The 72,089-nt window shown below is 36.1% G+C and overlaps 4 protein-coding genes and 2 pseudogenes across 4 annotated transcripts; 1 reads left to right on the forward strand and 5 right to left on the reverse strand.

Annotated features, from left to right (window-relative positions):
- Positions 1-6,850: 6,850 nt before the first annotated feature.
- On the reverse strand, positions 6,851-7,770 carry LOC125392880 (olfactory receptor 5AC2-like; annotated as a pseudogene).
- Positions 7,771-19,841: 12,071 nt separating this feature from the next.
- LOC148122935 (olfactory receptor 5AC1-like) lies at positions 19,842-26,496 on the reverse strand. The gene is made up of 4 exons (XM_087897770.1): positions 26,475-26,496; positions 24,047-24,511; positions 22,157-22,571; positions 19,842-19,887 (listed from the first exon to the last, which is right to left on the reverse strand). The coding sequence occupies exons 1-4, from the start codon at positions 26,494-26,496 to the stop codon at positions 19,842-19,844; spliced, it is 948 nt and encodes a 315-aa protein (XP_087753896.1).
- A 6,803-nt stretch (positions 26,497-33,299) lies between these two features.
- On the reverse strand, positions 33,300-34,220 carry LOC148122936 (olfactory receptor 5AC1-like). Its single transcript, XM_087897124.1, has one exon. It carries the CDS (start codon positions 34,215-34,217, stop codon positions 33,300-33,302), a length of 918 nt encoding a protein of 305 aa, XP_087753250.1. The 5' UTR covers positions 34,218-34,220.
- Positions 34,221-50,487: 16,267 nt separating this feature from the next.
- Positions 50,488-51,408, reverse strand: LOC148122937 (olfactory receptor 5AC1-like). The gene has a single exon (XM_087897126.1). The coding sequence runs from the start codon at positions 51,403-51,405 to the stop codon at positions 50,488-50,490; it is 918 nt and encodes a 305-aa protein (XP_087753252.1). The 5' UTR covers positions 51,406-51,408.
- A 12,930-nt stretch (positions 51,409-64,338) lies between these two features.
- Positions 64,339-65,256, forward strand: LOC125392993 (olfactory receptor 5AC1-like). The gene has a single exon (XM_085677901.2). It carries the CDS (start codon positions 64,339-64,341, stop codon positions 65,254-65,256), a length of 918 nt encoding a protein of 305 aa, XP_085534027.2.
- Positions 65,257-70,492: 5,236 nt separating this feature from the next.
- LOC125392729 (olfactory receptor 5K3-like) lies at positions 70,493-71,895 on the reverse strand (annotated as a pseudogene).
- Positions 71,896-72,089: the final 194 nt, after the last annotated feature.

The following is a 72,089-nucleotide window of genomic DNA, read 5'->3' on the forward strand; positions in this document are numbered from 1 at the left end:
AAGAAGCTTATAGAATACCAAATAGACTGGTTCAAAAAAGTCACCTCATATATAATAATTAAAACACTAAACATACAGAGTAAAGAAAGAATATTAAGAACTGTAAAGAAAAAAGGTCAAGTTACATATAAAGGCAGACCTATAAGAATTACATCTAAATTTTCATTGGAGACAAAGAAAGCCAGAAGGCCATGGTCAAGCATTATGTAGGTATTAAGAGACCACAGATGCCAGCCCAGATTACTATACCCAGCAAAACTTTCAATCACCATAGAAGGAAAAAAAAAGACAAGATATTCCAGGACAAAACCAGGCTTAACCAAAAACCTAGGCACAAACCCAGCTCTACACAAAATACTATAAAAAAGCTCCAACTAAAGGAAGTTGGCTACATCAACAAAATCACAGCAATTGATGGTCTCATAGCAGAAAATCACAAAGAAGGGAAAATGCACAAATTAACATTACCAACAATGAAAAATAAATTAACAGGAGAAAGCAATCACCAGCCATTTATATCCATTAATATAAATGGACTCATTACACCTATAAAAAGGCTCAGGCTAACAGATTGGATATGAAAACAGAATCCATCCTTCTTCTGCATACAAGAAACACACTTCAACCTCAAAGACAGACATCATCTCAGAGTAAAAGGTTGGGAAAAAATATTCCAATCAAATGGACCTAAGAAACAAGCTGGTGTAGTCATCTTAATATCTAACAAAATGACTTTAAAATAAATCAGGAAAAAGAAGAATATTTCATATTAGTCACAGGAAAAATCCATCAAAAGAAAATCTGAATACTAAACATCTATGCCCCAAATACAATGGCGCAGTCATATGCAAAAAAAAAAACACACTTTTAAAGCTTAAATCATACAATAAACCCCACACACTAATAGTGAAAGATTTCAACACTCCCCTCTCACCACTGGACAGGTCAGCAGACAAAAAAATAACAGATAATAAGGGAGCTAGCAGATGTTATGACTGAAATGGACTTAACAGACATCTATAGAATATCCATCCAAACAGAAAAGAATACCTTATTTTCAGCACCTCAAGGAACGTTCTCAAAAATTAACCACATACTCATTAACAAAACAAACCTCAACAAATCCAAACAAATTGGAATAACCCCGTATATCTTAAAAGATCATCATGGTTTAAAACGAGAAGTCAACAGCAAAACTAATTTCAGAAAGCCCACAAACATATGGAAATTAAACAGTGTTCACCAGAATCATAAATGGGTCAAGGAAGAAATAAAGGAAGAAATTAAAGACTTACAAAAATTTAATGAAAATGACCATACAACATACCCAAATTTATGGGACACAATGAAAGCAGTGTTAAGAGGAAAGTTCATAGCACTAAATGCCTATATAAAGAAGCTAGAAAAGTCCCACACTAGTGAATTAACAGAACATTTGAAAACTTTAGAACAAAAAGAAGAAAACTCACCCAAGAGAACTAGATAGCAGGAAATAATCAAATTGAGAGCTGAAATCAACAAAATAGAAACAGAACAACACAGATAATCAATGATACAAAGAATTGGTTCTTCAAGAAAATTAAGAAAATGAACAAAACTTTATTGAAACTAACCAAAAGGCAGAAAGAGAATATCCAAATTAACAAAATCAGATATGAAAAGGGGGACATAACAACAAACATGGAGGAAATATAGAGAATCATCAAGTCATATTTTGAAAACTGTACTCCACAAAATTGAGAAGCTTAATGAAAATTAACAACTTTCTGGATAAATATCACTTACCAAAATTAAATCAAGATCATATAAGCAAATAAAACAGACCTATAACTCATGAAGAAACAGAAACAGTCATCAAAAGTCTCCCAACCAAAATGCCCAGGACCAGATGGTTTCAGTTCAGAATTCTACAAGATTTTCAAAGATCTAATACCAATACTCTCCAATTTATTCCATACAATAGAAACAGAAGGAACATTGTCATATTTTTTTATGAGGGTACAGTTACCCTGATATCCAAACCTCATAAAGGTATTACTAAGAAAGAGAATTACAGACCAATCTCAGTCATGAACCTTGATGAAAAGTACTAAAGAAAATACTGGCAAATCGAATCCAAGAATACATCAGAACCATCATTCACCATGATCAAATTGGCTTCATCCCACAGATGGATCAACATACAAAAATCTGTCAACGTAAATCACCATATAAACAAATTGAAAAATAAAACCAACATGATCATCTCATTAGATGCTGAAAAAGCTTTCAACAAAATACAACATCCCTTCTTGATAAAGGTTTTGGAGAGAACAGGGATACAAGGAACATACATAAACATAATAATGGCAAATTACAGCAAGCCAACAGCCAACATGAAACTTAATGGAGAGAAATTCCCAGCACTCCCACTGAAATAAGGAACAAGACAAGGTTATCTACTTTCTCCATATCTATTCAATATAGTTCTTGAGATCCCAGCTGGAGCAATAAGACACCAAAAGGAGATCATGGGGATGCAATTCGGAAAAGAAGAAGACAAACTCTCCTTATTTGCTAATGACATGATAGTTTACATAAGTCACCCCAAAAATTCTATCAAGGAACTTCTACAACTCGTAAATACTTTCAGCAGGATGCAAGGATTAACTCAAATAAATCAATAGTCTTCCTGTACACAGATGATTAAAGAGCTGAGAAAGAAATCAGAGAAACCTCACCCTTCATAATAGCCACAAACAGCATAAGATATCTTGGAGTAACTCTAACCAAACAAAAGAAAGACTTATATGGCAAGAAATTAAAATCTTTGAAGAAAGAAATTGAAGAATACACAAGAAAGTAGAGAGATCGCCCATGTTCTTAGGTAGGCAGAATTAACATAGTAAAAATGGCAATCTTACCAAAAGCAATCTACAGATCCAATGCAATGCCCATCAATACCCTAGCAAAATTTATCACAGATTTTGAAAGAAAAGTACTCAACTTCATATGGAAAAGCAAAAAAAACAAGGATATCCAAAGAAATCCTGTACAATAAAAGAACTTCTAGAAGCATCTCTAACCCTGACTTCAAACTCTACTGCAGAGCTACAGTACAGAAAACAGCTTTCTATTGGCATAAAAACAGACAGGAAGATCAATGGAACTGAATTGAAGACCTGGATATTGACACACACCTTCAAACACTTGATTTTTGACAAAGAAGCAAAAAATTTCAAATGGAAAAAAGAAAACATATTTAACAAATGGTGCTGACATAACTGGATATCAACATGTAGAAGAATAAAAATAGACCCATATTTATCACTATGTACAAAACTCAAGTTCAAATGGGTCAAAGACCTCAAACATAAAGCCAGCCACACTGAACTTTATAGAAGAGAAAGTGGGAAGTAGACTTGAATGTCTTGGCGCCTTGGCATAGGAGACCACTTCCTAAATATAACTTCAGCAGCACTGACACTGAGAGAAACAATTAATAAATGGGACCTCCTGAAACTGAAAAGGTTCTGTAAAGCATAAAACACAGTCAACATGACAAAACAACAGCCTATAGATTGGGAAAAGATCTTCACTAACCCCACATCAGACAGAGGTCTGATCTCCAAAATATACAAAAAAAAAAAAAAACCGTCAAGAAATTGATCGTTGAAAGTGTAAATAATCCAATAAAAAAATGGAGTACAGACCTAAACAGATAACTCTCAACAGAGGAATCTAAAATAGTTGAAAGACACTTAAGGAAATGTTCAACATCCTTAATCATCATCAGAGAAATGCAAATCAAAACAGCTCTAAGATTTCATCTTACACCTATAAGAATGATCAAGAGCAAAAGCACTGATGACAGCTTATGCTGGAGAAGTTATGGGGTAAAGGGAACATGCCTGCTTTGCTGGTAGGAATGCAAACTGGTAGAGCCCCTTTGGATGTCAGTGTGGCAATTTCTCTGAAAATTAGGAAACAACATTCCTCAAGACCGAGTAGTCCCTCTTTGGGTATATATCCAAAAAATGCTCAGTTGTGCCACGGGGACATGTGCTCACATATGTTCATAGCAAAATTGTGTATCATAGTCAGAACCTGGAAACAACCTAAATGCCCTTCCATCAAAGAATGAATAAGGAAATTGTGGTACATTTTCAAAATGGATTAATACACAGGAGAAAAAAATAATGACATATTGAATTTTGCAGCCAAATGGATGGAACTAGAAAACATCATTTTGAGTGAAGTAAACCAGATTCAGAAAGACAATTATCACATGTGCTCACTCATAAGTTGGTTTTAAACATAAAGCAAAGAAAATCAGCCCACAAATCACAATCCCAGAGAACCTAGACAACAATGAGTACACTAAGAAAGACATACATGGATCTAATCTACATGGACAGTAGAAAAAGACAAGATCTCCTGAGTAAATTGGGAACATGAGGACCTTGGGAAAGGGTTGAAGGGGAGAGGATAGGCAGGGAGGGGAGCAGCAAAAAATGTAGAGCTCAACAAAAATCAACAAAAAAAGAAACTGGAAAATAAAGAGCATTTGATCCAGGAAAATTTATTGGTTATAGAATCAGTAATTACTGAATGTATAAAATAACTTTTACAATTCAGATGAGCAAGTCCAACTTAAATAGTCTCACCTCACCACTTAAGTAAACCTAAAGAAATTATTAATGTTGCAGAGGAGATATGATTTAAAGTATAACTGAGGAGAACATGCTAATTAAGTCTGTCCTGTGGGGTAAATTAATAACTGTCTTCCTAGCAGCACAACAAAACTACTATAACAGTCTCCTCATTAACATGAACACGTAGAGAACATTTCACTTATTTACTTACCTTTTGTACAACGCATTAAGGGATGCTGCATTCAATTTCAATGGTTTGATGCAATCAATAATGGCACCACACCAATAGACTTGGAGTGGTCATATTCTATTACACTCAAAATCTGTGAAATGCCTGAGGTCATCTGTTTCTGGGGAACGTTTCTCCAGTTTAACTTGAGTTTACAGTGAGCTGTGGGTTTATGTGCATGTGGTGAAGGACATTGGTTTTTAGTTCACAGATACAGGCTAGTCACTGGATAACAAGGAACAAAGCACATATCCTTATCCAGTAGAGGGTCTCTGGTGGTTTTGTTACCTGTTGGAAAAGAGTATTAGAATAACAGGTTCATCAGTTCTTTACAATATGGATCACATTTAGGTTTGCAAGAACTATATAACATGGAGTTTTCAGTAATAAGGATATTGGTTGAACACTATTAATTGTCAATTAATTAATGAAGAGTCAATTAATAACTTACCAGTGCTCAGAATAAAGAAAAGAGATATCGATCCCTATTTCAGTGCTGAGGGGTTCCATCCAGAGAATGCCTAGGAGTTCCATCCAGAGGGTGCTGAGGAGTTCCATCCAGAGGGCTATCCCTGTGTCTGTGCTGAGGAGTTCCACCCAGAGGGTGTTGAGGAGTACCATCTAGAGGGACAGGAACATTTTCTGCTCCTGCACTGAAGAGATCCACCCAGAGAGGCAGTCACAGCAAAAAGACAGACACTTTGTAAGAATTTAACACTATCTTATTATGTTCTATGACAAAAATATGTTTATTGTGATTTTCTTTAGAAAGTAATTTTATTAAATTATAAAAGTTTCCATTTCCGCCCCTCCTCCCAAAACCCTCCCACTCCCCCCACTCCCTCTTCTCCTCCCTCTCCATCCCTAAGAGCAGTCAGGGTTTCCTGCCCTGTGGGAAGTTCAAGTTCCTCCCCCCTCCCTCCAGGTCCAGGAAGGTGAGTGTCCAGACAGACTGGATCCACAAAATCCAGTATATGCAGAGGAAACAAGTCCCAGTGTCATTGTCAATGGCTTTTCAGAAATACTCCAGGCCAGCCACATTCAGAGAATCCGGCCACATTCAGAGAATCTGGTTGGATCGTGTCCTCGTTCAGTCCCAGTCCAACTGGCCTTGGTAAACTCTCATTAGATCCGTTCCCTTGTATCAGTGGGTGATCGCATCCCTTGCAGTCCTTATTTCCTTTTTCATTTTCTTCATCCTTCTGCTCCTCATTTGGACCTTGAGGGGCTCAGTCCCATGCTCCAATGTGGGTCTCCGTCTGTATCGCCATCCATCGTCGGATGAAGGTTCCCTCTGGTCTTGCCTTCTTTGCTCACGTTCTCTTTCCTTCTGCTTCTCGTTTGGACCTAGGGAGTTAAGTTCAGTGTTCCGATGTGGGTCTCTGTCTCTATCTCCGTCCATCGCCAGATGAAGGTTCTATATTTTTAATAATTTAACTTTAAGAAATTTTATGAAGGTAAAATAAATATTTTTGTCTATCAGCTAACTTGTAAATAACAAGAAATGCTACATTTAAGTGCTTGGGTGTTATTCTTCCTTGTCATATGAAAAATGCATACTATTTACTTTTGTACTTGTAATACAACCACACATTATTTAAAAGAACTTTGCTCAAGTAACGATTATGAGGGGAACAATATATTAAACCAATCATTAATGCACCTGAAATGCTTTTCGAAAAAAAATAAACTCAAAGAGATGTAATAAAAGTATTAAACAAAAATATATTAATGTAGTAAATAATTTAATAAAAGAACTTTCACAGCAAGCTTGAATTTCAAAAAAAAGAGAGGGATTAGATATTAAAGTCCTCATTAACCATTTTATAATAATGTGACTAAGAAAGACATTCACAGTTTCACATTTTATTTCTTTAAGGAGAAATGCATAGATTTTCTATTTTGTGCAAAACACAGGATCAAATTTTATGATGCATTGCTAAAGAGAGGATAGGTGATAAAAATTGAAACAATAAGCAAATGATTATCATTTTATAACTCTTTTCAGAGCTCCTAAAACTTCCTTGTTTCTTAAACTGTAAATAAAAGGGTTTAGCAGAGGAATCACAACTGTGTAGAAAAGTGAATACATTATATCCTGGGTTTTACCTGGTCCAGACCCAGGACTCACATACATGAAGAGGAGAGTGCCATAGAACAAAGAGACAGAGATCAGGTGTGCACTGCAGGTGAAGAAGGCTTTCTTTCTGCCCTTTTTAGACTTCATGTTCAGGACAGCAAATAGGACATGGGTGTAAGAGACTGCAATGGTCACAGAGGTGCTAATTTGTATGGTAGAAGCAATAATAAAAGTCACCAATGCATTAAATGATGGATCAGTGCAAGAGAGTGTATAGAGTGGCAAGATTTCACAGTAGAAATGATCAATAATATTAAACCTACAGAATGTTAATCTGGATAATAGTTCTATAAGAATTGCAGGATTTAGAAAGCCAATTATATATGACATACTGATTAACACAGTTCAGAGTCTTTTGGACATCACAACTGTATAGTGCAGAGGGTTGCATATGGCTACATAGCAGTCATAGGCCATTGCAACCAATAGGAATATTTCTGTGGTTGCACTGAAACAAAAATGTAATATTGGGCAGAGCACTCACCGAGAGATATCATGTCATTCCTATTTAAAAACTTCATAAGCATTTTTGGAGTCACAGAGGATGAAATGCAGGAATCAGTAAAGGCTAAGTTTCCAAGGAAAAGGTACATGGGAGTGTGAAGATTGGGGTCCTTCCAGATGAGAAAGATTAAGCCAAGGTTGCCCACCATGGTGATGATGTAGATAAAGAAGAACACCAAGAACAGGGGAACTTGCAGCTCTGGACGATCTGTTATTCCTCTGAGAACAAACTCAGTCAGCAGGGTCCTGTTTCCTTCCATCATACCTGCTCAGGCTGCTCACTGCAAAGAGATGAGACAAAGAAAACATGACCAAGATTTAATAAGAATACGCCCATATTATAGTCCACTTTAGTACATAACAAACACTCCATGGTAAATAAGAACAAAGAGCACTGTTTCTGCTTTTTTAGCTTTCCTGAAATAGGAAGCATTTTCTAAATTTATATATATATATATATAAAAGCATATATTATCCAAAAAGTAATTATCTGAAAAGTAACTGAGAAGGTCACAGACATCAATTTACCTGGCATTAAAAATATTGACTTAGGTAACTATAAATCAATTAATTTTAGACTTTGTTTAATTTAAATACACTTATAATGTATGGCTTTATTAAAAAATTTACATTGAGAAAAATGCAAAATGCAATTAATACTAAAATATTTTAGAAACAAGCTCAAGTTGAAAAGTCACACTGTAAGAAGTATTACTTTATTCTCATTCATAATGGGATTTGAACATGCTGACACTCTCCAGGTTGCTCTCCATCCTCTGATGTTCCCTTTGCCTTCTCAGATGGCATCATCCTACTTTCTTTTCACATAAATCTTCAAAACTTCTTATATGAAAGTAAAGTGGTATTAATTATTTTTTTACTTGATGCAGATATATTTGTATTATATTCTATGCAGTTATATCCGAAGACATGAACATGACAGGTAATAAGATTTTAACTGAAAATATTCTGCTTCTTCTATCCTTTTCATATATACTGATTTTTATATATTAAAAACAACCACAAATACTCACTACCCTTTTTTTCATTTGTTTTTTTAACAAAATACATGTGAATAAAGATTTAATTTTTATAGGATTAAAGACATCAGAATTAAAATACTATGATTTTTATTTGTGACAATGAACCTGTAACTCTATTATTCTATAAGGTTGCAAGTACTTTATTTTAAGTTAAAACACATACATCTATACACATCTTTTATATATTAATAATAGCTAAGAAATACAGTTTTTGTCTGTATTGCCTATATAAAAATTGCTCAATGAGTTATGAATGTTTTTAATATTTCATTTCTAAATGGACTTAAAGCAATTTTAACAATGTCACTGTGTTTCCTGAGTCTTTAATTTCCTAAAGAGAGATTTTTAAAACCAAAGGTACCATTTAACACTACAGAACATATCACTGTTGAGTGAATGGCCAATTTCTCCAATATCTGAATTCAGGCTAAGTAAGAAATATTACAGTTATATAAACAATCAAGTAGGGAAAACATGAAATTACCTAATTTATAATGACCACAGAAATAACATGCGAGGCAGAAAAATTCACAAAACCACAAGTACCCATGAGTGTAATCAATCAGGACAATGCTATCAGGTCCTAGAATACTGCAGGAGGAGCATTCGAGATGGGACCACGTTGCTATATCTTTGTAAAGATAATATGTACAATTCTGGGCATAAGATGGTTTGTGTGTTTGCATCATTGTATTGTTTATCTGAAATTGGAGCATATCATTAGAAATATCAGGCTCCAGAATATAAACCGTCAATGAATAAAATGAAATACTGAGACAAGTCCAGCCCAGTGGCTTTCCTACCAATATAATCTTTAATTTTTTGAATCTTAGTAGTCAAATAGAGTTAGCTAACAGCCACATACCAGAATATGCATTTTGAATAGACTATTTTCTCCAATCATCTATGTTATTTTTCAAAAAAGTAAAAAAAGATCTTTTTTTCAAAAAAATAGGCAAGCAATAATCTGTAGGCAATAAAAATATGTAGAACTAAAATATTGTACAGAAATTTGCACAGGGGACATTTTGTTTGTTGTCCCAACTAAACACAAAAATTATTCTGTAGAATTTCTTTACCTCCATATTTACTGAAAATATGAAGGAGAACATTTGCATGGAATTATACTGAATGCTGAAACACAACAATATGGAAGCATATATGTTTATGAAATGTATTGAACATTCCACTGGAAATATCAAATAATATAAGATTACCTGTGTTTTATGTTTTCCAAGAATTTAACATTAAAGAGATACTGTTGCAGTGGAGGATCCTTCCTTCCTTCCTGTTCCTAGGATTCCCAAGGAATCCAATGAGCAGGTAAGGAAAAAGACAGAGAGGCCATAAGAAGCCACATTGTCCTGTAAGTACAAGAAACAGAATTCATATTGATTATGGCAATTTACAAAGTAGAAAGTAGAAATTCTTACTTATTAAGAATGAAATCAGAATAGTTAACCGCACAGAATCTTACAAAGTCACATGATTAAGCACAAATTTTTGGTGGCTAAAACCATAGCAGTATGTTAGCAGCGTTTTATAAAAAGTTAACAATGTTACAAAATATTTCATTTAGCTTTTCAGACCTGTTGTATGTCACATTTGTTAGAAAATTTTCTTAAAAAATATTTCCACATGATAATTTTTATGCAAATATTCACACATTATGGTAAATGTTTTTCAATTAAGGAGCTGGACCATTAAAGATGAAAATAAAATTATGTTTCTCACCAAATTCTTATGGAAATAGCTACAGGCATAGATGCTATGAAGCATTTTTCTCCATGAAGATACCCAGGCTCCAGCAACAAGAGTGTCAGTAACAATTGTTCTTCTCAGGTTAATTTTCTCTAACAAAAGAAAACTCTAAATGATATTTATTTCTTATCATCTTCAATACTCTTTTTAAATTTAATAGTAAAACTCCCTGAATGCTATGGACTTCCTATAGAATAAAATCAATCTGCTGGGCATTGTCTATTACTCAGATAATTATGACTAGCAAACGTATTATAGTTGGTCTTACATAGGCTTGCTAGCTTTCTGAAATTCAAATGTTAAAGGTCAGTTGTAAATTAATTTATTACCTCCACTGTCATTCATTAGATATTCCAGATGCAATTGACTTACCATCTTTATAAATTTTTAATCAATAATAATATTATGCTTAAGTAAAGTTTTTATATGTATATACATTATATATTAATATAGATACTACTAACCATTATGGCAATTTTCAAGTGTTCTCCTAGAATTTACATGATAAAACATTTACTATTTCAGAATCCAATAACTGTGGAATAGAATGTTTCACACCCTTTCAGCACTAAGAATAAATTTTGTTTAAACATGACATTTTCACCTTTAATCCCAATGCCTGGGAGGCAGAGGCATATTGACCTCTGTGACTTCAAGGGACAGAGGTAGAGATTGACCTCTGTGACTTCAAGGTGTGGTAGTACACGCCTTTAATCCCAATACCTGGGAGGCAGAGACAGACAGATCTCTGTGAGTTCAAGGTATGGTAGCAAACACCTTTAATCCCAGCACTGGGGAGGTAGAGACAGGCAGACCTCTGTGAGTTCAAGGACAGCCTGGTCTACAGAGTTATTCCAGGACAAAGATATACAGAGAACCTGTCTCAAAAAGTAAAAGTAAAAATAAAAGAAATAGAGGTTAAAATAAAGATGGAAAATAAACAGAGAATTTTGATACTGTATGCTATTATGCTCTCTTTGAATTGTTTAAATGCTGAGAAAGGAGCAACAGCTGCTAAAAGACTTTTGTTTATAAATGCTGCTGAACTAATCCAAGATAGATATTTTAAAAATACCTTGATTTCAGAATTTGGGTCTAAGAATATGATGCTTTGGAAAGGAGGTTCTTCTTTTGTTTTCACAGAGGATGAGACCCTGTGGATTGCTTCTATCCCAATATGGTATGATAGACCACACCCTCCTGAAAGGTTTCTGTAAACACCCTCAAAAAATTTCTTCACTCAACTGCTGACTGAGATGAACTTGGCAGACAGGTTATACCATGAAAGACCTGATTAACTGTGCCCCTATACAGCAGAAAGAAGTTTGGAGAGAAATAACTACGTCCATATTCCCAAATATTGTTTATAAATGTTCGTTTACATTTAAAGGGGGATATGATATAGATATGAATAATTTGCTTTGTTATGGATTTTAAGATCAATTTTGTTATATGTATATATGTTTCTGATCATGATTGAGGTATTGTGATTGTGTAGTTTATTTAAAAATGCAATGTATAATTAAAAATATAGGTTGTTAATGGATAATACTAGCTTGTAGTAATGTTAGTCTGATTTTCTAGAAATACATAGATATATTTCAGATAGACATTCATATCTTTCAAAGACTACAGAACATGTCATTTAATGTTTTAATAACTTAGGACTTTTCATGACAATGAGACACGTCTGCTCTTGGCAGCACCAATCTACTTCAAGAGGAAGATGGGCATCGAAGAGGCTCCTTATGGAGTTGGTTAGCCATTTGGGCAAGCAACTGCTCTTGCCTGGACTGTTATATAAACTGGACACAGAGAACCCACAGAGAGAGGACTGCTGAACTTGCCTAAGGGTGAGATGATCTTTCGGGGTTCCTAATTCATAAAAGAGTCTGTGAGACATTCTGTAGGACACAGAAGATAGTGACTGAACTGCCTTTAAAATTTCCTGCTTCATGGAAATGTCTGCTGGATATTATGGGCCTGAAGGCCGAAAATGAATGCCCCAACGATACAGAGGAACTTTGGGTGACTGTCCAGGCAGCGAGATGTCTCTGTCATTTCTAGAGTTTTGGAAGTTGCTTACTTCTTGTTTACTTAGGTAATATATCCTTCTGGAGTCTTTGATGGAGTTAAAGAATAGATAGTCATAGTTATAGTTTTCCATTATTATGATAAAGATATAGTTATAAATATTGTGACTGTAATTCTTGCTTGATAACTGTTTTGTTATGTGTAATTTTACTATGTTAAAATGAAAGCCTTTCTTTTTTGTTTAAACAGAAAAAGGGGAAATGATGGAGGAGGGTTATCTGTCTATTGTGTTATTTTCATTGGTCAATAAAGAGACTGCCTTGGCCCCTTGATAGGACAGAAAATTAGGTAGGCGGAGTAAACAGAACAAAATGCTGGGAAGAGGGCTATGAGCCAGATGCCATGGAGCCAGCCACCAGGTCAGACATGCTGAATCTTTCCCGGTAAGCCACACCTCGTGGTGTGATACAGATGAATAGAAATGGGTTAATATCAAGATATGAGAGTTAGTCAGTAACTAACTCTTTAGAGATAATGGGCCAGGCAGTGCTTAAATGAATACAATTTGTGTGTTGTTATTTCTGGGACTAAGCTAGCCATGCAGGAGCCGGGTGGGATGAAAAGCAGGCCTGCCCGTAGCTCCTCACTACAATTATGCTTAAGTAAAGTTTTTATATGTATATACATTATATATTAATATAGATACTACTAACCATTATGGCAATTTTCAAGTGTTCTCCTAGAATTTACATGATAAAACATTTACTATTTCAAAATCCAATAACTGTGGAATAGAATGTTTCACACCCTTTCAGCACTAAGAATAAATTTTGTTTAAACATGACATTTTCAGTATGAATGCGTTAGTCACATATTTAATGTGGCTTACTGAAATCAAATATCAGAAAAATGCTTAAAGTAATGAAAATACATAAAACATAAAGAGAACAAATTGCATCAAACACATTGATGAATGGTGAATACTGATAGCATATTTATGCATTCATCTTCCTTATTATACCCATACTTATGTTTCAATTTGAATATATGGTATATGTCAAAATCAAAATAATGTGAATATATGTTGTCGGGCTTTCTGTCATGTCCAGTTTCCATAGTTGCTAAGTCCCAAAGAAATCACACAGAAGTCTACATTAGTTATAAACTGATTTTCTCATTAGCTCAGGTTTCTTATTAAGTCTTATAACTTATATTAGTCCATTATTCTTGTCTATGTTAGCCACATGGCTTAGTACCTTTTTCAGCAAGGCAGTCACATCTTGTTCCTTCTATTGCTGACCAGGACTTCAGAAAGAGCTTTATTCTTCCCAGAATTCTCCTGTTGTTATTGACCCACCTCTAGTTCTTGTCTGGTTGTCCTGCCTATACTTCCTGCCTGGCTACTGGCCATGCAGTGTTTATTTAAAATATAATTGACAGAATACAGACAATTGTCCCACACCACTTCCCCTCTTTAAAAAAAAACACTCTGAATCTAATATCCCATGTTTAGCTTTTATATTTACATTAACTGCAGCAACTTGTAACCAACATTCTAAACAAAGAAAAATATCCATAGTCCATTTTTGGGAAATGTGGGTGTAGTTTTCTAGGCTACTTCCTGCTGGTTGGGGGTGCTGATAATCTTATGGCAATTATTCTTTAAATAATTTTTAAAAATATTTAAAATTATGATCAAGTCCTGACTGGAGTATCCTGTGAGGCTTGATCATCTCAGACAGCAACTTGAATTTGTTCTGGATGTAGAACTCAGATATCTGGGCCATCTGTTCCTACCAGAGATCTCTCAGGTGGTCTTCCTTGATCAAATCTAATTTTTCTTAACACAGAATAAATCCAATAATAATAGCCTCCAATTTCCTGTGGAAACAAAAGCAAAACCTCTTCTCCGAAGTAACATACCTTTTTTTTCAAAGTTTATTAAATTATAAAAGTTTCCATTTCAGCCCCTCCTCCCAACACCCTCCCACTCCCCCCACTCCCTCTACTCTTCCCTCTACATCCCGAAGAGTAGTCAGGGTTTCCTGTCCTGTGGGAAGTTCAAGTTCCTCCCCGCTTTCTCCAGGTCCAGGAAGGTGAGTATCCAAACAGACTGGATCCACAAAATCCAGTATATGCAGAGGAAACAAGTCCCAGTGTCACTGTCAATGGCTTTTCAGAAATACTCCGGGCCAGCCACATTCAGAGAATCCGGCCACATTCAGAGAATCTGGTTGGATCACGTGCTCGTTCATTCCCAGTCCAACTGGCCTTGGTGAACTCTCATTAGATCAGTCCCCTTGTATCAGTGGGTGATCGGACTCCTCACGGTCCTGATTTCCTTTTTCATGTTCTTCCTCCTTCTGCTCCTCATTTGGACCTTGGGGGGCTCAGTCCCGTGCTCCAATGTGGGTCTCCGTCTGTATCGTCATCCATCGTAGGATGAAGGTTCCCTCTGGTCTTGCCATCTTTGCTCACATTCTCTTTCCTTCTGCTTCTCATTTGGACCTAGGGAGTTACGTCCAGTGTTCCAATGTGGGTCTCTGTCTCTATCTCCATCCATCGCCAGATGAAGGTTCTATGGTGATAAGCAAAATATTCATCAGTATGGTTATGGGCCAAGGCCGGTTCAGGCACCCTCTCCTCTGTCCAGAGAACAATCTGGGGATCTCTCCGGAGACTGGAAATAGACAAGAGTCCCAAGTAACCTTGGGTTCATGGTGGGTGGGAGGGTTGTTGGAAGGGGAGAGGGTTAGAGAGAAGGGAGTAGGGGAGGAATGGGGAAAGCTCGGGGGACTAGGATGGGGGGGAGGGATGAAGGGTGGATATGGGATCAGGGAAGAATATTTCTCGACTGAGGGAGTCATTTTAGGGTTTACAAGAGACTTGATTATAAATGGGATCCCAGGTCCAAGGAGTAACATACCTTTTGACTTCAATTTTGAAGTCAAGCTTTTTTCAAAATACCTATCTTGGATTAATTCAGCAGATATTTATAAATAAATATCTTTTTGGAAGCTGTTGCTCCTTCCTCAGCATTCAGACAATTCAAAGAAAACATGATAACATACAGTATCCAGACTCTCTTTGTATTTTTTCATCTTTATGTGGCTTTATTTTTGCTTCTATTTCTTTTATTTTTCATTTTTGGCCTTTTGAGACAGGTTCTCTGTGTATCTTACGCTGTCCTGGAACTTCCTCTCTAGACCAGGCTGTCCTTGAACTCACAGAGATCTGCCTCCCTCTGTCTTTGAAGCGTTAGGATTAAAAGTGTGTGCCACCACACTTTGAATTCACAGAGATCTGTCTGCCTCTATCTCCCAAGTGTTGAAATTAAAGGTTTATGCCACCATACCCAACTACTCTCTTTTTTTTATTTTAAGGAATTTAAACTTTTTCTTTCCTCTCTCAAGTGTGCATATATGTTTAACACACTGTAAGTCATTTAGAGGTTTTTTCTTCAATGAATCTCTCTTTACTGCATATCTCTTTTTATATGGTCTTGATTTAATTTTGGTAAGAGATATTTCTACAGAAAGTTGCCCATTTCCTCTAAGATTTTCCAGTTTTGTGGAGTACAGATGTTTGAAATATATCCTGATGATTCTCTGAATTTCCTCCATGTCTGTTGTTATGTTCCCCTTTTCTTTTATGATTTTGTTAATTTGAATATTATCTCTCTGTCTTTTGGTTAGTTTGGATAAAGGTTTGTCTATTTTGTTAATTTTTATTGAAGGAGCAACTCTTTCTCTCATGGATTCTTTGTATTATGCTGTTTGTTTCTATTTTGTTGATTTCAGATTTCAAATTTGATTATTTTTTGTCATCATTTCTCTTGGATGAGATTGCTTCTTTTTGTTGCAAAGTTTTCAAATGTTCTGTTAATTCACTAGTGTGAGTTTTTTCCTGCTTTTTTATGTAGGCATTTAGTGCTATGAACTTTCCTCTTCACACTGATTTCATTGTGTCCCATAAATTTGTGTATCTTGTATGGTCATTTTCATTGAATTTTAAGAAGTCTTTAATTTATTCCTTTATTTCTTTCTTGACCCATTGATGATCTGGGAGAGCATTGTTTAATTTCCATATGTTTGGTGGCTTTCTTGAACTAGTATTGCTGCTGAATTCTAGTTTTATATGAGTTAATCCATTTTTTTGTATCTGCTGAGATTTGTTTTGTTACCTAGTATGTGGTAAATTTTTGATAAGGTCCTGTCAGGTGCTGAGAAGAAGCCATATGCTTTGTGTTTGGATAAAATATTCTATTGATGTCTGGTAAGTCCATTTGAGTCATAACCTCTATTAGTTCCCTTATTGCTTTGTTCATTTTTTGTCTGACTGACCTTTCTAGTGGTGAATTTAGAGTGTTGAAGTCTCCCACTATTTTTATGTTGGGTTTAATGTGTGATTTAAGCTTTAGAAGTGTTTCTTTTACATATGACGGTGACCTTGTATTTCAGACATAGATGTTCAGTTTTGAGATTTCCTTTTGATGGATTTTTTCCTGTGACTAATATGAAATGTCCTTCTTTGTCTCTTTTGATTGATTGTAGTTTGAAATCTACTTTTCTAGAAATTAGTAAGAATATACCAGCTTGTTTCTTAGGTCTATTTGATTGGAAACTTTTTTCTCAACCTTTTACTCTGAGGTGATGTCTGTCTTTGAGGTTGAAGAGTGTTTCTTGCATTTGAGACATTCTTTTTCAAGAGTCTCTTTTTTTCCATGAAAGTACCTAAGATACATTCCTGTTGTATAACACAGGACCCTAAACCATAAAATTCAGAGAGAAAAAACAGTTTTGGGTTCGTAGTCCCATAATGATACAGTACTTCATGGCAGGCACGTCAATGCAACAAGAATTTGAAGCAACTGGCACATTGCTCCTGGAATAAGGAGACAGAGCAACAACAGAGAGTAGGACCAGGCTAGAAAGCCTCTAAAGCCTCTTGCAAGTGAACAACTTTTACCAGCAAAATCTACACATCCTATAAGTTCTATGACCTTTTCAAATAACAAAAAACTGGACCGAGATTCAAACCAAGGACCCCAGGGTGACTGTTTTCCATTCAAACAAAAAAATTCCAGCCACAATTCCATTTGCTTATGGTGCCCATTTCATGCATAGAAAATTCAGTATAACTTTTAAAGCCTCATTGTCTTAATCAGTCCCAGTACCAGCCAAAAGTCAAAAGTCTCAAAATAGAATCCCTAAATAATAACAGACACAAGGTCAACCTTAAATTGTGATACTGCCTGAATAATAAAATTTTTGAATGTTTTCTACCTCTATCATGCAGTGACACAGAGCAATCATTTTCAGTCCAACAAGAAGAAAGAGCATAGAAGATACATTGGACAAAGTAAGTACAGTATCCAGGAGAGATAACATCAAATGCTACAGCTCCATGTCCAGCTCATGACATGAAAAGGAATCATCTAAGCAACAACAGGCTTGCAGTCCTCATCTCTGCAACTCCACTGCCTGTGGCACATACAACCACTGTGCTGTGCCAACTCGATTCCATGTGTGCAGCTGTCCTCAGCAGATATCCCATGGTTCTTTAACCTCCTATTCACCAGGGTCTCCACTGCTTTGCCTTCATAACTTTCCACAAAGTGCTCTCAGAACCCCTTTGGAAGGATTCTGAACATGACACATGTTGTCTGGAGTGATGCTTGTTATGAACTCCCTCAATCTTTCAACTTTCATTCCATCAAAGAAAGTACCACAAGGGTGGTGTTGTCAAGTCCTGCAGCCAGCATTAGATGCATGCTGTACCCTTGCACCACTATTATATTAGCTTCTTAGATTCTAAGAAAGCATTCTGCTAGGCTGGTGTTTGCCAGGATCCAAAAACTATTTCTTCTTTAAGATTGGGCGCTATGGTTTCATCATACCTATCTGTATTTTCATTCTTTGGATTCATTCATGGGTGAGCTTTTTCTCCCCTCAAGGCACCTGTCACAGAATACTTCTAGATCATCCTTATTCACAACATCTCTGTAACAGTGGGAGACATACTTCAAATCCATATTTTTCTTTTCTCCTAACATTCTAAACTCTCATTTGAATGCATATGAGACTCTGCATGTAGCAGAAAAGGGCTTCTCTTGTCCAATATTTCAAATTAATTTATGTTCTTATTATAAAGAAATTCCAAAGGCCTAAGAAACACAGATGAAAACAATCACAGCAACAGCACTGCTTTGTGGCAATCTTCTGTCTGAACTGCTTTAGGTAAAAGGTAAAGCATGGATTAAGATTTGCAGTTCCTGGAGACAACAGTACCTGTGGCCAGGACTAAAACAGTGACCACATTGTATGCACACTCAGGAAGCAGAGCAAAAATAAGAAGTGAGGTGGGGCTATAGAAACTCTAAGCCTGTTTGTGCTGACCCACCTCCTCCAGCAGAACTGTGTTTCCTGAGAATTCCATAGCATTTCTAAACAGTGACACCAGATGGGAACTAAGTGCCCAATGTGAGATTTTCTGGGGTCTTTTCTCATTCACTATATAATAGTGTTTCTCTTTTTCCCTTCAGAAGTCTGTGTAAATAGTAATAGTCATGTTTTCATATATTCCACATAGTGGTTTTTGTGTCTGTAACTGTTCATCTAGTTTACTTCTCATATTGTATCATCATCCAGAGAAATATTGGTCACGACAAGCATATTCCTAGTTGATGCCATTGACTTCATTTGGCCCAGGACATGAAGCACAGTACATCTGTTCATCTTACTCCTAATCAAATGCCTTTGGGAATCGTGGGCCAGAAGATGTACCCAGATGTCTGACTCTGAGTCACATGCCATATGTGAAATATGTGGAAAAAAAGAGATAAGCACAGGCAGCAAAAAGACAATTTATAAAAATATAAAGTTTCCTTCTTAGGTTTTATGAAAACCAAAATGTTTATTGTGATATTTAATATTTTAACTTGAAAATTTCCATGGATATAAAATAAATATTTTTCTCTATCAGGTTTCTCTTAAATGCCAGGTATCTACATTTAAGTGCTTGGATGTTTTTCTTCCATGTCATATGATACATAAGGATTATTTACCTATATACACATAATAGAACTAAAGATTATTTAAATAAACTTTGCTTAGAAAATGATTAGGGGGAAACAATAGGTGTTAAACCAATATATTATGCTCCTAAATTGAATTTTGATAAAAATAAACTCCAAGAGTTGTAATATTTATCTTAAACCAAAAATTTATTAATTAAAGAATTAATTGCTTAGTGAAGAAACTTTCACAGAGAGCTTGAATTTTAAAACAACAAATGGCTGGGATTAGCTATTAATGTCCTCATAAACTATTCTACAATGATGTGACTAAGACAGACTTTCACAATCTAGCTTTTATTCTTTTGAGGAAAAATATGTGAAATTTTGATTGCATTCAAAACACAGGGTCAAATTTTGTAATGCATTCCTGAAAGAGAGGACATGTTAACAAAAATTTAAAGTGATAATCAAATGATTATCATTTTATAATTCTTTTCAGTGCACCTAAAACTTCTTTGTTTCTTTTTTCCCTTATTTATTTATTTATTTAAAGAATTTCCACTTCCTCCCCTCCTCCCAATACCCTCCCGCTCCCCCCACTCCCTCTCCTCCTCCCTCACCATTCCCAAGAGCAGTCAGGGTTTCCTGCCCTGTGGGAAATCCAAGTTCCTCCCCCCTCCCTCCAGGTCCAGGAAGGTGAGCATCCAAACAGGCCAGGATCCCCAAAAGTCAATCCATGCAGACGAAACAAGACCCAGTGCAATTGTCAATGACTTCTCAGTCAGCCCCCATGTCAGCCACATTCAGAGAATCTGGTTTGATCACATGCTCGTTCAGTCCCAGTCCAGCTGGCCTTGGTGAGCTCTCATTCGATCAGTCCCCTTGTATCAGTGGGGGAACGCACCTTTCGCGGTCCTGACTTCTTTTTAAGGTTCTCCTTCCTTCTGCTCTTCATTTGGACCTTGGGGGTTCAGTCCAGTGCTCCAATGTGGGTCTCTGTCTCTATCTCCATCCATCATCGGATGAAGGCTCCCTCTGGTTCTGCTTTACTTGCTCACGAACTCCCTCCCTCTACTTCTCATTTGGACCTAGGGAGTTAAGTCCAGTGTTCCAAAATGTGTCTCTGTCTCTATCTCCATCCTTCGCCAGATGAAGGTTCTGTGGTGACATGCAAAATATTCATCAGTATGGTTAGGGGCCAAGGCCAGTTCAGGCACCCTCTCCTCTGCTGCCCAGGAAACAATCTGGGGACCTCTCCTTGGGCCTGGGAATGCCTCCAGAATCAAGTCTCTTGAAAACCCTAAAATAGCTCCCTTAGTTGAGATATAAACTTCCCTGCTCCCATAACCATCCTTCCTCCCTCCCCCCTCCCATTCCCCCAAGTCATCACCAATCCTACCCCCTCTCCTCTCTCCTCTCCCTAACCATCTCCTCTTACTCCCCCCACCACGTGCACCCAAGTTTGCCTGGCTACAGTATTGAAAACAGCTTGGTATTGGCATAAGAACAGAGAAGTCAACCTATGAAATCGAATAGAAGACCCGGATATTAACCCACAAACCTATGAACACCTGATTTTCGACAAGGGAGCTAAAGGTATAAAATGGAAAAAGGAAAGCATCTTTAACAAATGGTGCTGGCACAACTGGATGTCATCCTGTAGAAGAATGAAAGTAGATCCATATATATCACCATGCACAAAACTCAAATCCAAATGGATTAAAGACATCAACATTAGTCTGTCCTCTTTGAACCTGATAGAAGAAAAAGTGGGAAGTAGTCTACAAGATATAGGCACAGGAGACCACTTCCTAAGCAGAACCCCAGTAGCACAGACAATAAGAGAAACAATGAATAAATGGGACCTCCTGAAACTGAGAAGCTTCTGTGAAGCAAAGGACACTGACAGTAAGACAAAAAGGCTACCTTTGAACTAGGAGAAAATCTTCACCAACCCCTCATCAGACAAAGGTCTGTTCTCCAAAATATATAAAGAACTCAAGAAACTAGATACTAAAACTCTAATTAACCCAATTAAAAAATGTGGTACTGAACTGAACAGAGAATTCACAACAGATGAACTTCGAATGGCCAAAAGACACTTAAGGTCATGCTCAACCTCCTTAGCGATTAGGGAAATGCAAATCAAAACCACTTTGAGATACCATCTTACACCTGTCAGAATAGCTAAACTCAAAAACACCAATGATAGCCTATGCTGGAGAGGATGTGGAGTGAGGGGAATACTCATCCATTGTTGGTGGGAATGCAAACCTGTGCAGCCACTGTGGAAATCAGTGTGGCGGTTTCTCAGGAAACCGGGAGTTAACCTCCCTCAGGACCCAGCAATTCCACTCTTGGGAATATACCCAAAAGATGCCCTATCATACTACAAAAGTATTTGTTCAACTATGTTCATAGCTGCACTATTTGTAATAACCAGAACCTGGAAACAACCTAGGTGCCCCTCAATAGAAGAATGGTTAGAAAAGGTGTGGAACATATACACATTAGAGTTTTACTCAGCGGTAAAAAACAATGACGTCCTGAATTTTGCGTGCAAATGGATGGAAATAGAAAACGTTTTACTCAGTGAGTTAACCCAGACCTAAAAAGAGGAATATGGTATGTACTCACTCAAAAGTGGATTTTAGCCATAGTTAAAGGTCTTTGAGTCTATAATTCGTGATCCAAGAGAACCTAAATAAGAAGGTGAACCTAAAGAAAATCATATAGTTATCCTCCTGGATATTAGAAGTAGACAAGATTGCCAGGCAAACTTCTTTGTTTTGTAAACTATAAATAAAAGGGTTTAGCAGAGGAATCACAACTGTGTAGAACAGTGAATACATTTTATCCTGGATTTTACCTGGTCCAGACCCAGGACTCACATACATGAAGAGAAGAGTGCCATAGAACAAAGAGACAAAGAGCAGGTGCCCACTGCAGGTGAACGAGGCTTTCTTTCTGCCCTTCTTAGACTTCATGTTCAGGACAGCAAATAGGACATGGGCATAAGAGACTACAATGGTCACAGAGGTGTTGATTTGTATGGAAGAAGCAATAATAAAAGTCACCAATGCATTAAGTGATGGATCAGTGCAAGAGAGTGTATAGAGTGGCAAGATTTCACAGTAGAAATGATCAATAATATTAGACCTACAGAATGTTAATCTGGATAATAGTCCTATAAGAATTGCAGGATTTATTTTATTTTATTTTATTTGAAAGTAATTTTATTAAATTATAAACGTTTCCATTTACGCCCTTCTTCCCAACACCCTCCCACTCCCCCCCCATCTCCTCCTCCCTCTTTGTCCCTAAGGGCAATCAGGGTTTCCAGCCCTGTGGGAAGTTCAAGTTCGTCCCCCCTCCCTCCAGGTCCAGGAAGGTGAGTATCCAAACAGACTGCATCACAAAAATCCAGTATATGCAGAGGAAACTAGTCCCAGTGTCATTGTCAATGGCTTCACAGAAAGACTCCGGGCCAGACACATTCAGAGAATCCGGTCACATTCAGAGAATCTGGTTGGATCACGGGCTCGTTCAGTCGCAGTCCAACTGCCCGTGGTAAACTCTCATTAGATCCGACCCCTTGTATCAGGGTGTGATAGCATCCCTCGCAGTCCTTCGTCATTTTCTTCGTCCTTCTGCTCCTCATTTGGACCTTGGGGGGCTCAGTCCGGTGCTCCAATGTGGGTCTCCGTCTGTATCGCCATCCATCGCCAGATGAAGGATCTATGGTGATAAGCAAAATATTCAACAGTATGGTTATGGGCCAAGGCCGGTTCAGGCACCCTCTCCTCTGTCCAGAGAACAATCTGGGGATCTCTCCTTGGACCTGGGATCCCATATATAATCAAGTTTCCTGTAAACCCTAAAATGACTCCCTTAGTTGAAATATATTCTTCCCTGATCCCATATTCATCCTTCCTCCCTTCCCCCCATCCCGGTCAACCGAGCTTTCTCCATTCCTCCCCTACTCCCTTCTCTCTAACCCTCTCCCCTTCCAACAACCCTCCCAACCCCCCCCATGCACCCAAGGTTACCTGGGACTCTTGACTATTTCCTACCTCCTGGCAGATAGCTAAATAATCTTCATCAGGTTCGTCTTCTTATTTAGCTTCTCTAGGATCACGAATAATAGGCTCAAAGACCTTTAAATTATGGTTAGAATCCACTTATGAGTGAATACATACCGTGTTCCTCTTTTTGGGTCTGGCTCACCTCACTCAGTAAAGCGTTTTCTATGTCCATCCATTTGCATGCAAAATTCAAGATGTCATTATTTTTTACCGCTGAGTAAAACTCTAATGTGTATATGTTCCACACCTTTTTTAACCATTCTTCTATTGAGGGGCACCTAGGCTGTTTCCAGGTTCTGGCTATTACAAATAGTGCTGCTATGAACATAGTTGAACAAATGCTTTTGAAGTATGCTAGGGAATCTCTAGGGTATATTCCCAAGAGTGGAATTGCTGGGTCCTGAGGGAGGTTGACTCCCAGTTTCCTGAGAAACCGCCACACTGATTTCCACAGTGGCTGCACAAGTTTGCATTCCCACCAACAATGGATGAGTGTTCCCCTCACCCCACATCCTCTCCAGCATAGGCTATCATTGGTGTTTTTGAGTTTAGCTATTCTGACAGGTGTAAGATGGTATCTCAAAGTGGTTTTGATTTAGAAAGCCAATTATATATGACATACTGATTAACACAGTGCATAGTCTTTTGGACATCACAACTGCATAGTGCAGAGGATTGCATATGGCTACATAGCGGTCATATGCCATCGCAACCAATAGGAAAACTTCTGTGGTTGCACTGAAACAAAAAAAGTAATATTGGGCAGAGCACTCACCCAGAGATATCATGCCATTCTTATTTGAAATTTTCATAAGCATCTTTGGAGTCACAGAGGATATAGTGCAGAAATCAGTAAAGGCTAAATTTCCAAGGAAAAAGTACATGGGAGTGTGAAGATGGGGGTCCTTCCAGATGAGAAAGAATAAGCCAAGGTTTCCTACCATGGTGATGACATAGATGGAGAAGAACACCAGGAACAGTGGGATTTGCAGCTCTGGTCGATCTGTTATTCCTCTGAGGACAAACTTAATCTGCAGTGTCCTGTTTCCTTCTATCACATCCACTCAGGACTCTCACTGCAAAGAGATGATACAAAGAAAACATGACCAAGATGAAATAAGAGTAGTATCATAAGATAGTCCACATTAGTAAATGTCAAATACTGCTTAGTATATAAGAACAAAGAGTATTCTTTGTGCTTTTGTATCTTTCCTGACATAGGAAGCATTTTCTAAGCAATTTTTCTGTATATATTTGTAACATGAAATTATCTGAAAGGTAACTAAGAAGGCCACAGACATTAATTTACCTGGCATTAAGCATATTGCCTTAAGTAACTATAAATCAATTTTAATTTAATATATATTTATACTTTGCTTAATTTAAATACATTTATATATAATATTGATATTAATATTGCTCTTCGTCCTATGATGTTTCTTTTTGTCTCTCAGTCGGCATCATTCTACTTTCTTTTCACAAAAACCTTCCAAATGTTCTTGTATGGGAGTAAAACAGTATTAGTTATTTTTGTACAGACATATGAAGAAAATTATGATTTTTGTTTGTGACAATAAACCTGTAACTCTATGTTAATCCATGATGTAACAAGTACTTTATTTTAAGATAAAACACATAGACACACATATATACACAACTTTTTTGTATTAATGATAGATCTAAAAAATATAATTTTTGCAAAAATGAAAAAAATTTTTAAAGTTGCCCAGTGAATTTTAAATGCTTTAATATTTCATTTGTAAATGGATTTAAAGCAGTTTTAACAATGTGACTGTGTTTCCTGACACTGAAATTTCCTTGAGAGAGATTGCGAGACTAAAGGTGCTGTGTACTATTGCAGAACACATCAATGTAGAGTCATGGCCAGTCCCTGCAATATCTGCATTGGCATAAGTAATAAATGTTACATCAATATAAAGAATCAAGTAAGTAGAACATGGAACTACCTACCTTATAATGACCACAGAAATAATATGCAAGGCAGAAATTTTCTCAAAGTCACATTTACCCATGAGTATAATCAGTAAGGACAGTGGTGCTAGATCTTAGAATTCAACTTGGGACCACTTTACAATGTTTCTGTAATGCTAATATGCACAGTTTTGGGCATAAGGTTGTTTGTGTGTTTTCATCACTGTATTGTTGATATAAAATTGGAGCTTATCACTGGAAATATCAGGCTTCAGGGTCTAAACATCCATTGAAAAGAATAGCCATGAAATATTCAGACAAGTCCAACAAAATGGATTTCCTACCATCCTGAACTTTAATATTTTGAATGTTAGTAGTCAAATGGAATTATCTAACACCTCCAGTCCATTGAGAAAATGCAAAATAAAAGTATTTCCTTTAGCCTTTCAGGACTATTGTATGTCACATTTATTAGAAAATTTCATTAAAAGATAGATCCACATGATAATTTTATGCAAATATTCACACATTATAATAAGCTTTTTCCAGTAAGGAGGTTGGACTATTAGAGATGAAAATAAAATTATTTTTCTCACCAAATTATTATGAAAATAGTTACAAGCATAGATGCAATGAAGAATTTTTCTCCATGAAGATACTCAAGCCTCAGCAGCAAGAGTGTCAGTAACAATTGTTCTTCTCAGGTTAATTTTCTTTAAAAAAACAAACTTTAAAGGATATTTATTTCTTATTATCTTTAATACTATTTTTGAATCTAATAGTAAAACTCCTTGAATGCTATGAAAAACTCCCTATAGAATAAAATCAATCTGCTGGGCATTGTTCATTACTCAGGTAATTATGACTAACAAATCTATTGTAGTTGGTCTTACATAGGCTTGCTAGCTTTCTAGAACCCAAATGTTAAAGGTCAGTTATAAATAAGTTTATTAGTTCCACTCACATTCTTTAGATATTTTAGAAGCTATTGACTTACTATCTTACTAACTATTAAATCAATAATAATATTATGCTTACGAAAAATTTTTGTTTCCTGAGTATAGACACTATGTTTTAATATAGATATTACTTACCATTATGGCATTTTTTAAGCATTCTCCTAGAATTTGCATATTAAAGCCAAATTTACTATTTAAGATTCAATAAATATGAAATATATTGCTTCACATCTTTCTTCAAATAAGAACAAATTTTATTTAAATATGATATTTTTCACTATGAATGCAAAACTCAAATATAAAATCAACAAATTTAAAGTGGCTTACTGAAATCAAATATCAGAAAAACGTTTAAAGCAAAGAAAATACATAAGACATAAAGAGAATCCAATCAGACTAGGATCCCAAAAAGCCAGTACATGCAGTAGAATCAAATCCCAATGCCATTATCATTGACTTCTCAGTCAGCCCCCATTATCAGCCACATTCAGAGTCCAGTTTGATCACATGCTCATTCAGTCCCAATCCAGCTGGCCTTGTTGAGTTCCCATTAGATCAGTCACACTGTATCAGTGGGTAAACGAACCCCTCGCGGTCCTGACTTGCTTGTTCATCTTCTCTCTCCTTCTGCTCTTCAACTAGACCTTGGGAGTTCAGTACAGTGCTCCAATGTGGGTCTCTGACTCTGTCTCCATTCATCACTGGAAGAAGGTTCCATGGTGATATGCAAGATATTCATCAGTGTGGCTATGGGACAAGGCCAGTTCAGGTACCCTCTCCTCTCTGCCTAAGGACCTAGCAAGGACATTTCCTTGGACACCTGGGAACTCATCTAGAGCCAAATCTCTTGCCAACCCTAAAATGACTCCCTTAATTAAGATATCTTCTTCCCTACTCCCATATCCACCCTTCCTCCATCTCAGCCATCCCACTCTCCCAAGCTCTCCCTAATCCTCCCCTTCTCCCTTCTCTCTTCCCTTCTCCCCTACTCCCTACTCCATCCCAGGGTCTTGGAGGGGGGAGGGCCCTGAAGTGGGGGAGGACTTTGACTTCCCACAGGGCAGGGTACCCTGACCTCACTTAGGACTGGATGAGGAGGAGAAGGTGGAGGGAAATGGGCGGAGGAGAAAAGGTGGAAATTTTGAATGGTATTATAAAGCAAAAAAATAAAATAAAATGTTTGAATAAAAAAACAGAACTGTGGAAATGATCATACAATTCTGTAAGTTTATTAAATCTATTGACCTGAACATTAACAAAGGGTATTTGTATTATCTAAATTAGACCTTGATGAAATAATTATGGTGATTATGATGTTGATTATAATTAGTAATAATATAATTAAACACACATTTGAAATTTCAACAAAAAAGACATGAAGAGAAATAAATTTCTTCAAACACACTGATTACTGCTGAATGCTGGTAACATTTTCATGCATTCATCTTCCTCCTACCCATCCATTTGTTTCCACTTGTATATATGGTATTCATATGTACTGTCAAAATTAAAATGATGTGAATATTTTTAGATTTTCTTTAAAAATAAGTGGCATATTTTCTAATCTCCTAACTTGAAAATTTATGGGTGTTGTCGGGGTTTCTGTCCTGCTCAGTTCCCACAATCTAAGTCCCAAAGAAACCACACAGTGGTCTACATTAATCATAAACTGATTGGCCCATTAACTCAGGCTTCTTTTTAACTCTAATAACTTACATTAATCCATTATTTATCTATGTTAGCCACATGACTCTGTACCTTTTTTAGTGAGGCAGTCACATCTTCCTTCTTCTGTGTCTGGGCAGGACTGCAGAGGAATGGGCTTCCTCCTCCCAGAATTCTCCTGCTTTCATTGAAACTGTTTCTACTTCCTGTCTGGTTGTCCCACCTATACTTCCTGCCTGGCTACTGACCAATCAGCACTGATTTAAAATAAAATTGACAGAATATAGATCACCATCCTACACCATATGGGCTTATTTTTCCTCATACTAGAAACTTTATGAATGCATTCCCATACCTAAACCTCAGGAAACATTTTAGGAGAAAGGCAGATATTTTGTAGGAGCTGGAGTATCAGAACATTTGCTTTGAGGTATGTCTCCTCAGAATATCAGAAGAAACATCCAAAAACTCTCAAGAACATTGCTGGAAAATTTGTGTTGAGTAAAAATAACACCAATGAAAATGCAAAACAAGATCCACAAAAGCCCATGAGACCTCAGTCCTATTTAAAGAAATATAGCCTATTGTGGAGAGCTGAGAGCAGCAGATGTGGTCTTCCTCAGGTAAAGGCACACAGACTGGTTGTCTAGTGCAATGATCAGCCTGAAAAAAGTACATAAAATAAACAGTATATGTACCTGGTCATTCTTTGGACCGACTATTCCTGAATAATGACATGGAGACTTCTAATACTTAATTATAAAAGCTAGGCCTTAGCTTAAGCTTGCTTCCAACTAGCTCTTAAAAAATGAACTCATTTAACAAAAGGTACTGGTATAATTGGATATCACCATGTAGAAAGAAGAATGAAAATAGATCCTTATCTATTACCATGCACAAAACTCCAGTTCAAATGGATCAAAGACCTCAACATAAGCCAGTCACACTGAACCTCATAGAAGAGAAAGTAGGAAGTACAATTGAATGCATTGGCACAGGAGACCACTTCCTAAATATAACCCCAGTAGCACAGAAACTGAGAGAAACAATTAATAAATGGAACCTCCTGAAACTGAAAAGCTTCTGTAACCCACAGGGCACAGTCAACAAGACAAAACAACAGCCTACAGAATAGGAAAATATCTTCACTAAGTCATATCAGACAAAGGTCTGATCTCCAAAATATACAAAGAATTCAAGAAATTGATCATCAAAAGAACAAATAATCCAATAAAGATGGAGTACAGACCTAAATAGAGAACTCTAAGCAGAGGAATCTAAAATGGCTTAAAAAGACTTAAAGAAATATTCAACATCCTTAGTCATCAGAGAAATGCAAACCAAAACATCTCTGAGATTCTATCTGTAAGACTGGCCAAGATCAAAACACTGATGACAGCTTATGCTGGAGAGGTTGTGTTGTAAAGGGAACACTCCTGCATTGCTGTACAAACTGGTACAGCCCCTTTGGATGTCAGTGTGGTAATTTCTCAGAAAATTAGGAAACAACCTAAAATTGTCAAGCTTTTAGTCATATTAGATTTTCTAGATATATAGAGATATACTTCAGTTACATAGGTATTTTTAAGATCTTTCAAAGAACTTCAGAATATGGCATTTAAATGTTTTAAACATTTAGAACTTTTCAAGACAGTGAGACACAGCTGCTCCTGGCAGCACCAATCTACTTCAAGAGGACAATGGGCATCGAAGAGGGTCATTATGAAGTATGTTAGATGAACTGGACAGGCAGGAATCACAGAGAAATGACTGCTGAACTTGCCTAAAGGTGAAACGGTCCTCCATGGTTCCTGTGTCATAAAAGACTCTGCTAGACATTCTGCAAGACACAGAAGAAAGTGACTGTCAAACTGCCAATATAGACAGAATTATCTTTAAAATTGTATGCTTCATGTAAAAGTCTGCAAGATACCATGGATCTGTAGGCTGAAGATGGATGCCCCAATGGTACAGAAGAACTTTGGGTGATTGTCTAGGTAGGTAGATGTCTCTGTCAATTCTAGAGTTTTGGAAGCTGCTTACAATGCACTTCCTGTTTCCTTAGGTAATATTATATCCTTCTGGAGTCTTTGATGAATTTGAAGAATCTAAAATTATAGTTACAGTTTTCCTTATCTAGGATAAAAGATAAAGTAGATATAAATATTGTAATTGTAATTTTTATTTGATACCCGTTTTGTTACATGTAATTTTATTATGTTAACATTAAAGCCTTCCTTTTTGTTTAAACAGAAAAGGGGAAATGGTGTGGGAGGTCTTTCTGTTTGTGTATTGTTTTTATAGGTAAATGAATAAATAACTGCTTTGAGCCTATGGCAGGGAAGAAAAGGACTAGGTAAGGAAAACTAAACAGAATGCTGGAAGAAAGAAGGGTAGAATCAGAGAGACACCGTGGAGCTGCCACCAGAGATAAACATGCTGAAACTTTGCTGGTAGGCCACAACCTGGTGATGATATACAGATTAATAAAAATGAGTTAAATTAAGATATAAGAGTAAGCCAATAAGAAACTAGAGTGAATGGGCCAAGCAGTGTTTTAATTAATATAGTTTTGTGTGGTTATTTTGGTTCTGGCCGTCCAGGACGAACAAGCAGCATCCTCCTACATTAGTGTTTGTTGTACATATTCATAAATAATTCTGCCCGTTTCTCTTGCAAAACTCCTCTTTTGGGGAGTAAAATATGAGATATGTGCTATTCATTGGAAATTTAATTTAACTCTATACAAAACAACTTTCACTCCACCCTTAAGTTGACATGAAGAAAAAGAACAGTCATTTATGGAATAAATGGAGGGAAAATACCAGTCAGGCTACTCTGTCGTTAGGAGATTATTCTCACGTTTTAATGATAATCATAACATTTCTTAACTGAAGGCCTCAGACAGTAACATTAAGTTTCACATGTTTCCATCCTTACTCAATACCACTTTGAGATCTGATCAGCTAATACTATGATATCTCCAGTGTTTACAAATTACCATTTACATAGTTACATCTGAGTCATTAATTTTCAAGAGTCACTCTTTTCCATGAAAGTACCTAAGTTACATTCCTTTTGTATAACAGAGTACCCTAAAGCATACAATTCAAAGAGAAAGTACAGTTTTGGGTTCATAGTCCCATAATGATACAGTCCTTTACGGCAGGGATGTCAATGCAATAGTAATTTGAAGCAGCTGGCACATTGCTCCTGGAATAAGGAGACAGAGCAACAACAGAGTAGGACCAGGCTAGAAAGCCTCTAAAGCCTATTGCCAGTGAACAACTTCTTCTAGTATAGTCTGCACATTCTAAAAGTTCCATGACCTTTCCAAATAACAACTGGACCAAACATTCAAGCCAAGGACCCCAGGGTGAATATTTCCCATTCAAACGAAAGAATCCCAGCCACGGTTGCATTTGCTAATGGTGCCCATTTCATGCATAAAAACTCAGTACAACTTTTAAAGCCTCATTGTCTTAATCAGTCCCAGTACCAGCCAAAAGTCATAAGTTTAAAAGTAGACTCCCTAAATAATGGCAGACACAAGGTCTCCTCTAAATCGTGATACTGCCCTAGTAAATAAAATTTGCTAAGTTTTCTACTTCTATCACTCAGTGACACAGAGCAATCATTTCTTTTCCAAAAAAAAAAGCATATAAACATAGAGGACACCCTGAACCAAAGTAAGAACAGTATTCAGGAGGACTAACATCAAAAGCCTCAGCTCCATGTGCAGCCCATGACATGAAAAAAAAATCATCTCAGGAACAAAGGGCTTGAAGGTCTCATCTCTGCAACTCCACTGCCTGTGACACTTCCATCACCGTGCTGTGCCAACATGAACCGATGTGTGCAGCTGTCCTCAGCAGATCTCCCATGGTTCTTGAACCTCCTTCTCAGCAGGATCTGTGCTGCTTTGCCTTCATAACTTCCCACAAAGTGCTCTCAGAACCTCCTTGCATGGATTCTGACCCTGTAACATGTTGTCTGGACAGAGATGCTTGCTATCAACTCCCTCAATCTTGCAACTTTCATTCCATCAAAGATAGTACCACAAGGGCGGTGTTGGCAAGTCCAGCAGCGAGCATTAGACGCATTTTGTACCCTTGTACCACAATTATATCAGCTTCTTAGATTCTGAGGAAGCATTCTGCTAGGCAGGTGCTTACCAGGATCAAAAAAAAAAAAAAACCTATTTCTTCTTTGAGTATAGGCTCTCTCGTTTCATACCTATTTGCATTTTCACTAATTGGATTCATTGATGGGTGGGCATCTTCAAAAAATTATATAGTCACCAGATGAAAACTAAATGTCCAATGTGAGAGTCTCTGGGGCCTTTTCACATTCACTATATAACAGTGTTTCTGTTTTCTTCTTCAAAAGCGTTTGTGTAAATGGTATAGTAATGATTTTATATATTCTGCATTGTGGTGTTTAAAACTGACACTGTTCAACTTGTTTTCCCTTTTCTTATATTATTTCAGCACCCAGAAAATTATAAAAAGTCCTGGCAAGAATTGCTCCTAAAGAAAGTCATTTGGAGTTTTTATTCAGTTGATGCAAACAGATGTCTGATGCAGAGCCAAAGAAATAAGTGAAGTCAAAAGATAAACAAAGCCATCAAAAAGACAGACAAATTGTAATAATTTAAAATTGTCTTATGTGCTCCATAAAAAATGCTCATTTTAATTTTTAATACTTTGAGAACTTTAAGTGAATGTAATATGAATATTTATCTCTTTTAGATTACTCTTAAACTCAGGAAATACCCAAGTTTAGCTTTTGGATATTATTCCTTATTACAAATTATATAAATAATATTTTCTTATGTACTGGTAATATATAATTACAGATAGCTAAATGATTTGAATGTACATTTCTCAAGAATCATTTAAAAGTGGAAAATATGTTTTAAGCAAATCATTTGCAAAGCCTATGTGTGCTATCAGTTTAAAAATAACTTCAAAATATTTAATATAAAATTTATCAACTTTTATTGACAACTTTTTTGACAGTGCTTGTCAATCTAAAGAAGAAATTATGTAATAGTTTTTACTGTGAGTATGACTGTTAAAATCACAAATAACAGCGATTAACTTTTTGCCCTTCTTACTTATTTTACAATCATATTACTAAGACAGCCTTTAACAATCTGTTTTAAATGAAATATTTTATATTTTATGTAATAATATGTAATATTTCAATTATGTGCCACACAAATATCAAATATTATAGTGCATTGCAAAAGAAAGGAATAAGTAGTAAAACCAACGTTTAAATTTTTGATTATCATTTTATAACTTTTTTCAGAGCACCTAAAACTTCCTTGTTTCTTAAGCTATAAATAAAGGGGTTTAGGAGAGGAATTACAACCGTGTAAAACAGTGAAAAAATTTTATCCTGGGTTTTACTTGGTCCAGACCCATGGCTCACATACATAAAGAGGAGAGTGCCATAGAACAAAGAGACAGAGAGCAGGTGGGCACTGCAGGTGAAGAAGGCTTTCTTTCTGCCCTTCTTAGACTTCATGTTCAGGACAGCAAATAGAACACGGGCATAAGAGACTACAATGGTCACAGAGGTGCTGATTTGTATGGAAGAAGCACAAATAAAAATGATCAATGTATTAAGTGATGGATCAGTGCAAGAGAGTGTATAGAGTGGCAAGATTTCACAGTAGAAATGGTCAATTATGTTGGATTTACAGAAAGACAATCTAAATAATAACCCTACATTAAGGTCACAGTTTACAAAACCAATTATGTATGACATACTGATTAACACAGTGCAGAGTCTTTTGGACATCACAACAGCATAGTGCAGAGGGTTGCATATGGCTACATAGCGGTCATAGGCCATCGCTACCAGGAGAAAAATTTCGGTAGTTGCACTAATACAAAAAAAGTAATACTGGCCAAAACACTCACCCATGGATATCATGACATTTTTATACAAAAATGTCATAAGCATTTTTGGAGTCACTGTGGTTGAAATACAACCATCAGCAAATGCTAAATGTCCAAGGAAAATGTACATAGGAGTGTGAAGATGGGGATCCTTCCAGATGAGAAAGATTAAGCCAAGATTGCCCATCATGGTGGTGATGTAGATAAAGAAAAACACCAGAAACAGGGGGACTTGCAGCTCTGGACGATCTGTTAGTCCTCTGAGGACAAACTCAGTCAGCAGGGTCCTGTTTCTTTCCATCACACCCACTCAGTTTGCTCACTGCAATGAGAGATGAAACAAAGAAAATATGATCAAGACTCAATTAGAATCGGATGATATATAGTCCACATTGTACATGGCAAAGCCTCTTTAAAAAACAAGAAAATGGTGTACTGTTTTTGCTTTTCAAGCCTTCCTGAAGTCAAAATAATTTCCTGAACAGTATTGATCTACAAGCATGCAATTATCAGAAAAGGCCATAGACATGGATTTCCCTGGCATTATGCACAATGACCTAAATCATTATAAATTATGTATCATTTAATGTATATTTAGATTATCTTTAATTTAAATACATTTTTAATATATAAATTTTATGCAATAATTAGAAAGATAAAAATTCAAAATATACTTTATGCTAAAATATTTTAAGGGCTGAAGCAATGACTCAGTCATTATAGGCTAGATTCACAACCAAAATATAAAATGCTTTAAAAACAAGCTCAATTTGAAAGTCTCATTGTATGAAATCTTGCTTTACATAATAACATTCTCATTGTTGCAATGGATTCTGTACATGGTGACATTTTCTAGTTTTCTCTTTCTCTTCTGATGCTTCCTTTCACCTTTCAAATGCTATCATTATACTCTCTTTTCATATATATCATTCAAGTATAGGATGAAAATGAGTTGTGCTTTTGGTAGTAGCTCTATTTGTGTAGCTATCATTCTAAGACATAAACAGTCAAGTAGTACATTGATAATTTAAAAAAATTCAGACCTATAATGTTTTTCATATATGCTATCTGAGTGTATATTTATAAGAAGAACCACAAATGTTAAATACAAATTTCCGTGGGTTTTTTTCCTGGCAAAATACACGTAAAGAAGCTTTCATTTATTTCCGAATGAGGTACAAGACAACAGAATTAAAATATTGTTATTTTTAGATTGCAACAGCGAACCTGTTACTCATATCTTAATCCACAATATTAAAATCACTTTCATTTTAAATTAAACATACATACACCCAAGTGTAAACAACTTATTTACATAATGATGATAGATCTCATAAATGAAATATAAACATGTCTGTGTTGAAATTTGTCCCATTAATTAATAATGTCTTTTAGTATTTCAGTTCTCTATAATTTTAAAGAAATTTTAACAATGTTGCAATGTTTCCTGACACTTTAATTTCATTGAGAGAGATTGTGAAACTAAAAATGCTGCTTAACATCTATAACACATCACCAAAAAAGGATGGCAAGTATCTCCAATATCAGGATTCAGCATAAATGATAAAAAATATGTTTTATATACAAAAGAATTAATTAGATAAAATATGAAATTACCTGATTTACAATGATCACAGAAATAACATGCAAGGCAAAAAAGTTCCCAAAGTAACATGTACCCATGAGTCTAATCAGTCAGGACAGTGGTGTCAGATCTTAGACTGCAACAGGGCGGTCATTCAAGTTGGGACCATATTGCTATGTTTCAGTAAAGATAATATTCACATTCTGGGCACAAGGTGGTTGGTATGTTTGCATCACTGTATTGTTGATCAGAAATTGGAGCTGATCACTAGAAATATCAGATTTTAGGGTCTAAACATCCAATGAATAGAATAGGCACGGAGTATTAAGACAAGCCCGGACTAGTGGGTTTTCTACCAACATGGACTTTTACTTCTTTGAATCTTAGTAGTCATATAGAATTAGCTAGCAGCTCCATCCCCAAATCTGTGCTTTGAAAAAACGTTTTTTTTTTTTTTTCCAAATCATCTACTTTACTTTTTAAAGGAGTGCGAAAGGAGACCTTTTTAAAGGTGTAGGCAGGGAATCATCTTGAGGTAATACAACTATGTAGAACTGAAATACTGTACAGAAAGTTTCTCAGGGAACTTTTTGCCAGTTGTTCCAACTAAATAAAAAAAAAAAACTGTTCTGTGGAATTCATTCACCTCCAAATTTACTGGGAATTTTAAGGAGAAATTTTGGATGATGTTTTATTAGATGCTGAAATAAAATGATATGGAAGGAGGTTTGTTTGTGAAGTTTATTAAGTGTCCATTGTCAAATCTCATGTTCTACTGTCAAATCTCAAAAAGCATAAGATAATCTTTGCTTTATATTTTCCAAGCATTTAGCATGAAACAGATGCTGTTGCTGTAGAGGACTCTTTCTTTTTTCATATTCCCAGTATTCCCAAGGAATTCAATGATCAGGTGAGGAAGAAGGCATAGATGCCATGAATTGCCACAAAGTCTTGTGATTCTGTTAACTATAAATTCACCTTGACTATGGCAAAGATAATTTTACTTAATAAAAATTAAAGCATAAAATTCTGCCACATGGATTCTTATAAAGTAACACGATTGAGTACAAGCCATAGCTGTGAGTCACCAGGGATTTAGAGAAAGTGAACAAAATAACAAAATATTTAATTTAGCTTTCCAGGACTGTTGTGTGTCACATTTATGGAAAAATAATTCACATAAAATATTTTTCTACATGATGCTTTTCACAGAAGTATTGACACATTATGAGAAAGTTTTGGTGATTAAATGTTTGAACTCTTAAAGATGACAATAAAATAATTTTTCTCACCAAATTCCCATGAGAATAGCTGCAGGCACAGATGACAAGAAGCTTATATCTCCAGAAAATACTGTAGCTTCAGGAGCAAGAGTGTCAGCGACAACTGTCCTTCTCGGGTAAATTTCCTTTAACAAAAGCAGATTGTATGGGGTATTTATTTCTTACCATCTTCAATACTAAAACTCCTTCAGTGCTACCAATAATTCCCTGTAGGATTAAGTCTATCTGCTGGGCATTGTTTATTACTCAGCTAATTATTCCTAACAAACCTACTGTAACTGGTCATACACAGGTTTGCTTGCTCTCTAAAACCCAAATATTAAAGGTCAGTTAAGAATAAATGTGTTTGCTCTACTTACATCCTTTACGTATTTTAGATGCAGTTGGCTCACCATCTTTATTTATCTTCAATTAATAATCATATTATAATGTTTAGGAAAATTTTATTATCACATAGTATTAGTATGGATTTTACTCACCTTTATGACAATTTTCATGTGTTCTCATCTCATTTTCATTTTAAACCAGCATTTACTAATTTAGATTCAATCAATGGTGAAATTAATTCTTTATACCTTCTTGCACTGAAAATAAATTTTATGAATCATATGGTATTGCCAGTATGAATGCTTTTCTCACATATAAAATCAGCAAATATACTGTGGCTTACTGTAATAAAATTTCAGAAAAATGCTTAAGGCAAAGAAAATATATAAAAATATACAGAGAAGAAATTGCCTCAGTCACATGGATTGGAATTTTAATGCATACATCGCACTCTTTCTACTCATTTATGTCTCTTCATTTGAGTATATAGTATAAGTATATACTGAGAAATATCATTTAAATGTAAATATACTTTCATAATAAAGTAAATGACATGTTTTCCAATATCTTAACTAGAAAATACACGGGCTTATTGTTCTTCATTATAAAATTTTTTGAAAATGTTTCTGCAACTAAGTCTAAGGAAATATTACAAGATAAAGGGGATAAATTCTGGTGCCACTGTCGATGGCCCTGCAGTCTTCCCTGGCCTTATGACTGGCACCCACGTTTCAGGGGGTTTAGTTAGGTTCCACGCTGATTCCTTCCCTGTGCAGCTGTAGTTGGTGAGATTCCACTAGCTCAAATGAACTGATTCATTTGGTGTCCTCATCATAAACTTGACCTCTTTGCTGATATTCTCACTCCTCCCATTCTTCATCTGAACTTTGGGATCTCAGCCCAGTTCTCCACAGCAGATGTTTGCCTCTTTTTCCATCAGTTGTTGTGTGAAGGTTCTATGGTGACAATAAGATATTCATCAATCTGACTACAGGGCAAGGCCACTTCAGACACCCTTGCTGATAGTGCTTAGGGTCTTAACTGGAGTTCATCCATGTAGATTGCTGGGAATTTATCGAAAACCAGGTTTCTTGCTAGCCCCATAATGGTTCCCTCACTCAATATACCTCTTTCCTTGCTTTCAGTTCTATCCTTCCTCCATTTTGACTACCCTATTCCTCCAAGTTTTCCTCTCTTTCCATTTTCTCCACTTCTCTTCCCTTCTGTCCTCCATTATCTCCCTACCAACATGCTCACAATTTTGTCAGGAGATCTTGTCTATTTTTCCTTCCCATAGGAATTTATGCATCTTTTTCTTACGGTTCGCCTTGTAACTTAGCTTCTCTAGGGTCGTGGACTATAGGTTCATTATTCTTTGCTTTGCAGCCAGTATCTACTTGTGAGTGTGTACATGACATGTTCATCTTTCTGGGTCTGGGTTACCTCACTCATAAAGGCTTTTTCTAGTTCCATCTATTTGCATGCAAATTTCAAGATGTCATTAATTTTTTTTACTGAGCAGTACTCCATTGTGTAAGTGTATCATATGTTCTTTCTTTCTTTCTTTCATATTTTTGAGGGGGATATTTTTTATTTTTTTAAAAAGAGAAACTATTTTGTTTATTATACACACCAATCCAAGTTACCACTCCCTCCCATCCTCTAATTCCCTTCAAAACTCCCCACCAAACCCCGCATCCACTCCTCAGAGAAGATAAGGCACATTGCTTTGGGGAAGGTACAAGTCACACCCTATTATATCTAGACTAAACAAGGTATCCATTCAAAGAGAATAGGTATAAAAAGACAAGATCTCCTGAGTAATTGGGAGCATGAGGACCTTGAGAGAGGGTTTAACAGGAAGGGAGAAGCAGGGAGGGGAGCAGAAATAAAAATGTAGAGCTCAATAAAAATTCATAAAAAAGAGAATAGGTTTTCAAAGAACAAGTACAAGCAACAGGGTGCCACTGACAGCAGCCCTGCAGTCTTCCCCAGCCATGCAACTGTCAATTGCATTCAGAGGGACTAGTTTGGTCTTATGCTTCTTCCTTCACAGTCTGGCTGGTGTTGATGAAATACCATTAGCTCAGTTAGACAGTTTCAGTGGGTGCACCCATCATGGTCTTGACCTCTTTGATCCTATTCTCATTCTTCCAACTCTTTAACTGGATTTTGGGAGCTCAGTCCAATGCTCCAATGCAGGTCTCTGCCTCTGTTTTTATCAGGTGCTGGATGAAGGTTCTATGGTGATATTTAAGATATTCATCAGTCTGACTACAAAGCAAGGCCAGTTTGGGCAACCTCTTCTCTATTGCTTAGGGTATTAACTAGAGTCATTCTTGTGGATTCCTGAGAATTTCTCTAAAGCCAGTTTTTAAAACCCCATAATGGCTCACACAATCAAGATATCTCTTTCCTTGCTCTCATCTCTGTCCTTCCTCCATCTCATCTATCCCATTCCCTCAAGTCCTCTCCTTCTCTGCTTTTACTTCTCTCTTTCCCTGCCACCCTCCCTTTTGCCACCATGCAAATACTCCAAATTTTGTCAAGCAATCTTGTCTATTTCAACTTTCCATGTGCATCTATATATGTTTTCCTAAGGTTTCACTTTATTACCTAGTTTCTCTAGGATCATGAACTATAGGCTCAATATCTTTTGGTTAAAATCAGTATCAACTTATGAGTGAGTGTATACCATAATCACCTTCTGGAGTCTGGGTTACCTCACTCAGGATAGTGCTGTCTATTTCCTTCTATTTGCATACAAATTTCAAGATGTTATTGTTTGTTTTCGGGGTTTTTTTTGTGTTTTTTTGGGGGGTGGTTTTTTTATCTGCTGAGTGGTACTGTGATGTGTAAATGTACCACATTTTCTTTATCAATCCTTCAATTGAGGGGGGATCTAGGTTGTTTCCAGGTTCTGGCTATTACTAATGATTATGCTATGAATATAGTTGAATAAATGTCTTTGTAGTAGGATTGACCATCTTTTGAGTACATGCCCAAGCCTTGTATTGCTAGATCCTGAGGTAGGTTGATTCTGAATTTTATGAGAAACTGCCATACTTATTGTACACGTTTGAACAATAAAAGTGGTTTATGAGTTTACATTTCTACCAGCAATGGATGGGTGTTCCCCTTACTCTATATCCTCTCCAGCATAAATTGTCATTGGTATTTTTGATCTTAGGCATTCTGACAGATATAAGATGACATCTCAGAGTTGTTTTGATTTCCATTTCTCTGATGGCTAAGGATGTTGAACATTTCCTTAAGTGCTTTTTGGTCAATTGAGATTCTTCTGTAGAGAATTCTTTATGTAGTTCTGCACTCCATTTTCTAATTGAGTTATTTAGAATTTTGATGTCTAATTTTTTGAGTCCTTTATATATTTTGGAGATCAGTCTTTTGTCTGATATGGGGTTGGTGAAGGTATTTTTCTATTTAGCAGGCTGCTTTTTTGTGTACTTGTGTCTTGATTGTGTACTTTGCTTTACAGAAGTTTCTCAGTTTCAGAAGTTCCCATTTATTTATTGTTGCTCTCAGTGTCTGTGAATTGGGGTTATATTAGAAAGTAGTTTCCTGTGCCCATGTATTAAAGGCTACTTCCTACTTTCTCTTTTATCAGGTTGAGTGTGGTTGGATTTATATTGAGGTCTTTAATATATTTGGACTTGAATTTTGTGCATGGGCATAGATATGAATCTATGTACATTCTTCGACATGTTGACATCCATTTATTTATGCCAGGAGCGTTTGTTGAAGAAACACCTGTAAATTATTTAAGTAATATATATAATAAAATAATAATTTTTAAATATTTTAATATTACTTATTTAATTTTTAAATACTTCCTATAAAAATTTTTTTCATTTGTTAACCTCTCTGTTTTTATGTCAATACCAAGCTGTTTTCATTACTGTAGCTTGATGTCAGGGCTGGCGATGCCTCCAGAAGTTCTTTTATTATATAGAATTGCTTTGGCTATTCTGTGTTTTTGTTTTTCTATATGAAGTTGATTATTGTTCTTTCAAGGTTTGTGAAGCATTTTGTTGAGATTTTAATAGGAATTGCATTGAATCTATAGATTGCTTTTGGTAGGATCTTCAGTTTTATTATGTTGATCCATTCTGTCCAAGAGCATGGGCTATCTTTCCATTCTCTGGTGTCTTATTCAGTGTCTTTCTCCTAATACTTAAAGTTCTTGTTAAATAGGTCTTTTACTTCATTTCTTAGTATTACCACAAGATGTTTTATGTTACTTAGACTATTGTAAAAGGTGATATTTCTCTGATTTCTTTCTCAGCTTCTTTATCATTTGTATACAGGAGGGCTACTGATTTTTTCTGAGATGATCTTGCATACTGTCACATTATGGAAGGTATTTATCAGCTGTAGGAGTTCCCGGATAGAGTTTTTTGGACACTTATGTATACTATCATAACATCTGCATATAATGAAAGTTTGACTTTTTTTCTTTCAATTTGAATCAACTTTTTCTTCTTTTGTTGTCTTATTGCTATAGCCAGAAGTTTGAAAACTGTGTTGAATAGATATATAGAGAGTGGATATCCTTGTCTTGTTTCTGATTTACTTGAATCACTTTGAGTTTCTCTCTCTTTAATTTGATGTTTGCTGTCGCTTTGTGCTATATTGTTTTTATTATGTTTAGATATGTTCCGTGTATCTCTGATCTCTTCAAGACCTTTATCATGAAGGAGTATTTGATTTTCTCAAGTGCTTTTTCAGGATCTTAATATATGATCATATGTTTGTTCTTTCAGTTTATTTATATGATAGATTATATTGATAGATTTTCGTATATTGAACAAGCCATGTATCTCTGGGATGAAGACGACTTGATCAAGGTGGACGATTTTTTGATATGTTTTTGGATTCAGTTTGGCAGTATTCTATTGAGCATTTTTTGTATCTATGTTCATGAGTGAGATTGATCTGTAATTTTCTTTTTTTGTTCAGTCTTTGTGTGGTTTTGCTATCTGGGTATCTATAACCTCAAAAAAGGAGTTTGACCAAGTACCTTCTGTTTCTATTATGTGAAACAGCTTGAGGAGCAAAAATATTATCCCTTCTTGGAAGTTCTGCACTAAACTATCAAGCCCTGGGATTTTTCTGGTTGGGAGACTTTTGATAACAGCTTCTATTTACTTGCAGTTCATAGGTTTATTTAACTATTCACCCTGTCTTGATTTAATTTTGGTATATGGTATCTATCTAAAAAATTGTCCATTTTTTTATGTTTTCCAATTTTATGTAGTATAGGTTTTTGTAGCATGACCTAATGATTTTCTGGATTTCCTCAGTGTCTGTAGTTATCTCTCCCTTTTCATGTCTGATTTTGTTAACTTGTGTGTTTTCTCTCTGCCTTTTGATTAGTTTGTATAAGGCTTTGCCTATCTTGTTGATTTTCTCAAGAACCAGCTCTTTTTCTCATAGATTCTTTGTATTGTTTCTTTGTTTCTCTTTCATTGATTTCAGCCCTCAGTTTGATCATTCCTGTCTTCTACTCCTTCTGAGTACATCTGCTTCTTTTTGTTCTAGAGTTTTCAGGTGTGCTGTTAAGTCACTAGTGTGAGTTTCTCCACTTTCTTTATTCAATCACTTAGTGCTGTGAACTTTCTTCCTAGCACTGCTTTCATAGTGTCCCATAGGTTTGAATATGTTTGCCTTCATTTTCATTGAATTCTAGAAAGACTTTAATTTCTTTTTTTATTTCTTCTTTGACACAGGGGTGGATCAATAGTTCACTGTTCAATTTCCATGAGTTTTTAGGCTTTCTGAGAGTGATGTTCTTGTTCAACTCTTCCTTTAATCCATGGTGATCCAATAAGATACAGAAGGTTATTCCAAATTTTTGTATCTGTATAGATTTGGTCTGTTACCAAGTATTTGGTCAATTTTAGAGATGGTCCCATAATGTTCTGAGAAGAAGGTATATTCTTTTGTGTTTAGGTAGAATGTTCTATATATGTCTGTCAAGTTCATGTGAGACATGACCTCTGTTCTCTTATTTCTCTGTTAAGTCTCTGTCTGGTTGACCTGTCCATTGGCATGAGTGGAGTGCTGAAGTCTCCTACTTCTAGTGTTTGGGGTATGATATGTGAATTAAGCTTTAGTAATGTTTCTTTTACATATATGGGTGTTCTTGTATTAGGGGCATAGATTTTCAGGCTTGAGACTTCATCTTGATGGATTGCTCCAGTTATGAGTATAAAATGTTCTTCTTCATCTCTTCTAATTGATTTTAGTTAGAAATCTATTTTGTTAGATACTAGGATAGCTATACCCTTGTTTCTTAGGTTCATTTGATTAAAAATCTTTACTCAGAGGTAATGTCTGTTTGTGAGGTTGAAGTGTGTTTCTTGTATAGAGCAAAAGGCTGTATCCTGTTTTCACATCCATTATCTTAGTCATGATGTGGAAGGTCCTTCTGTCTGTGTGTTGTTTTATTTGTTAATGAAAAAGAAACTGTTTTGGTCCTATAGCAGTATTTTAGGAAGAACTTGGGTAGGAATGGAAGACAGAACTGAATGCTGGGAAAAAGAAGGCAGAGTCAGAGAGACACGATAGATCTGCCACCAGAGTCAGACATGCCAAATCTTTGCTGGTAAGCCACGACCTCATGGTGATGCACAGATTACTAGAAATAGGTTAAATTTAAATGTAAGAGTTAGCCAATAAGAAGCTAGAGCTAATGAGCCAAGCACTGATTTAAATAATATGTTTTCTGTGTGAGTATTTTGGGTCTACCCTAACCGAGTGGCTGGGAAAAACAGGAGAACTCACTCCAACATAGCCTGAGTATTTTTATAGGTGAATTGAGTCCATTGATATTAAGATATATTAATGACAAATGATTGTTAATTCATATTATTTTTTCTGTGGTATTGTTTGTGTGATTCCCTTCTTTGGGATTTTCTGTTGGGAGGTTATCTGTTGCCTGTGTTTTTGTGGGTGCAATTAGCTTCCTCGGGTTTTATTCCAGTACTCTCTGAAGGGCTGGGTTTGCTGATAGGAATTGTTTAAATCTGGTTTTATCATGGAATATTTTGTTTTCTCCATTGATGGTGATTGAAAGTTTTGATGGAATAGTAGTCTGGGCTTGCATCTGTGGTCTCTTAGTGTCTCAACACATCTGCCCAGAACCTTCTGACTTTCATAGTTTCCATTGAGAAGTCATGTGCAATTCTGATAGGTCTACCTTCATGTTACTTGACCTTATTTCCTTTGCAGCTCTTAATATTCTTTCTTTATTCTGTATGTTATGCATTATGATTATTTTGTGGTGAGAGTGATGTTTTCTGTTTTGTTTTTTTTCATTTTTTTATTCAATCTATTTGGTGTTCTATAAGCTTCTATCACTTTCATAGGAATATACTTCTTTAGGTTGTGATATTTTTTCTATGATTTTGTTGAATATATTTTCTGTGTTTTTCAGATGGGGTTCCTCTCCTTCTTCTATCCCTATTATTCTCAGGTTTGGTCTTTTCTTAATGTCCCAGATTTCCTGGATGCTTTGTGTTAAGAATTTCTTGGATTTAATATTTTCTTTGACCAATAAATCTGTTTCCTCTATAGTATCTTCAACACCTGAGATTCTTTCTCTTATCTCTTGTATCCTTTTAGTTATACTTGCTTCTGTAGTTCCTGTTTGTTAATCTAGATTTTCCATATTCAGAATTCCCTAGGTTTGTGTTTTCTTTATTGCCTCTATTTTAGTATTCAAGACTTGAACTGTTTGTTTCACTTGTTTGATTGCTTTTTCTTGGTTTCTTGGCTTTCTTTGAGGGATTTATTAATTTCTTCCAACTTTTTGTTGGTTTTTCCTTCATTTCTTTAAGGAAGTGTTTTATTTCCCCTTTAAAATTCTCCATCATCTTCATAAAGTTACGTTTAAAATTGTTTTCCTCTGGTTATTCTAGAGTAGAATGATCAAGTCTTCCTCTTGTGTGACCACTGGATTCTGGTGCTCCCACGTTGCTCTTTAGGATGTTGGATGAATTCTCACATTGGTGCCTACCCATTTCTTCCTTCAACTGATGCCAGCAGTGCCTTTGTGTCTTGGTCTAATCCTTTTAGTGGCTGTCTGAGTTTTTGGGAATTGTTCTTGGTCTGCTCTGTACTGTCAATATCTGTGTTTCAGGGAGTGAGTGAGGTCTCTCTTAGCCTGCTCTCTTGGTCTTCTTTCCTGGTTCACTCACTTGGTTAACTCTGTGTGGCAAGAGATTGCACTTTAGATTTCCTCTCTTGGCATTCTCAATAAACTCTTCTGTTGCTGGCTAGATAAGCTGAGACAGGTAGGGAAGTGGCCCAGTGTTTTGCCCCACTATAGAGGGCCTAGAGAGTGGGGTGTCCTGCCACATAGCTGATGATATTTCTCTGATTACTTTCTCAGCTTCTTTGTCATCTGTACATAGGAGATTTTTTTGACTTGATATTTTATTCTGCCACATTGAGGAAGATATTTATCAACTGTAGGAGTTCCCTAATAGAATTTTTGGTACCACTTATGTATACTATCATATCATCTGCAAATAGCAAATGTTTGACTTTTTCTTTTCCAATTTGAATCCCCTTGATAACCTATTGTTATCTTGATCTAGACAGAACTTGAAGAACTATATTGAATAAATATGGAGAGAGTGGACAGCCGTGTTTTATTCCTGATTTTAGTGGAACCGCTTTGAGTTTCTCTCTATTTAATTTGATGTTGGCTGTCAGTTTACTCTATATTGCTCTTTTTATGTTTAGATATCTTCCTTGTATTCCTGATCTCTCCAAGACCTTTGTCACAAAAGGGTGTTGGATTTTATCAAATGATTTTTCAGCATTTAATGAGATGATCTTATGCTTTTATTCAGTTTATCTGTATGATTAATTACATTGATAGATTTTCATATGTTGAAACATCCCTGAATCAGTGGGATGAGGTCGCCATGGTCATGATAGATGATTTTTTTTATCTGTTCTTGGATTTGTTTTGCCAGAATTTTATTGAGTATTTTTGCATCAATATTCATAAGTGAGATTGGTCTGTAATTCTCTTTCTTAATAATGTCCTTGTATGGTTTTATTGTCAGGGAAATTTTAGCCTTGTAAAAAAGTTAGGCAATGTTCCTTCTGTTTTTGTTGTGTGAAACAAATTGAGGAGTATTGATATTAGTTCTTCTTTGAAACTCTTGTAGATTCTGGACTGAAATTGCTGTGTCAGATCAAAAGGGCTTAAGAACCAAAAGGTGTAGTTATCCGAATATCTAACAAAATATACTTCAAAATAAAATCAATCAGAAGAGATTGAGATGGTTAGTTTATGCTCATAACAGAAGCAATCCATCAAGATGAAGTCTAAGCTGTGAATATCTATGCCCCAAATACATTTATGTATGTAAAAGAAATTGCTATATATTACATTTTTAAATGTGCTATATAAACACAATGCTCCAAACAAAATAGACTTCAAAATAAAATCAATCAAAGGAGATGGAGAGGGACTCTTCATCCTCATCACAAGAAAAATCCATCAAGGTGAAGATTCAATTCTGAACATCTATGCCCCAAATATAAGAGCATATACATATATATATATATATATATATATATATATACATATACATATATATATATATTTGTTAAAGCTTAAATCATACATCAAATCCCACAAACTATTAGTAGGAGACTTCAGTACCCCACTCTCACCAATGAACAGGTCTGCCAGAACTACCTGGTGAACCTCCACCACCTCCAGTTCTTTCCCAGAGTTACTATCTCCTTTCAGGAGTCTATAATGTCCTCTCCTGCCTAACTATTGACAACTCAGATCTCTATTAAATTAATCAGATGCTTCTTAGGTGAATGAGGAAGGACAAGACACATCTACACACAGTATACAAAAATATTATCCCGACATTTACACAACTGAACAGTTCTGTATGCTATAGCAAATTTAATACACTATGTATTTATATCAGTACATATATACATATAAATGTATACAATAACAATTTTGAAAAGGATCGTTAATTTGAAGAAAACTAGAAACAGGTATATGTGAGCATTTGGGAGGAAGAAAGGAGGGAGATAAGTATTACAATAAGTTATAGTCTCAGAAAAGTTCTATGATTATCTCTAATATTAAAATTCTAAAATTGAAAACATTTCAGTCAAATGTATTCTTATTGATAAGAATGTTTTCTTACAATTTTGTAGTGATTCTATGGCTATATGTTATCATTTATATTACAAATCATAAAACAACAAATGTCCTTACTCAATATTACCTTGAGATTTAATCAACTAACAGGATGGAATCTCTAGTGTTTACAAATACAATTCACAAGATTACATTTGAGCCATTCTTTTTCAAGAATCCATGAAAGTACCTAAGATACATTCCTGTTGTGTAACAGCATGCCCTAAACCATAAAATTCAGAGAGAAAGCATAGTTTTGGGTTCATACTTCCACAAAGAAACAGTCTTCATGGCAGGAATGTCAATGCAATAGTAATTTGAAGCAGCTGGCACATGGCTCCTAGATTAAAGAAACAGAGCAATAACGGAGTTTAGGGCCAGACTAGAAAACTTCTAAAGTCTATTGCCAGTGAATAGCTTTTCCCAGCAAAGTCTACACATCCTAAAACTTCCATGACTTTTCCAAATAACAACTGGACCAAACATTCAAACCGAGGACCCCAGGGTGAATATTTCCCATACAAATGAAAGAACTCCAACCATGCATGCATTTGCTAATGGTGCCCATTTTATGCATAGGAAATTCAGTATAACTTTTAAATCCTTGTTGTCTTAATCAGTCCCAGTACCAGCCAAAAGTCAAATGTTTAAAAGTAGATTCCCTAAATAATGAGACAAACCGCGTCCTTTAAATTATGATACTGCCCCAGTAAATAAAAATTTTTAAAGTTTTCTATTTCTATCATTCAGTGACACAGAGCAAACATTTCCATTCCAACAAGAAGAAAAGGAGCATAGAGACACACTGGACCAAAGTAAGAACATTATTCAGGAGGACTAACATCAAATGCTGAAGCTCCATGTCCAGCCCATGACATGACAAGGAATCATCTCAGAAACAAAGGGCTTGAAGGTTTCATCTCTGCAACTCCACTGCCCGTGTCACATAAACCAATATGATGTGCCAACTCGATTCCGTGTGTGCAGTTGCTTTCAGCTGATATCCCATGGTTCTGACACCTCCTACTCACCAGTGTCTCCACTGATTTGCCTTCATAACTTCCCACAAAATGCTCTCAGAACCCCCTTGCACGGATGCTGACCCTGACACATATTGTATGGACAGTGATGCTTGCTATAAACTCCCTCAATCTTGAAACTTTCATTCCATCAAAGATAGTACCACAAGGATGATGTTGGCAAGTCCAGTAGCCAACATTAGATGCATTCTGTACCCTTGCACCACAATTATACCAGCTTCTTAGATTCTGAGGAAGCATTCTGCTAGGCAGGTGCTTACCAGAATCAAGAAACTATTTCTTCATTGAGATTAGGCTCTCTGGATTCATACATATTTGAACGTTCACTCATTGGATTTGTTGGCAGGTGGGCTTTTTCTCCCCTCAAGACACCTTTCTTAGTGTCCCAGTGCAGAAGATCAGGTTTCACTTCAATGGAACTAATTAGTGTGCCAGATACAGATGCTACATACATTCCCCTTCTTGGAAAGGTCAATCTTATGGCCTAACCATAGTCACATGTTTATATCTCCTTCTACTGACTATTACTCTCTTTTCCTCTGCCCTCTGTAGATCTGAATGAGAACAGTGGAAAACAATGATAACACAACATGAACACTGTTCTCACTTAAAATTTCTCCTATGGAATATATTATGCAGTATCTTTTCTTTCAGTCTCAGTCCAGCCACATAATACCCGTAGGTCATTCTTACTCTCAACACCTCTGTAACAGCAGGAGACAGGCTTCAAATCCATATTTTTCTTTTCTCTTGATAATCCAAACTCCCATATTAAACTCTGCTTGTAGCAGGAAAGGGCTTCTCTTGTCCAATATTTCAAACTACTTCATGTTCTTGCTATTGAGGAATTCCAAAGGCTTCAGAATCACAGATTAAAAACAATCACACTAACAACACTGCTTTGTGGCAACCTACTGTCTGAACTGCTTTATGTAAAAGGTAAAGCATGGATTAAGATTTGCAGTTCCTGGAGAAAACAGTCGCTGTGGCCAAGACTAAAGCAATGGCCACATTGTATGCACACTCGGAAAGCAGAGCAAAAATGAGAAGTGGGGTGGAGCTATAAAAACTCTAGGCCTGTTTGTGCCAACCCACCTCATCCAGCAGAACTGTATTTCCTAAAAATTCCATAGCCTTCCCAAACAGTGACATCAGAACTCAGAGTAAAATGTGAAAGCCTCTAGGCCTTTTCACATTCACTATATAACAGTATTTCTCTTTTTCCCTTCAAAGTCTGTGTAAATGCTATAGTCATGTTTTCAAATATTCTGTATTGTGGTGTTTAAAACTGTTCAACTTTTTTTCCTCTTTCTTATATTATATCGACATCCAGAGGAATTATAAAAAGTCCTGGCAAGAATTGCTTCTAATGACATTCATTTGGAGTTGGTGTTCAGTTGATGCAAACAGATATCTGATGCAGAGCCAAAGAAACACGTGAAATCAAAAGATAAACAAAGCAATCAAAAAGACAGACAAATTGTAAAAATTTAAAATTATCTTATGTGCTCCATAAAAAATGTTCATTTTCATTTTTAATACTTTGAGAACTTTAAGTGAACGTAACATGATTATTTATCTCTTTTAGATTATTCTTAAACCTCAAGATATACCCAAGTTAAGTGTTTGGGTATTATTCCTTGTCACATGTTGGATAAATATAATTTACTTATGGATTGGTAATATATAATAACAGATAGCTAAATGATTTGAATGTACCTTTCTCAAGAATCATTTAAAAGTGGAAAGTATATTTTAAACAAATCATTTGCAAAGCCTATGTGTCCTATAAGTTTAAAAAATAACTTTAAAATATTTAATATAAAATTTACCAATTTTTATTGACAACTTTTATTGACAAGGTTTGTCAATCTAAAGAAGAAATAAATGTAATAGCTTTTACAGTGAGTATGACTTTCAAAATCACAAATAATGGGAATTAATTTTTAAAGTCCTTCTTACTTATTTTACAACCCTATTACTAAGACAGCCTTTAACAGTTTATATTTTATATTTTATGACATAATGTGTAATATTTTAATTATATGTAAAACAAAGATCAAATATTATGGTACATTGCAAAAGAGAGGAGTAAGTAGTACAGACAACTTTTAAATTTTTGATTATCATTTTACAACTTTTTTCAGAGCACCTAAAACTTCCTTGTTTCTTAAGCTATAAATAAAGGGGTTTAGCAGAGGAATCACAACTGTGTAGAACAGTGAATACAATTTATCCTGGGTTTTACTTGGTCCAGACCCATGGCTCACAAACATGAAGAGGAGAGTGCCATAGAACAAAGAGACAGAGAGCAGGTGCGCACTGCAGGTGAAGAAGGCTTTCTTTCTGCCCTTCTTAGACTTCATGTTCAGGACAGCAAATAGGACACGGGCATAAGAGACTAAAATGGTCACAGAGGTGCTAATTAGTATCGAAGAAGAACAAATAAAAATGATCAATGTATTAAGTGATGGATCAGTGCAAGAGAGTGTATAGAGTGGCAAGATTTCACAGTAGAAATGGTCAATTATGTTGGACTTACAGAAAGACAATCTAAATAATAACCCTACATTAAGGCCACAGTTTACAAAACCAATTATGTATGACATATTTACTAAGACACTGCAGAGTCTTTTGGACATTACAATTGCATAGTGCAGAGGGTTACATATGGCTACATAACGATCATAGGCCATCGCTACCAGGAGAAAAATTTCGGTAGTTGCACTGGTACCAAAAAAGAAATACTGGGCAAAACACTCACCCATAGATATCTTGACATTTTTATACAAAAATGTCATAAGCATTTTTGGAGTCACTGTGGTTGAAATACAATCATCAGCAAAGGCTATATGTCCAAGAAAAATGTACATAAGAGTATGAAGATGGGGATCCTTCCAGATGAGAAAGATGAAGCCAAGATTGCCCACCATGGTGGTAACATAGATGAAGAAGAACACCAGGAACAGGGGGACTTGCAGCTCTGGACGATCTGTTAGTCCTCTGAGGACAAACTCGGTCAGCAGGGTCCTGTTTCCTTCCATCACACCCACTCAGGACTCTCATTGCAAGGAGATAACATAAAAAATGACCAAGATTTAATAAGAATAAGATGATAATATAGTCCACATTGTACATTGCAAAATCTCCTTAATAAACAAGAAAATAATGTACTGTTTCTGCTTTTGAAACCTTCCTAAAATCAGAACACTTTCTTGAAAGATACTGATGTATACATTGCATGCGTGAAATATCAGAAAAGCCATAGAAATTGATTTCCCTAATGTTATGCACAATGCCATAAATCATTATGAATTATGTATAATTTAATGTAAATCTAGATTATCTTTAATTTAACTTCATTTGTAATAAATAAATTTTATACAATAATTAGAATGATAAAAATTTAAAATATACTTTATGCTAAAATATTTTAAGGGCTAAAGCAACGGCTCACTCGTTAAAGGCTAAGTTCACCACCAAAATATAAAATACTTTAAAAACAAGATCAAATTGAAAGTCTTGCTATATGAAGTCTTGCCTTACACAATGACATTCTCATTGTTACAATGGATTTTGCACATGGTAACACTCTCCAGAACTCTTCTGATATGTCCCTTCACCTGCTCAAACTGTATCTCTATTCATATATATCATTTAAATATACTTATATAGGATAAAAATGAGCTGTGCTTTTTAGTAGTAGCAATATTTGTGTGGCTATTATTCTAAGACATAAGCAGGTCAAGTAAGAAATCAGTAATTCAAAATATTTTTGCTATTTTCATATATGCTATCTGGGTGTATATTTTTAAGAACAATCACAAATATTAAATAAAATTTTCATGGATTTTTTTTCTGGCAAAATACATGTAAAGAAGCTTTTATTCGTATCCTCATGGGATTAAAGACAGCAGAATTAAAATATTGTTATTTTTAGATTGCCACAAAAAACCTGTTACTCATATCTTAATCCACAATTTAAAATCACTTTCATTTTATATTAAACATACATACACCCAAGTTTAAATAACTTGTTTACATATTGATAATAGATCTCATAAATGAAATATAAACATGTCTGTGTTGAAATTTTTCCCATTAAGAATGTCTTTTAATATTTCAGTTCTCCATAATTTTATAGATTTAACAATGTTGCAATGTTTACAGACCCTGTGATTTCTTTGAGAGAAATTGTGAAACTAATATACTAAAATGCTGCTAAACATCACAGAACACATCACCATAGAATGGATGGCAAGTATCTCCAATATTTGCATTCAGCATAAGTGCTAAAAACTATGTTGTATATACAAAAGAATCAATTAGGTAAAAGATGAATCTCTCTGAGTTACAATGACGACAGAAATAACATGCAAGGCAGAAAAGTTCACCTAAATCTGAGGAAATATTACAGGATAAAGGGCAGATATTTTCTAAGAACAAGATCAGGAAGTTTGCTGTGAGATTATGCATCTTAGTAATATCAGATGCAATATCCATGTATTTTCACCAAAATTGTCAGTCAAATGTGTGCTGAGTAAGAAGGACACCAATTACCATGCCAAGCAAGACACAGAAAAACCTGAGACCACCGCCATATTTTTTAAAGTATAGGCAACTGAGGAGAGCTAAGAGCAGATGTGTTCGTCCCCATGGAAAGACAAAGCAATTGATTTCCTATTGCCAAATGGTCAGCCCTTAAAACATAAAGACAAGACAGGTACAACCCACAACAGTAGGAAGATCAGGTAAGTGACTGGCCTCCCAGCTGAATTGCCCCAACTTCCAGACCCTAAACCCCAAATACATCCTATGCCCTTTCTGTTGCCAGAGTTTTCCTGTCAAGAACTTCCTGTCCCAAAAAAAACATTCAGAAGCTTAACGTTAATTGCAAGTACATGGCTGAGAGCTCATGCTTGTTACTTACTAGTTCTTACAGCTCAAGCCATTTCTATTAATATATGTTATGCTCGTGGCTTTTACTTCTATCCCATTTTGCATGTCCAATTCATTCTGAATCTGGTTGGCCAGTTCTCTGATGCTGGCTTTCCCATTCCAGCATTTTTAATTTGGTTATCCTGCCTGGCTACCAGCCAATCTGTTTTTATTAAATTAAAAAACAAAGATTTTCCCACAGCATCTACCCCTTTTCTTCTAATTAAAAAGAAAGGTTTTAATTTTAACATAGTAAAATTATATTTCAAAAAAAACCAGTTATCAAGTAAGAATAACAGTCTCAATATCCAATCCATTTACTTGGCAAAATCAGAATAAATATTTGATAATCTATCCTATCTTTGTGAGTTCAAAGCTATATACCTAATTTGATTTCTTACATAACTAAGAAAAACTATAAGTTTAACAATTTACTCTATAACTGAATTAAAGACCTCAGAAAGATGAAATGTTACCTAATGAAAAGGAACATCAGAGTACCTAGATGGTCCCCCAAAGTTCCTGTGCAACGTTGAGACATTCAGCTCTGTCTTACAGGCCTGGCATATCTGACAGCCTTTTCTGTTTAGCAGAGAATTCTGAAGGATTGTCTTATTTTGGGAAAGTTCATCACTCACTTTTCTTGCATACTACTGATCCAGGATGGGCAATATATTGGCAGCAATTGAGGCAAGATCATATTTTTGTCCAAATGGATAGTTTTTGCTGTAAAGAAAGCAAACCCCATACACAGGTTCTTCAATGCTCATCATCTTGCTTTGAAGTAAATTGACGCGACACGATAAGATGTGTCTCCCTGTCATAAAAATTCTTAGGTTGTTAAGGATATTAAATGCCATATTCTGTAAGTATTTCAAGTGTTTTAAGACCAATTATCTATCTAAGTATATTGCATGGTTTTGAATATATACCTAAAATGACTATATGTTTGACTGCTATAGATGACTATTATTATTTATTTTAGATTATACCTTACATTATTTTATTTTATTTTTTTAAAGAAAACAAAAATCTTTTTTCATTTTACATAACAATCCCACTTGCTACTCCCACCCATCCACTCACCTTCCCCATCACTCCCCCCATCCCCTCCTCAGAGAGTGTAAAGTACATTGTTTGGGGGAAGGTCCAAGGTTCTTCCTACTATATTTAGGCTGAATAAGGTATCCATCCAAAGACAATGGGTTTCCAAAATATCCAGTAAAAGCAGTATGGAGAAATCCTGGTGCCACTGTCAGTGACCCTGCAGTCTTCCCTAGCCAAACAACGGTCACCTACATCTCAGGGGGTCTAGTTTGGTCCTATGCTGATTCCTTCCCTGTACAGCTGTACTTGATGAGATCCTATTAGCTCATATAAACTGATTCATTGGGTGTTCTCATTATGGTCTTAACCCGTTTGCTAATATTCTCACTCCTCTCACTCTTCATCTAAACTTTCGGAGCTCAGCCCAGTTCTCCAATGCAGATGTCTGCCTTTTTTCCCATCAGTTGTTGTGTGAAGGTTCTTAGGTGATGATTAAGATATTCATAAGTTTGACTATAGAGCAAGACCAGTTTGGGCACCCTCTCCTCTATTTCTTAGGGTATTAGCTGGAGTCATCCTTGTAAATTCTTGGGAATTTCTCTAGAGCCAGGTTTCTTGTTAACCCCGTAATGACCCACTCAATTAAGATTTATCTCTTTTCTTGCTGCTCTAATCTTTGTGGTTTTTCCATATCGACTATCCCATTCCCTCAACTTCTCTCCCTTCCCCTTCTACTCCGTTCTTCCCCTACAATCCTCCCTTTTGTCCCCATGCACGTATTCCCAATTTTGTCAAGTTATCTTGTCTATTTTGACCTTCCAGGTGGATCTATATATGTTTTTCTTGTGGTTCACCTTATTACTTAGCTTCTATAGGATCATGAACTATAGGTTCAATATCTTTTGTTTATAGCTAGTATCCACTTATGAGTGAGTATATACCATATTCATCTTTTGTGGTCTGGGTTACTTTACTCAGCATAGTCCTTTCTAGTTCCATCTATTTGCATACAGAAATCAAGAAGTCATTGATTTTTACCACTGAATAGTATGCTAATGTGTAAATGTACCACATTTTCTTTATCAATCCTTCGGTTGAGGGGCATCTAGGTTGTTTCCAGGTTCTGGCTGTTACTAATAATTCTGGTATGAACATAGTTGAATAAATGCCTTTGTAGTATGATTGACCACCTTTTGGGTATATGGCCAACTCTAGTATTGCTGATTTCTGAGATACGTCGATTCTGAATTTTATGAGAAACTGCAATACTAGTTGTACAAGATTATACAATAAAAGTGGTTGCATGAGTTTGCATTCCTACCAGCAATGGATGAGTGTTCCCTTTACTCTACATCCTCTCCAGCATAAGCTATCATTGATATTTTGATCTTAGCCATTCTTACAGGTATAAGATAGAATCTCACAAGTTTTTTTGATTTTCATTTCCCTGATATCTAAGGATATTTCCTTAAGTGCCCTTTGGCTTCTCAGTTTCAGGAGGTCCCATTTATTTATTATTGCTCTCAGTGTCTGTGAACTGGGGTTATATTTAGGAAGTGGTCTGTGCCCATGCATTAAAGGCTACTTCTTACTTTCTCTTTTATCAGGTTGAGTATGGTCAGATTTATATTGAGGTCTTTAGTCCATTTGGACTTGAGCTTTGTGCATTGGCATAGATATGGCACTATGTGCATTCTTCTATATCTTGACATCCATTTATGCCAGCATGATTTGTTGAAGATGCTTTCTTTGCTACCTTATATAACGTTAGCTTTTTTTGTCAAAAATCACATGTTCATAGGTGTATGGATTAATATTCAGGTCTTTTAATCAATTCCATTTGTCAACCTCTCTCTTTTTATGTCAATACCAAGCTGTTTTCATTACAGCTCTGTAATAGTGCTTGATGTCAGGGCCAGTGATGGCTCCAGAAGTTGCTTTATTGTACAAAAATGCTTTGGTTATTCTGTGTTTTTTGTTTTTCCATACGAGGTTGATTTTTGTTCTTTCAAGGTCTGTGAATAGTTGTGTTGGGTTATTAATAGATATTGTATTGAATCTATAGATTGCTTTTGGTAGAATTTTTATTTTTTTATGTTGATATTACCTATCTACGTGCATGGCATAGATATCTTTTCATTATCTGTTGGTTTCTTCAATTTCTTTCTTCTAAGACTTAAAGTTATTGTTAAATGGGTCTTTCACTACTTTCGTTAGTGTTACCACAAGATATTTTATGTTATTTAGACTATTGTAAAAGGTGATGTTGCTTTGATTTCTTTCTCAGCTTCTTTATTATTTGAATATAGGAGATCTCCTGATTTTTTTAGTTGATCTTGCATCCTGTCACATTACTGAAGGTATTTATCAGCTGTAGGAGTTCCCTGGTAGAGTACTGGGGACCATTTATGTATATTATCATATCATCTGCAAATAAGAAAAGTTTGGCTTTAGTCTCTCTGAGGAGAAGATGGGTATAGGGTAGGCAGGAGGTAGGTAAAGTAGGAGGAGAGGAGGGAGGGGGAACTGTGGTTGGTATATAAAACAAAAAAAAACATGAAATAAACCACACTGAACTTCATAGAAGACAAACTGGGGAGTACATTTAAATTGGTAATTGGTTCAGGAGACCACTTCCTAAATATAACCGCAATAGCACAGACACTGAGATCAACAATTAATAAATGGAACTCCTGAAGCTGAGAAGTTTCTGTAAAGCAAAGTATATGGTCAGTAAGATCAAAAACACTGACGATAGCTTATGGTGGAGAGGATGTGGGGTAAAGGGAAGACTCCTCCATTGCTGGTGGGAGTGTAAACTTATACAGCTGCTTTGGAAATCAGTATGGCTATTACTTAGAAAATTAGGAAGCAATCTACATCAAGTCCCAACAATACCACTTTTGTACATATACCCAAAGGATGCTCAATAACACCCCAAGGACATGTATGCAACTATGTTCATAGCAGCATTATTCATAATATCATAATAGCTAGAACTTGCTAATAACCTAGAATGGATATAGAAAATGTAGTGCATTTACACAACGGAGAACTGCTCCACGGTAAAAATAATAATAATAGTAATAATAATAATATTTTTAATAATGACATCTTAAAATTTTCAGGCAAGTGGATGGATCTAGAAAATACATATATTGGGTGAGGAAACCCAGAACCAGAAAGACAAATATTGCTGCAAGCCACAACATTATACAGTAATTATTCAACCATCTTTCATAAGCAACTTATGAGAACCAATGGATCTGGTAAAGACTAAACCAAAGGCAAGGTCTGTGTCCCTTCTTCACTCAGAGGAGACCTAGGCCCATAGATATTGCAGGATCTGGTTTATGTGCTATCCGATCAAGAGTCATCAGTTTCTCCCTGACTGTTTACATAAGTTGCTTGGTTACCTGATTCTATACTTGCTGGGAGAAAACACGCAGAGTACTGATTTAAACAATCCATACCCTATTCATAATTCTACTGAAAATAAAGCCTTTTCCCTTTTATCTACCACTTAAAATGCAGCATATCACACTAACTTCCCCCTCTAGAATTTTCTGATGATTTGATTCTTTTCTTAACTTTTTTTTTTCCAATAAGGAGTATACCACACCTGTAGTAGCCACTCCCATGGATCTGTGTGTGTGAAAACTCTTATCTGAATTTTTATGAGGCAAAAGAATTCTGGACCAGAAACCTGCTGCACACCTGTAGTAGCCACTCCCATGGATCTATGTGTGTGTGAAAACCCTTATCTGAATTTTTATGGGGCAAAAGAATTCTGGACCAGAGACCTGCTAAGGCTGGAAAAATGTTGATTTTAAGGGTATATATTACTAGAAATATTTATAACAAGGAAGACAAAAAAGAACCCTGTAGAACTAAGAACAGTCTAGAACAGGGGAGAACAAGAAGGGACAATGAGAAGTGATGGATTAAAGAGAGAACAAAAGATTTATGGATAGATGGAACCTGTTGTGAGTAGACTTTTTACCCTCAGATCTTTTGCCCCCCTTTAGTCATTCGTGGATCCCTAATTGAACCATATAAAGGAGTCTTAAAGAGGAAACCCTCTAAGGCTCCCATTAACATGTAATATGTATGCATTTCTACGTAGCTTTATTCATAAAACAGTGAAAAACCGTATAGTTCACAACCCCAGAGAACCTAGACAACAAAGAGTACCTTAAGAGAGACATACTGGAACTACATAGGAAGCCAAAAAAGATGATATCTCTTGAGTAAATTGAGATTGTGAGGGTCATTGGAAAGAGTAGAAGGGGTGAGGAAATGAAGGGAGGGGAGCAGACAAAATTTATAACTTAATAAAACAAGAAAAAAGTTGAAATATAGTAAAAAATAAAAATAAAAAAATTAAAAATTAGGTACAGATATAAACAGAGAATTCTAAACAGAAGAACCTCAGAAGGCCTAGAAACACTTAAAGAATTGCTCACCATCCTTAGATATAAACATGCAAATATAAATGAATCTGAGATACCATCTTATACATATCAGAATGTCTAAGATAAAAAACCCTAATGACAGCCTACATTGGAACAGATATGGAGTATGAAGAACACTCCTCAACTGTTGGCATAAATTTAAACTTCTACAACCACTTTGGAAATCAGTATGGTGGTATCTCAGAAAAGTGGGACTCAATCTACCTCAATACCCAACTATACCAGTCTTGGGCATATACCCAAAGAATGCTTAATCATACCTCAAGGACACTTGTTCAGTTCTGTTCATAGCAGCATTATTCACAGTATCCAGAAACTATAAACAACCAATATGCCCCTCAACTGTGGAATAAATAAACAAAATATGGTATGTTGATTGAGTTTTCTGTCCTGCCTGGTCCCACAGCCATTCAGTTCCAAAGAAACACACAGAGGTCTACATTAATTATAAACTGTTTGACCTAGCTCAGGTTTCTCATTAACTAACTCTTACATCCTATATTAATCCATAATTTTTGTCAGTGGCTTGGTACCTTTTATCAGTGAATCATCCTCATCTTGCTTCCTCTGTGTCTGAATGACAACTGCAGACTGAGCCATTCATTTTATTTCTATTTTTTTTAAGAGAGGGTTTCTCTGTATATCTTTGTCTGTCCCAGAATTCTCTTTCAGACCCGGTTCCGGAATTCACAGAAAACTGCCTGCCTCTGCCTCTCAAGTGCTGGGATTTAAAGTGGTTCTGTCATAGTGTTACATTTACACAATGGAGTATTACTCGCAATAAAAGAACAATGGCTTCATGTAATAAGCAGGAAAATCGATGGAACTAGAAAAAAGTCATCTTGTGTGAGGTAACCCAGACCCAAAAAGACAAATATAGTATTACTCACTTATAAGTGAATATAGATGTAATGCAAAGAATGACCAGGCTACAATCCACATCCACAGAGAAGTTGGGTAACAAGAAGGACCCTAAGAAATTAACATGTATTCTTGAGAAGGAGAAATAGAAGAGAGTTCCTGGGTAGCAAGAAGGACTCTAAGAGATTCACATGTATCCTTTAAAAAAAAAATAAAAGAGATTTCCTGGGTAAACCAGGAGTGAGAGGATGGTTGTGGAGAGGAAGGGATGAGGGATGGAAAAGAGATATTCATTGGTCATGTTTTGGGCAAGACAAAGGGGAGAGGACTGAAAGAAGTATGCTCAAAGAAGGAGGCATTTAGAGATAAGTTAACCCAGTGCCAGGGAATCACTCAAAAATCCACAGTGATGACCCCAACTAAAATTCCTAGCATTAATGGATAGGGATCTTGAACTGGACTTCTCTTGTAATCAGATTGGTGTCTACCTACCATAATTGTATTCAGAGGCCCTTCATGCTGTAATTGATGGAAGCAAATGCAGAAATCCAGTTAAGCACTGGACTAATCTTCAGGATTCAAGTTGCAAGGAGGAACAAGAGATTTACGACAAAGGGGTTCAAGAACAGAATGGGGAAATGCACAAAGACAACTGCACTAAGGTAAAAGAAGTTCATGAGTCTGGATCGACAACTAGGGTCAATTCATGGGATCACCCTAGGCCCTCGGCATATGGATGACAGTTGTGTAGCTTGGTATTTTGTGGGGAACCCTAGCAGTGGGATTAGGACCTGTCACTGGCATATGAGCTGACTTTTAGAAATCTATTCTTCGTATTGAAATGTATTGACCAGTCTGTGCAGGGTGCAGAACTGATACTAACTCAACTTCATACGTCATGCTTTGTTGATTCCTATGTGAGACCTTCCATTTCTGAACAAAGGAGGAGTGGGTAAGGAGGTGAGGGTAGGAAGAGGAAGAGAGTAGGGAGGGTAAACTGTGGTTGGTATGTAAAATAAAAGGAAAAATATTTAAAATAAATATTTTTGAATGCAGCATCATTTTAGCTTAAAAGTAAACTTAGATTGCTATTATATTATTTAGAAAATATGAATGAGCCAAACTTATCATTTAACTTATAAGTAATTAACCTATATCTTTAGTTTTTGAAAGAAATAGAGCATATGTAAGGATATCTAAAATAATGCTACTAGTTTTGATCTGTTAATTAGTGAACAATGCCCAGAAGATCACATATATCCTACAGGGAGTTTTAGCCAGCATTTAGGGAATTTCAGTGTTCATCTCAAAAACAGGATTGAAGGTAGAAAGAAATAAATATGATTCCTTCACAACTCTGTTTTTTAAGGAAAATTGATGCAGAAAGAGAATTCTGGATACCCTTCTTCCCCACTTAAATTATTCTACATGAGGATTTCTTTCTTACATCCATGGGTGAGAGATAATTTTTTATTTTCAATTTTAAGAAGTTAAATGAGGTCTATAACAAATATGAAGACTTTCCCAGTATATTTAACAATATATATGGAAATATCATTTAAGGGTATTTATTTAATAAATAGAACACAAAGCAGTTCGGACTGAAAGAGCTAAATCCCTATAGACTCACAGGTACTTGTTTGTGGACCAAAGATTTGATCGCCATTGTGAGGTTTTGCGAAATCCATGTAGGTAAACTTTATACTATGCTTCTTATTCATAACACTAAGAAGTTTAGCTTCATAAACTACTGTGGGGTATTGCACCATAGACACCTAGTATGCTATGTTGAGACCATAAACCAAACTTCATAAACTTTTAAATGAATTACAATAAGTCAAAGATGGAGTTGAGAGTCATATGTTATGAAAATTAGTGTTCTGTTTCCTTAATTAAGATAGCCAGAAAGTGATGGCACTTGCCTTTAATCCCAGCACTTGTGAGACAAATACAGGTGGACCTCTCAGAGCTTGAGGCCAGGCTGGCTGTGGAGTGAAGACACAAGACAGAATACAAAGCTAGATAGAAACTCTGTCATAAAAAAAGAAAAAGAAAATGTAAAAAAAAAACCAAACCTGTCAAAATTTCAGTTAACTTTATAATGAATTTTGTTTAAAAAATATCCTAGAAATTATGTTAAATCACTTAGAGGATTGTAACATCTAGGCAGTGTCTGCCTGCTTCCTCACCTGGTTCTTGGCTCACATAGCACTCCTGGAAGCAGGAAGAAAGAAGATTCCACCACATTGCAACATTAGTTACATTACTTATAGCAGATAACAATTATAATCTTACAATTTTGTGAGATCAGATATTTTAACTTATTTCAAACATACCAGCTTCCATTAATGTCTTTACGACCTTATAAACTACAAGCAGAATTTCTTTTATCTATTCCCAGTAAGAATGGACAAGATAGCACTTCACAGAATACTATCTTCTATTTAAGTGAAACAAAGTCCCTAGATATCTTTCTATGTAATAATCAAGTTCCTCATATTTTTAATTTTTTAAAGTTATTCATAGTCACCATGATTTTTATTTAACTCTATATTCCAACATTTTTCCATTTTCTTTTGGTTTCTAGTGATGATTCCTGGGAAAAATTACTTTCAGGAGACCACCCATATGAGCTTGGGATCTATAGTTAAATCCATAATGAAATGGTAAGGTAAAAACTTTAAAAATATGTACTGGAACACAACTATTTGTCTGATCTTTTAGCAACCCATGACTGTCTATTGTTTAGGGATCCATGCCCGCTGTTGACATTTGACCTGTTCCTATTTTAGTTGACCAATGCAGTGTTGTATATGCACAAATACATTATGTGCAGAAATGCCATGTGATGGTGGTGTCTTAATTTCCCTTCTCCTTGGCTTATACTGTATCAGTCTTCACCCCATGGCTCAATGCACTCAAAAAATTCATTTTGACTATAGGTTTTTTTTTCTTTGTCTGTTCTGCATATAGTCACTATTTATTAATCAATTTGTTTCTGAAATTTGTCATATGATTTCCTTTTTTTATTTTTTTCTTGACTACACTGTAACAAACGTTGAAGGTGGACACCCTATCTCCCAAGAGCAAATATCAGAGGTTTAGGTATTCACAGTGATCATCTGTGCAGGGTCACATATTGCACTGCCTGTGAACATCTTCCTGCAGTAGTCTGACCATGGGCTCTCCATACTGTGTGCAGCACGGCCCACATACTTAGAGACTTTTCTAGTCTCTGTATTCAAATGTATGGTGAGAAGCAACTTATGGAAGGAAGAATACTCTACTTAAAAATAACTTTAATTTACTGCTTTGTGCCTTTGAGTGCTTTGCCCTCTGGGTATCTGTGAACCCCATGATGTGCCTCTTGAACTCAAATGCCTGAGGAGAATGTCAGATCCTCTCGATCCAGACTTACATGTGGGTGTGAGTTACTATGATGCTGCTGGGAACTGAGCCAGGATCCTTTGGAATAGTGGCTAGTGCTCAAAAGCACTAAGCCAATTCTCCAGCCCCTCTATTTCTTTCTATCTCACTACATTTCTTTCAGAACTTAAATTGTATACAGTTGTTGAAAAACTTAGCCTTTCTTTTCACTGTTGTTTCATTTGTAATGTTATATAATCTGCCTTCACTTTCAAAATCTCACACATGAAATTGAAAGAAACGCAGTGTTTTTTACCATAATTTTGATGCAAGGAAATAAAAAGGTCTACTAGAAAGCTATGACGGTATGAGGGGCAGAAAAACCAGAAATAAGATTTCAAATTACTATGTTATTACTTGACTTTTAGTATGTAAATATAAAAGGATTACGCACATAAGTAATACCAAACACATGTTTACATACCTTTACCGTAGAATATTTTAAAGATGAATGTGTATATATAAAACGAAAGTAGAAAGGATATCATCACGAAGAAGAAAGATTAGGAAAGGGAGAAAATGTGAGATGTTCTTACTTGTATTCTCAAAACACATAATACAAAATAATGAAAATGACATTAATATAAACTAAAATGTTGTATAATAATGATTTATTAATAAGAAAATATAGTATTTTGTACGAAACTGTAAAAGACTTTTTAAATTGAGCTAGTGTCTCTTTAAGACATGTTATTATAAGCCTTAAACAATGGCATGTGCCTTTAATCCCAACACTCTGGAGACAGAGGCAAGTAGACCTGAGTTTGAGTCTAGCCTAGCCTGCATATTAGCACCAGGACAGCCTGGGCTACATAGATAACCCCTTTCTCAAAAAACAAATCAAACAAACAATCACATATGACATTTTAGTATAGAAAGGATTATATATTTTTCATTCTAATGTCTCTATACCACCTCTATCTCACACACACACACACAAAGTCACACACTTTACAACTGATTAAGATATGCATGAGAAGGTAAATTATTGTGCATGGGCTCATTATTTATCTTTCTGATAAGTAGATCTGAAAGTTTGTACATTAAAATTTTTCAGAAAATACTTTGTTTCTGGCATGATTAAAAAGCAGAATCAAGACACATTCCTATCCACTGACTGTATGCCTGAAGCCCACAAAAGTTGTCTCAATATGATCCTATTCTACTGGGTCTTACTTACATTGAAAAAACTCTCCTCTCTCATTGCAGTGAGCAGTCTGAGCGGGTGTGATGGAAGAAAATTGGACCCAGCCAGCTGAATTTTTTCTGAGAGGAATAACAGATCGTCCAGAGCTACAAGTCCCCCTGTTCCTGGTGTTCTTCTCCATCTATGTCATCACCATGGTGGGCAACCTTGGTTTAATCTTTCTCGTCTTGAAGGATCCCCAACTTCACACTCCAATGTACATTTTCCTTGGAAGTTTAGCCTTTGCTGATGCCTGTTCTTCAACCTCTGTTACTCCAAAAATGCTTATGAAATTTTTAAATAAGAATGACATTATATCATTGGGTGAGTGTTTTTCCCAATTTTATTTTTTTTGTTCAAGTGCGACTGCAGAATGTTACCTTCTGGTAGCGATGGCCTATGACCGCTATGTAGCCATATGCAACCCTCTGCACTATGCAGTTGTAATGTCCAAAAGTCTCTGTGTTCAGTTCATAAGTGTGTCATATCTAATTGGACTTCTACTTACCTCAGTTCATGTAGCATTGTTATTTAGGTTAACTTTTTGCAGTTCCAATATAATAGATCATTTCTTCTGTGATCTCATACCACTCTATACAATTTCTTGCACTGACCCATTCATTAATACCTTGGTCCTTTTCATTTTTGCTGTTTTTGTAGAAGTGAGTACTTTTATGAGCATAATAGTTTCTTATATCCATGTGCTTTTTGCCATCCTGAAAACAAAGTCGAAGAAGGGCAAAAGCAAAGCCTTCTCTACCTGCAGTGCCCATCTGGTGTCTGTTTCTTTGTTCTATAGCACCATCTTTGTAATATATGTGATATCAGTATGTGACACAGAAAATTATCAAGGTAAACTGTATTCGTTATTCTACACCATTATCATTCCTCTACTGAACCCCTTTATTTACAGCCTAAGAAACAAAGAAGTTTTAGGTGCACTGAGAAAACTCACAAAATAATCACTATTTTCTGAAAACCTTGAAGTGTTTTCTATCACCAGATACTCTCTTTTTAAGTTCATCATAATAATTGGCACTATATGTTGCAGATAATGTAAATTTTTTTACATATTGTTAGGTAGAGCAATAAAACAGACAAAAATGCCCGTTCTTTTTATTGTTGTTGCTGCTGTTAAAATAGTGACATCTTTAAGGGATAATAGAGAATAAATAATTGTTTTTGAATCAAACTCAAAGGAGAACATGAATTATCTGCAAATTATTTTCTTCATAAGATTAATACATTCTTTTTCTAAGACATGTGCTTTATATTATTGAAACAAAAACTCCATATGTATGCATTCAACTTCTTTTTTTCATTTATTGATTTTTTCTTTTATACATAAATATACTGCAAAATATCATAACTAACATCCACTATCCCCTCTCACCCTCTTCCCACACACCTGCTGATTATCTTCTTACTGTCAAAGGAAGCCCTTCCCCAATCGCGTGTTTTTGCACACCTGCTGTATTTAACACGGTCTTTGCAATTATGAACATACAGCTGTGGAGGATGCTGCACAAAGAACACTGCACTCCTGATCCAAAACAGGGGAGAGAAAGCTGTAGTCAAGCTAGAAGCTCTCTCTCTCTCTGATGAGTAGCCCTAGCCGTTAGAGACCAGAGAATACTACAGAATATAGTTTTCACAGAACCCCTCTTCTTCCTCTGGCTTTTACATTACTTTGGGCCACTCTTCTTTTTTTTATCAATTTATTTATTTATTTATTAAAAATTTCCACCTCCTTCCCTTCTCCCAATACGTTCCCACTCCCTCTCCGCCTCTATCTCCAGTCCTAAGAACTGTCAGGGTTCCCTGCCCCGTGGGAAGTCCAAGGTCCTCCCTGCTCCCTCCAGGTCTAGAAAGGTGAACATCCAAACAGACTAGGCTCCTACAAGGCAGTACATGCAGCAGAATCAAAACTCAGGGCCATTGTTCTTGGCTTCTTAGTCGCCCTCATTATCAGCCACATTCAGAGAGTCCAGTTTGATCACATGCTCCATCAATCCCAGTCCAGCTGGCCTTGGTGAGCTCCCATTAGATCAGTCCCATTGTCTCAGTGGGTGGGCGCACACCTCGTGGTCCTGACTTCCTTGCTCATGTTTTCCCTCATTTGGACCTTGGGAGTTCAGTCCAGTGCTCCAATGTGGGTCTCTGTCTCTATCTCCATCCATCGCCGGATGAAGGTTCATATTCCTCTTTTTTGGTCTGGATGAGAAACTTCTGTAAAGCGAAGGACACTGTCATCACAACAAAAAGGCAACCTACTGAATGGGAGAAGATCTTTACCAACCCCGCATCAGACAAAGGTCTGATCTCCAAAATATATGAAGAACTCAATAAACTAAACATTAAAATTCCAATTAACCCAATTAGAAAATGGGGTACTGAACTGAACAGATAATTCTCAACAGAAGAAGTTCAAATGGCCAAAAGACACTTAGGGTCACGGTCAACCTCCTTAGAAATCAGGAAAATGCAAATCAAAACAACTTTGAGATACCATCTTACACCTGTCAGAATAGCTAAACTCAAAAACACTAATGATAGCCTATGCTGGAGAGGTTGTGGAGAAAGGGAAACACTTGTCTATTGTTGGTGGAAATGCAAACTTGTGCAATCACTTTGGAAATCAGTGTGGTGGTTTTTCAGGAAACTGGAAGTCAACCTCCCTCAGGATCAAGCAATTTCACTCTTTGGAATATACCCAAGAGATGCCCAACCAGTTGAACAAAAAAGCATTTGTTCAACTATGTTCATAGGAGCACTATTTGTAATAGACAGAACCAGGAAACAACCTAGGTGCCCATCAATAGAAGAATGGGTAAAGAAGGTGTAACACATCTACACATTAGAGTTCTACTCAGCGGTAAAAAGCAATGACATCTTGAATTTTGCAATTCAAATGGATGAAAATAAAAAACACTTTACTGAGTGAGATAACCCAGACTCAAAAAGAGGAATATGGTATGGACACATTCATAAGCGGATTCTAGCCATAAACAAAGGACATTGAGCCTATAATTCGAGATCCTAGAGAAGCTAAATAAGAAGGTGAAACCAAAGAAAATCATATAGTTATCATCTTGGATGTTGGAAGTAGACAAGATTGCTGGCAAAAGTTGGGTGCATGGGAGTGGGAGGGTGGATGTAAGGGGAGATGGGTAGAGAGAAGGGAGAAGAGAAAGATTCGGTAGAGCTTGGGAGAATGGGATGGGTGGGATGGAGGAAGGGTAGATATGGGAGCAGGGAAGTAAATATCTTAATTAAGGAAGCCATATTAGGGTTTGCAAGAGACTTGACTCTAGAGGGGTTCCCAGGTCCAAGGAGAGGTCCCCAGATTGTTCCTTGGACAACAGAGGGGAGGGTGCCTGAACTGGCCTTGTCCCATAGCCACACTAATGAATATCTTGCATATCACCATAGAACCTTCATCTGGCGCTGAATGGAGATAGAGACAGAGACCCACATTGGAGCACTGGACTTAGCTCCCAAGGTCCAAATGAGGAGCAGAAGGAGGGAAAGTCAGGACCACGAGGGGTGAGTCCACCCACTGAGACAATGGGACTGATCTAATGAGAGCTCACCATGGCCAGCTGGACTGGGACTGATGGAGCATGTGATCAAACTGGACTCTCTGAATGTGGATGACAATGAGGACTGACAGAAAAGTCAAGGACAATGGCACTGAGTTTTGATTATACTGCATGGACTGGCCTTGTAGGAGCCTAGTCTATTTGGATGATCACCTTCCTAGATCTGGAGGGAGCAGGGAGTGTTGTGCCCAGAGCATGCACGTCCCTTTCCCAGAGGGAGACCACCAGAAAGTAGAGTGGACCAGACTGTAAAATGTAAGGTTAACTCTCTTTTATTGCAAGTACAAGCAAGTACAGCCCATTTCTGGCTGCCCAGGAACTTCCTCTACATTACCCCGAAACAACAAGTTAGAGAGAGAAGTTAATATTTCTCTCCAGGGTTAGTTTTTTAAAAAGTGCAATTTACAAAAAGGTTTTTTGAAGTGGCTTTTGGCATGGTGCAAGGCCTTCTGCTTCCTCCTACTCTGATGAGTCAGCTTTCTGCTTTTTCTTTTTGTTTTACTTGTTATCACCAGGTGGCTGGCTGGCTAAGTGACCTTGTGCTTGGAATCTCCCTGGTGGGAGGGGGAAAGGAAAACGTTGTTAATCTATGTTTCTAATTTTAAAACATTTTGCTAGGAAATTCTTGTCCCTTTAAAAATAAGGGGTGAGGGTCTCTCATTCCCCTCTCCTCTTTGGTCCTAAGGGGTCACAATCCTGTGCCTATAGTTCTTCATCAGCCCTATTGATGTCATCATATATCCCAGTTGTAAAAGGCCTGAGTGGAGTATACACTTGTTGTACGATAAGTTGTATAGTTTTCAACCTTTGTTTTACATATTTGAGTACTTTATTAATAATATAGGGCCCAAAAGTGAGTGTCAGGAGGAAGAGTAACAGGGGTCCTACCAAGGATGAGATGAGGGTGGTGAACCAAGAGGATCTGGAATACCAGGTCTCAAACCAACTTTGGTTGGCTTTATGTTCCCTTTTCTCTTTGCTGAGCCTTTATGAACTTTTGACATGGAATCTTTTACGATTCCTGAGTGGCCTGTATAGAAGCAGCATTCTTCTCCTAAAGCTGCGCATAGCCCTTTTTCTTTTAGGAATAGTAAATCTAGGCCCCTTCTCTTTTGTAGTACCACCTTTGCTAGTGAAGACAGAGACTCTTGCAGTTGGGAGATGGAAGTTTCTATTCTCTGAATGTCCTCATCTATAGGAAGGAGAGGTTTAAAGTATGAGTGAGATTTCAGAAGTTTGAACTCAAGGGTAGTGCAAACACAAACTTCTCATTATTACCAAAGTAAGCAAAATATGAGGTGACATTTACAGTTAATTTAAGAAAACACAAGTATAGTGAGGGAATATATTTTAATAGGTAATATAACATTCTTAACCTATTTATTGTTAGTTACTTGTATGCTTATTTCATGGTTGACCATTTAGTACTGGAAAACCAATTAGTATCTTCTGTGAAGAAGACTATTTCTCCTGTTCTCAGCATTCATAAGTTGCATCTAGTTCTTTGTATATGGTTTAAGCATTTAAAGGTATTCTACAATTTCCCAACGTTGAAACAGCTAGAGAAAACTCATCAGAGTGAGACTGGGAAAAATACTGAGTATTTCAGGTTAAATCTTTATATCCCAGAAAAACATAGAAGAATGTCTGATTAGTCACTAGGAAATAAATATTACAAGCTTAGCACAATAAATACGACATTTTTGATCATTCTTTTCCTTTTTTACTCAATAGCTATTTCTTTTTAAATATTTACAAGTTTCAATAGTTTTCTGCTCTGTCAGGCTTGAAACACTTCTCATCACTTAAAAAATAGTGAACATTTTTTGAATTGGTAAAGATATTGTGATTCCTACAACTAACAAACAATGACAATACCATGGAGGATAAAATGTTTGGTTTAATAGATAGATACATTTGGGAGCCGCAGTGCCATATATGATGGACAAATAATCAAATGAAGGAAAAATTAAAACACATAAAATCTCATTGAAATACCATTGTTTTGAAGCATGGATTTTTAAGACTTACACATATAAACTGGTTCAGAAAATCTGAGAGTAAAAATGAATAATACTTCATATGAGAATATTCTAGTTAGAGAATAAATATTTTGAATGAGTTCTTATTAAAATGTAACCAAATAAAAGAAGAAGTATCAAGTTGAATATCATTTACCAAAAAGATTAGGTTCCAATGATGGCATTATTTATGATAAGGTCATAAATAAAAGATTGCAAATTGCTTGAAATTTTAATACCTGAAATTGGGAAAGTTTCTAATGATATTAACTGGATGCCAACTTTGGGGATACTAATTTTTATTTCTAAAATACAATAGATGTATTGGCAATTGAGATTAGAGACATTCCAATAGTTCAGCCATCTTTAATGAATTCCTGAGAACTTCAAGCATATGTTAGCACAATTTTTTAATATTTTATAATTTTATAGAAATGTTCTTAGGCTTTCAGGATTTAATAAAATTACTTTTTCTCATTTACCACTTTCTCATGTGTATGTTCAGAAAATGTCATGTTCAACTTTAAATCAGTTGTACAATAGATCTGGTACTTTTCTTTTCTAATGTTGCAAAATCATCTCTTTTCCATGGTCCTTTTCACCACATTTATGACTTCCTTATTTCTCAGTCTGTAAATGCAAGGATTTAATAAAGGAATTACTATGGTATAGAAAATAGCAACAGGTATATCTTTATCTCCTTCAGTGACTGAATGTGGTTGAGCATACAGGAAGAGAAGGGAACCATAGAATATTGATACAGACAGAAAGTGGGATGCACAAGTTGATAAGGCTTTCCCTCTACTCTCATTAGATTTCAATAGATACTTTTCATAGTGAAAAATATATAAAAATAAGACACAAGAACTATGGTAATAGTAAAGATTAAAATTGACCCTGCCAAAATAAATAATATCAACTCATTGATATGTGGATCAGTACAGGATATTCTATATAATGGAAGGATATCACAAAAAAAAAGTGTTTGACTATATGTGATCTACAGAAAGTTAACCTTAATAAAAGTCCCACTTCAATCATAGGATTCAGGGTTCCTGCTATGTGGATTCATTCTGATTTAAGAAAAATCCAGTTTGACCAAGGGAGACCACCAGAGAAATCTCCAGTAGGAACAGATGACCCAGATGTCTGAGTTCTTCATCCAGAACAGGTTCAAGACTGCTGCCTGAGATGATCAAGACTCACAGGATACTCCAGTCTGGACTTGATTATAACTCTAAATTTTCTTTAGGTCCCCATAAGATTATCAGCGCCCCCAATCAGCAGGAAGTAGCCTGGAATACTATGTCCATATTCCCCAAAAATGGACAATGGATATTTTCCTTTGTTTTTATAAAAAAAGAAGAGGAAGTGGTGTGGGAGAATTATCTGTATTCTGACAATCATGTATTTTAATGAAACGCTGATTGGCCAGGCAGGAAGTATAGGTGAGTCAACCAGACAGGAAGTAGAGGCGGGGCAATGAGAACAGGAATATTCTGGGAAGCAGGAAGCTCCCTCTGTCATTCCTGCCCAGACCTATGGTAATCTGAAGGCAGAGCTTCATGGACATCATGGTGTGGTACTGCAATGTGTTACATATTGTTACATAGTGGTCATAGGCCATTGCTGCCAGAAGGAAGCTGTCTGTGGTCTCAGCAAGACAGAGGAAAGAAAACTGTACCACACATTCATAGAGAGACATCTTTCTGTCCACAGAAAAGAAGTTCTGTAGCATCTTGGGAGTGGCGGCACAGGAGCAGCAGGAATCCATGAGAGCCAGGTTGCCCAGAAAGATGTACATGGGTGTGCGAAGATACCGTTCCATATATATCAAGACCACGAGCCTGAGATTCCCCACAATGGTGACCAGATAGATGACAGAAAATACCATGAATAGAAGGATCTTCAGGTTCGGGTGATCTGAGAATCTCACCAGGGTAAATTCTGTTGTCACTGAGTAGTTGTTCTCAGACATTTCACCTTGCTTATTGTCACTGCAATTACAAAGATATAAAATCATAATGATGGAATAGCAATTTTTTCTTCTTTTTTTATGAGGGAAGATTTTTTTGGTGTACCTGCTATTGTCTCTGGAATGCAGCTAACTATGCTTCTTGAGAGTATTTATTTCCATACCATTGACATCTATGATTTCCAAATTTAACTTAC

Source organism: Myodes glareolus, chromosome 2 (assembly GCF_982192425.1).
Source record: "Myodes glareolus chromosome 2, mMyoGla1.1, whole genome shotgun sequence".
NCBI classification, from domain to species: domain Eukaryota; kingdom Metazoa; phylum Chordata; class Mammalia; order Rodentia; family Cricetidae; genus Myodes; species Myodes glareolus.

Bases quoted from the DNA above. Each gene is read 5' to 3' on its own strand.
- LOC148122935 (XM_087897770.1), bottom strand. From the start codon at position 26,496: ATGCTTAAAAAATGCCATAATG. The intron at 24,512-26,474 runs GTAAGTAATATC...GAGAGTCCTGAG, and splicing joins GCTTAAAAAATGCCATAATG to TGGATGTGATAGAAGGAAAC. The intron at 19,888-22,156 runs ACAAAACAAAGA...AATAAGGGAAAA, and splicing joins AACCCTTTTATTTATAGTTT to AAGAAACAAAGAAGTTTTAG.
- LOC148122936 (XM_087897124.1), bottom strand. From the start codon at position 34,217: ATGGAAAGAAACAGGACCCTGCTGACTGAGTTTGTCCTCAGAGGACTA.
- LOC125392993 (XM_085677901.2), top strand. From the start codon at position 64,339: ATGGAAGAAAATTGGACCCAGCCAGCTGAATTTTTTCTGAGAGGAATA.
- LOC148122937 (XM_087897126.1), bottom strand. From the start codon at position 51,405: ATGGAAGGAAACAGGACCCTGCTGACCGAGTTTGTCCTCAGAGGACTA.